The sequence below is a fragment of the Meles meles genome, chromosome 4, assembly GCF_922984935.1.
Source record: "Meles meles chromosome 4, mMelMel3.1 paternal haplotype, whole genome shotgun sequence".
NCBI classification, from domain to species: Eukaryota; Metazoa; Chordata; class Mammalia; order Carnivora; family Mustelidae; genus Meles; species Meles meles.
Genome location: NC_060069.1, coordinates 31,561,912 through 31,632,164, shown reverse-complemented (window position 1 = coordinate 31,632,164; position 70,253 = coordinate 31,561,912). Strand labels below are relative to the sequence as shown.

General features: G+C 48.4%; 2 protein-coding genes across 6 annotated transcripts; both read left to right on the top strand.

Annotated features, from left to right (window-relative positions):
* Positions 1-10,562: 10,562 nt before the first annotated feature.
* On the top strand, positions 10,563-27,245 carry SLC22A13 (solute carrier family 22 member 13). 5 transcript variants are annotated; one of them, XR_006818079.1, is made up of 12 exons: positions 10,563-10,985; positions 15,861-15,964; positions 16,160-16,314; positions 16,535-16,703; positions 16,906-17,026; positions 17,113-17,207; positions 17,411-17,625; positions 17,823-17,931; positions 18,465-18,680; positions 18,884-19,179; positions 22,029-22,091; positions 26,762-27,245. XR_006818079.1 is itself a non-coding variant. In XM_046003420.1 (10 exons), exons 1-10 carry the CDS (start codon positions 10,608-10,610, stop codon positions 18,975-18,977), a joined length of 1,542 nt encoding a protein of 513 aa, XP_045859376.1. In that variant the 5' UTR covers positions 10,563-10,607; the 3' UTR covers positions 18,978-19,810. The 5 variants fall into 5 exon arrangements, 4 of the variants coding, with proteins under 4 accessions (XP_045859376.1, XP_045859378.1, XP_045859374.1 ...); XM_046003420.1 differs by lacking the exons at positions 22,029-22,091; positions 26,762-27,245 and having other exon boundaries at positions 18,579-18,680; positions 18,884-19,810; XM_046003422.1 differs by lacking the exons at positions 22,029-22,091; positions 26,762-27,245 and having other exon boundaries at positions 18,550-18,680; positions 18,884-19,810.
* Positions 27,246-46,859: 19,614 nt separating this feature from the next.
* SLC22A14 (solute carrier family 22 member 14) lies at positions 46,860-61,027 on the top strand. Its single transcript, XM_046003562.1, has 10 exons — positions 46,860-47,375; positions 48,101-48,204; positions 48,409-48,563; positions 49,567-49,735; positions 54,786-54,906; positions 55,174-55,271; positions 55,545-55,759; positions 57,292-57,400; positions 57,990-58,193; positions 60,776-61,027. The coding sequence occupies exons 1-10, from the start codon at positions 46,860-46,862 to the stop codon at positions 60,975-60,977; spliced, it is 1,893 nt and encodes a 630-aa protein (XP_045859518.1). The 3' UTR covers positions 60,978-61,027.
* The last annotated feature ends 9,226 nt before the right edge of the window (positions 61,028-70,253 follow it).

Sequence of the window (70,253 nt, the reverse complement as noted above, 5' to 3'; positions counted from 1 at the left end):
AAGAGATTTGAGATACCATCTAGTGCATTTCTATAGGGCATTTTCAAGGACCACCTCCCATTACCAACACCCCCCCCCACACACACACACACCACCTTCTACTCCATGGACAGATGATTGCCATTGATTATCCTGAACACTGCCTATAAGGAGAGTATGTTAAATTGCTCTGGTGGCTCAAAAACTCTTGTTATACCCTCTTTGGTCTTAGTTGTGCACTTGAATGATCGAAGGTATAAGGAGAGGAAGAGGAGGGATACGTCCTGTAGGTTCCCCCTGAAGGGCCAGAGGCAACCCCAGTTCTATCCTGTAGTCTTCCATAAGGTGGTAGGGGTGACCAGACTGCATTGGGAAGGCAGAGGCCAGCAGTGCATGTGAATATTGGGCTCATACACCCATGCTAGTGAGACCCTGGAGTAAAGAAAGTTTGCTGGGGTGACAGCAATCCTGGGAGGGCTTCCTCCAAGAAGAGAGCAGATTGTGGGCCTTGATTCATGGAGAGCTTTGACATGCTGGTTAGGATTGGGGACAGGGTTACAAGGAGAAATGAGTTAACCAGACACTTGAGATTCAAGGGATGTAGAAGTGAAGCCAGTGGCATCCAGAACCTCAATACCAAGATTCAGGAATCATAACCCTTACTGGGGAACCCTTACTCTTCAGTTATGACTCATTCATCTGTCAAGAGTCTCATCGTCTGTTTTAGTATCACATATCAAGAAATGGAAAAATCCTTAGAGACCATCTAGTTCAAGCTTTCCCTTTACATAGATGGAGAAATTGAGGCCCAGAGGCGTAGTAGGGTGTTAACAAATAAAGAACAGGCCCAAAATGGAGTCACTTGTGCGGGGACCTACATCAGCAAACCAAGGCAATGCGTCGTTGAAGTTTCAGCCTCTCCCATGTGTGTGACCTTTAACTTGTGAGGTAATCTGCCCAGTAGACCCCACCTTCTCCCAAAGGAAGGTCATCTTGTTAGGAACAATCCATTCGTTGCTGGAAATTTCCTTTTTCTTCCCCCTTCTGCCTATAAAAGCTTTCCATTTTGCGCAGATCCTTGGAACTCCTTTCTACAGGCATATATTGGAGATGTGCACATTTGATTTCAGACTACCGCAATTAAGTGAGTATCACAATAAAGCGAGTCAAATGGGTTTGTTGGTTTCCCGGTGCCCATAAAAGTTGTGATTACACTATGTTGTAGTCTATTAACTGTGCAATAGCATTACATCCTTTTAAAAAAAGTCTAATAGGGGCACCTGGGTGGCTCAGTGGGTTAAAGCCTCTGCCTTCGGCTCAGGTCCTGATCCCAGGGTCCTGGGATTGAGCCCATCCGGCTCTCTGCTCAGAGGGGATCTTTCTTCCCCCTCTCTCTCTGCCTGCCTCTCTGCCTACTTGTGATCTCTGTGTGTCAAATAAATGGATAAAATCTTTAAAAAAAAAAAAGTCTAATAAATAGTACCTATATAACCTTAATTTAAAAATATAGACACAGAGGGGCACCTGGGTGGCTCAGTGGGTTAAGCCTCTGCCTTTGGCTCGGGTCATGATCTCAGGGTCCTGGGATCGAGCCCCGCATCAGGCTCGCTGCTCAGCAGGGAGCCTGCTTCCTCCTTTCTCTCTCTGCCTGACTCTGCCTACTTGTGATCTCTGTCTGTCAAATAAATAAATAAAATTTAAAAAAATATATACAGACACAGAGACATGAATAAATGCTTTTGGAAAAAATGGTGGCAATAGACATGCTCTATGCAGGGTTGCCACAGACCTTCAATTTGTAAAAACAAACAAAAAACAAAACCAAAAATGTTGTGGGTGAAGAGCTTTTAGTAAAATGAGGAATGCTTTTGGTTGCTAGATGGGTTGCTGTCCCATTCATGAACTGTTCACTAAAGCCAATTAGATCTTCAAATTTACTCGGTTGAATTTTTATTTTCTTAACAGATTTGGTGGAAATGGTGTGGGACAAGAGCGGACAGCTTCAGAAACAAGAAACACATGGACTCGCAAACCCTTTGAGTTCTCTGTCTCTCTCACCATTTCCAAAGGTTGTGTGTAGGTTCCCCTCAGGTCTGAGCTCTGCTCTTTGCATCCAGTTCCTGATCAAATTGTTTTTCTAGTCATTCTCACATTTGGAGCTGCTGGTAGTTTAGACCACAATTCCCCATTTGTAGAGAAACCCCAGCCCTTGGTTCTGTCCCCGGATAACACATTGGGAACTGCTGGTGGTTTAGGAGGCCATTTCCCAGTTGTATGGAATCAGTCATAGTGTCCATTCTTCGGGGTCTGCTGGTTCTCCAGTCCCCAGCTCCACTTTGGTGGTAGTGGACACAGGGCCTCCTGTTGGCTGTGCCACAGGAATATCTCTTAGTTCCTGCTGGCATGGCAAGGCCACACATTTGTTTCTCTTGTTTTCTGCAGATAAAGGTTATAGCTAATGAGCATCTCAGAAGCCGAAAAGCTATAAAAATTGGTGAGAATGGGTTGAACATTCAAATGCTGTTAGGCACTTACCGCCTAACCCAAAGAGTCCTGTATTAGGATGGATTGGTCACAGAATGGGTTACATTAACAGTAGGTCATCTTTCAACCTTAAGAAAATGTAATGTGGGGCGCTAAAATATCACACAATTCCCAAGTTTAGTTCAGTTCTGAGAGACCCAAAGGCTTAGCTTTAATTAAAATAATAATACATAAATAAATACATAGTTATATAAGTATAAATGATGAGGAAGCAGGAGTTTGGCTGAGGACAAAGCAAAAGCTGGCACCTTGCACCCCCTCTCCATCCGCTCGCCTCGGTAGTGTGTGTGTAACATTCCTCAGGCCCTCCCCTCCATACACAAAACTGAAGGAGGCTGAGGCAGAAGGAAATGTAAATATAGTTAAATCTCTTCAGAACCTAAATCTCTCTAACAAAGGCTCTTGCTACCAGGATTGTGACATTCCACCAGGAATCTCCCAGCTATCTTGATGTTAATGGCTTGGCAAAAGACCACATTGATCAAGCCTGAAGACCTCCAGAATACTCCAAGCACCTCGTGGGCCCTCTTTAGCATATGAAAACTCTGTTGAAACCTCCCTTCCCCTCACCTTCCCCCAACCGCAGGGTACGCAACCTGCCATCCCTCACAACCCGGGCAGCAGCTCTTTCTGCCCACGGGTCCTGTCCCCGTGCTTTAATAAACCATCATTTTGCACCAAAGATGTCTCAAGAATTCTTTCTTGGTCATCGGCTCCGGACCTCAGCTCACCGGACCTCAGCCCACTGAACCTCACCTAGGTTCTAGAACTTCATCATAAATACATATATAAACACGTGTGTGTATACATATATATCTTTTTGAAGTTCCCAGAACCTTTCCCAGGGCTGGCACAAAGCAGATGCCCACCAGATACTTAAAAAAAGGGGGTGGGGGGGAGAAAGAAAGAAAGAAAGAAAAGAAAAACTTGCCAAATCTGGCAGATACCGAAGCTATGCTCTAAACCTATTCAGAGCCTGCAGGTGGGATCCTGGGAAATACTGGCAGAAGCTGGCTAAAAGTAAGAGTTCTTAGCAGTCAGCTCCCTCCTGTCTCTGTGTATAGTACCTGGTAGAGAGACAAAAATAAAATTCCACGTTGTCCCTTTCTAAATCAGGCCTTTGGTTTTTGATCTCTGGCGGTGTCTCCGGAGCCTGTGATGATAGTATCTTTTGTACCCTCTTTGTGTACCTCTCTTGGGTCCCTCTGCTTACCTAATAGCTGCCATAAATATTTACTGTTTATTTTGGTTGAAACCTGATGAGATATTTGAAAGGATTTAATAGCTCTGCGATTAGAAGACCAACCAAATTGGAAGCTAATATTCAGGGCTTGATAGGAATTTTTTAAAGCCTTCTCTCCTAAGCTAAATGTACCCAGAGGGAAAGAAGAACATTCCAACATGGGTGTATGGGTGTGTCAGTGTTTCCATACAATTCCCGACTGCAACCCAATTCTTTGAGGAATTAGAAGCAAGTGTACTTAACCTACAAATATTTGCAAGACCAGAAGAGTCGCTCTAGAAACAATTCAAGGTCCACTTGTTCTTTTTGACAATTAACCTCACCTATTTCATCCCCAAAGGCTTGTAAGTCTGGTAAAATTCTGGCCTTCCAGAGCCAAAGTCCTTGGAGGAATTTGCATTCTTTCCATCTTTGAGATGTAAAATTTCTACCAAGTCCTCTCTTATCTTCTTATCTCTTATCTTCTCATCTGGGTCATCTTCTTGAAATACAAACTTCAGGGAGGTAATTCTGAACAGGAGAAAAAACTTTAAAAGGGAAGGGGCTTTAAAAATGCGAATTGCTGTAGACCTTCTCTTGCCGAATACAGTCCACAGCTTTTTGAGATTCTTTGTCCAGGACAAATGCAAATCTCAAGTGTCTTCTCCACAAACATCAACAGAAATAGCTTTGACAACCCAAACAGTAATTATTCTAACTCTTCTTTTAAAAGCTAGTGAGTTTTGCATTATTATACCCATCCCATGATTAAAACAATTTTTTTTTAAGTTTTTATTTTAATTCCAGCTAACATACAGTCATGGCTAAATTTTTTTAATGAACATTTTAAGGCTTTTGTGTCTGTTTACGTATTTATGTAGATGTGGTATTTTCCTACTTCTGGATGTCATTGCCATAATTTGCAAAAAAAAAGCTTTATTTAATCAGCTTGAGGAAAATCACTTATATGAAATAAGGACTTCAAAAACTCTTAGAAATATAAAAACTTAACCCAAATATTTTTCAAATTCTGTGACCTAGGATTAATCTTTAGTAAATAAAAGCTAGTTTAAGATTGTTGGTTTAATTAAAACGGGCATGTCTGGGTGCGTGGGTGACTCGGTTGGTTAAGTGTCTGCCTTCGGCTCAGGTCATGATCCCAGGGTCCTGGGATCGAGCCCCACATCAGGTTCCCTGCTCAGTGGGGAGTCTGCTTCTCCCTCTCTGTCTGCTGCTCCCCCTGCTTGTGAGCATACACACTCTCTGTCAAATAAATATATAAAATCTTAATAATGATGATGATAGTGATAATGGAGACATCACTGTGGGGCAGCCGGATCCTGTGGAGTCCAGGGCCGGGGAGGGGGGTGGCATGCAGTGAAAGAATTCACCCAAGGCAGAACAAAGGACGTAGAAGTTTATTGAATACACCACGGGAAGCAGTGGACAGGACTCAAAGGAGAGACTGACAGTCTGGAGGCAGTGGTCGGGGGGCGTAGTAAGAAGGGAGGTGAGGAGGTATGGGAAGGTATGGAACTTTCCTCTTTTTTGCTACCTGTGTCCAAGTGTAAGTAGACCATTGGTCAGCTAGAGCTCCTGGCTATTTCGAGGTGAGTTACCTGAAGGGCTTATTTACATTCAGCTAGTGGGTCAGGGGTCATTGTGAGCCCTTCTTCTACCTAACTCAAGTTTCCAGTTCTCAAGCCTGCTGCCTGGGAGCAGGCTGTACCAGCTCTGTGTGCAAGGAAAGTGGGATGTACATTTTTGGTAAGAGAAATTATGAGGAATGGAAATTTATTTTTGTTGAGGGAAAAGAAAATCATTTTGTCTTTATATTTAAGCTTCTTCCCCCACCCCCATGATTAGGAAAGAGAATAAACACAAGACAAAATACGAAAAGAAAAATAATGAAAGAATAAAAAGGTGTTAGAAGGCTTGTGGAAAAGGAATCTTGGAAAAATAATTTCATGTATAATCCAACTGGCTAAGATTGGAATGGATCTAATCAAACTTTTAAAAGGGATTAATGAATTTTAACATCAAAAGTATACTGGTATAGGGACACCTGGGTGGCTCAGTAGGTTAAGCCACTGCCTTCGACTGGGGTCATGATCCCAGGGTCCTCGGATTGAGTCCCACATCGGGCTCTTTGCTCAGCGGGGAGCCTGCTTCTCTCTCTGCCTCTGCCTGCCGCTCTGCCTGCTTGTACTCTCCCTCTCTCTCTGACAAATAAATAAATAAAATCTTTTTTCTAAAAAGTATACTGGTATAAAGTTAGAATTGGTGTCATCTGAGCTAAAAGTATGTTTTCTGATACTCTTGGTCTTCTCTTTAAGAGATTATGAAAAGTTTTTTTTAACCTTTTAAGTAATCTTTCTAGAAAACAAAGATTTTTGTCTTGTCAATACAATTTCTTGTGTTTCATATCAGATCTTTGATTACTTAAGAAAATTGAGTCTTCTCCATTAGAAGACCTAAGGGTTTTTGTTAGTTTTACAATATTTAACATTCTGTATTTGCCAGTGAAGTTTTAAATTATCACTGTGGTTAAATAGATAACCAAATATTCTTGTACCCTGAACTATGATCCTATTTGACTGTTTTTAAAACCTTTTTATATTTTTGACAAACTTTCCAAAAATCAAATGCTAAATGAAGTCTTTTTTAAAAGACTGAAAGAAAAGAGAAGAGAATGGAAGAGAAGGGGAGGGAAGGGAAGGGGAGGAGAGGGGGGAAAGGGAAGGGGGAAGGGGAGAAAGGGGAAAGAGGAAAAAGGGGAAGAGGAAGATAGAATGGAAGGGAGAAAGAATGGAAGAGAAAAGAAAAAAGAAAAAAAGGGAGGAAAGAGAAAGGGAGGGAGGGAGGATGGAAGGAAGATTTGTTCTCTCTGTTTATAAAAAGGGAATTGTTAAACCAGTTAGGCTTATTTGCTGTTAAATTACAGGGAAATAAGTGTGATATACTATACCCTCTTTATGTTGTATTTGTATAGTTGTCTGTAAGTGTTCCAGAAACTGTGAAATTCCTGGAAAACTGATATGTCCTGGTATAATGTTATCAGTCATAATTTCAGTTACTATCTTAAAACGTTGTGCAAAGAAATAACCAAATTTTCTTGTTGCTCCATTATAATGAGCTCTTATCTCATCTCTGACTGTAGGCATTGTAACTCTTTTAACATTTACAGACTGTTGTTTCACTCAGATGCTTTTGGCCAAAGCGTTTCTGCAAAAGTCCTTCATCTTTAGGGCACCTGGGTGGCTCAGTTAAGTGTTGACCCTTGGCTTTGGTTCAGGTCATGAACTCAGGGTCACTGAGTGTTTGGCCTCCTTAAGATTCTGCCTCTGCCTTCCTGCACCTCTCATGCACAGTGCGTGCTCTCCTTCTCACAAAAAAAAAAAAAAAAAAAAAAAGTGCTTTATCTTCAGGGAGATATAGGGAAAGGACTTTGAAAAGTACAAGTTTCTGATAACTTTAATATCATAAAACAAAACTGGGTAAGGATTTCCCGAACTAATGGAAAAACTGGATTCAAGCAAGACAATATTAATTACATGGGTCTGAATGAATGTAGGAGGATGATTATAATTTTTTATGACTTTTTGTTTGAAACATTGCTGGTTCCTTAATGTTTTGTTTTTGTACCTTAATGTTTTGATTTAAGGAAACCTTTCCTCTTAAGCTATCTGAGACTTACTTGGTAAATAACACCTTTGTAAACAAAGATGAAACTCTTACTTTTTCTTCTTGATCCTGATACCTCCAGAAATCAGAGATTTTTGAGTATTCTTTACATGGCGATATAATTATTTATTTGCATAAGTTCAATAAGAATCTGATCTCCTTGTAACTAGACACAGTCTAAACACTGGCTATACTACCAAGGCTCTGGAATGTCACGTGTATAAATTCAAATAGGACGGGACAGCTGTAACGGAATAAAGTTGACTTTATAAAGCCAGTGAAGCCCCTTGGAAAAATCAGCCTGATACTCTGCCAACGGGGTTGCTGGCAGTCTTACCTGGTGAGTAAGGAAGATTATCTCCTGACAGGCCCAGGAATCTCAAAATATTCTGGGGACCTTGAGAAAGGAGGAATTCACCCAAACCATAGTTATTGCAGGTAAAAATCTAATAATGAGCCCTTGGCTTGGCTTTCTGGCCTCAGAAGCTTTGAGGAGTTCAATATGAGATTCCTCTAAAAGGAGTTTGTATTTTGACTGGTTTGGGTCTCGGGGCCCATGGCTCTGAAGTGCACACAAACATTGGGAATTATCCTGCTTACAATAATCACAGTAGTCTCCTTGGCATGCTGTAGTCTCTCAAAAGCTTTAAATGCATGCTTGCAGCCACTAACTACCAAGCAAATGATCTCCCCTAAGACCGGACTATCAAAAAAGGACCAAAGAGAAGGACCAAGTAAAAAATTGTGAGCCTGAAGTCATGATCTGTGAACACCACAGAGAGTCAGCAGAAAAACATCATGACCTATGACACGAAGAGAGGCAGTTAAAGCTGTGAGAACTAGTGTGGTAGCTGAGAGTGGTACTAATGCCTTACATTTTGATCCCATCTCTTAGTTACGCTTAGAGTGATCAAAAGGAGAAATTGTTTAAAAAGACAGAATAGGCCCAAAATAGAGTCACTTGTGCTAAACCCCATGCCAGCAAACGGAGACTTAACACCTGACCTCATTGCAATTTCCATCTCTCCCAGAAACATGACCTTTAACCAAGTCGATCTGGAATTACCTGGTTAGCACTAGTGAGGTGATCTGACAGACCCCTCCCTTCCCCCAAAGGAAGGTGGCTTTGCCGCAAACATCCACTCTTTGCAGGAAATTTTCTTTTTTCTGCCCTTTTGTGCCTATGAAAGTCTTCTGTTTTGTACAGCGCTTTGGAGCTCCTTTCTGCTTGCTGGATGGGATGCTGCCCAATTCATGAATCATTGAGTAAAGCCAATTAGATCTTTCAATCTACTCAGTTGATTTAAAAAAAAAAACAAACAAACAAGGAACAGATTCTGGATCACAGTGGATCAGTAGCTGTGCTCGAGTTTCCTGTCTTCTAGCTCAAGTTCCCTTGGTTACTTGGAGTCAAAGAAGCAAAAATCCTCTCCCTGACTGGAGTCAGAAGATGATGTGGGCTAGGGACGGGCACCTGTCTCCATCTCAGTTCTCTCCCATCGGGGGAGCACCATATTGGGCAGTGACGACTGGCCGCGTCTGTTTTCTTGGCAATTCTATTGAGATGATGCTAAGGACAAGCACATGCAAGAAAGCTAGGCAATTAAGAGAAGATCGAGCTGGAGACATTGGTGAGACTGGTGGGGAATTTGGGATGGGGCAGAGAGGGAGGTGCTGTCCTTATGAGGGGTCATGGGCCCTTGCCTCTGCCCTGCCTTGACCTGCCATGCATGCTGGCTGACCAATAAGGAGCCAGAGGCTGCACTGGCCAGCGGGCCAGATACAGGCATGTGTGTCCAGAACCACCGGTATAGGCTTGCTTCCCTGCATTCCCTTTGCCTGTGCTCCTCAGGCTCTCTTAAATTGGTTCAGAATTCAAACATGGGAAGGCTTTCCCATGCACACACAGGCAAATACGTGAATGTGTGTGTGTGCCCACGTGCAGCTAAATGTGTATTTTTCCCTGATGGCATCTTCAGTCCTATCGTTCCCCATCTCCCATGACTGAACTAGATGCTTTCCAAGCCGAGTCTACCTCCAGTAGACCTCTTCCAGGGTAAAAAGTGAGGGCTTTTTACTCTTTGGGAGATGCCTCCTGTCGGAAGTCCTGATTATTCTCCATTCCTGTAAGAATCCTGACCTCCCAACCACAATGCACCCCATACCGACCTTGACTCCAGCAAGGGCTTCCACAGCTGAGGTTGTGATCAAGGGAGACTTTGGCCTGTGTAGCTCTGTTATCACTGAGATTATCTGTTGTCCATGAAGCTTTCCTGCAGCAGCTCACTTGTGCCTTATCTTGGTCATGTGTTGACGGTTTCTTCCTCAATTAGAGTAGAGCTCCGAAGGCACCTCTTGGCTCTTTGGTAATTGCTGTGTGCTCTTGGATTGTCTTCTGTACTGAGAAGGAAAGGCATTTGTGCCCTTGGTGGGTCTCTTGGCCTTTTTTTTTTTAAAAGATTTTATTTGACAGAGAGCACAAGCAGGGGGAGTAGCAAAGGCAGAGGGAGAAGCAGGTTTCCTGATCAGCAGGGAGCCTGATGTGGGACTCGATCCCCGGACCCTGGGATCATGACCTGAGCCACCCAGGCACCCCTGTCTCTTGGCCTTCTTGCTGCCCTACCACATGTCAGAGACCGCTAGGAGAAAGATAAGATCAGCAGCATCAAGAGGCCAGATAGGGCTGCTGACCTTCTTAGTATGCAAACTGGGTCCTTGCTACTCTCTGGACTTATCCCCATTGTCTATTGTGGGCTGGTCCCTAGAAGGGACGCCTGTGTCCCTCTGAGTGCTGGAACTACTCTCAGAATTTGGGGTCTATCATAATGAGAGGGATTTGAGCTAGGAGTGACTTGTTTAGGATGTTGCAATTGGAGGGGGCTGCTTGTACCGTTTAACATCTGACTAAAGCTCATTCCTGTGCTGGGCCGGAGAAGGTCCTCTTGTGAGGCTTGTGTTCATCATCCTGTCCATAAAGCATCCTCGGATTCTGCAAGCCAGAGTGGGTGAGTTTTTCATCATACTCTGTCCTTCCCAGGCCACAGCCAGGGAGTTGAAGTGTGACAGGTCAGGCCAGGCAAGGCTGGATTAAATATTAACAGTCACCACTGCTCAGAGGAACAAGCGCCTCAAAGCCAGGCTGCAGAGCTCTTTGGTGGCCCCAGGCTGACCGGTAGACATGGCTCAGTTTGCCCAGGTCCTGGCTGAAGTAGGTGACTTTGGACGCTTCCAGATACAGCTGATGATACTGCTGAGTATCCCCAACTTCCTGTCTGCTTTCTACATGTTTGGCCAGGTCTTCATGTTCCAGGATGAGGCCCACCACTGCTCAGTGGCCTGGGTGAAGAACCACACTTTGAACCTGAGTACCACCGAGCAGCTGACACTGAGCGTGCCTCTGGACGCTGCAGGCAAGCCCGAGCCCTGCCTCATGTTCCGGCCGCCCCCCGACGGTGCCACCCTGGAGGAAATCCTCAGCCACCGCTTCAATGAGACACAGCCTTGTGATGCAGGCTGGGTGTATCCTGAGGACATGCCTCTGTCCCTAAAGAATGAGGTAGGGCTACCCTTCTGTGTGTCTGCCTGTTTGGCGTTGGTCAGCAGCTCTGTCCAGCCCTCTGCCCTCAGCAGCTGGTGCTGCTGCTTCTCTGGGTGCCCTTCAGCACTCACATCTGAACGATGGACCATTGGGGTGCCCTTTTTTTTCTTTTTGCCACTCATCCTGCTTTTCTCTTTGTCCTCCAACTGTTGGCCCCTCCACCTCTCTGTCCGTGTTCTCTGTCTTGTCTGTCTGCCCATCTGTCCATGCCTCTTTCCCTATCTTTTTTTTTTTTTAAATATTTTATTTATTTATTTGACAGGGAGAGATCACAAGTAGATAGAGAAGCAGGCAGAGAGAGAGAGAGGGAAGCAGGCTCCCCGCCGAGCAGAGAGCCCGATGCGGGACTCGATCCCAGGACCCTGAGATCATGACCTGAGCCGAAGGCAGCGGCTTAACCCACTGAGCCACCCAGGCGCCCTTTCCCTATCTTTTTGTTTGTCCCTCTGCCTATGTACCCAGCTTGCCTTCCTTTCTTCCCCTCCTGCTTTCCTGTCTTTGTTTCTTTCTCTCCCTCCAGTGTTCCCATCTATCTGTCCACTGGCCTTGGTCATTCAGTCGGTCCCTGTGCTCTGCTGTTTACCTAGCTTCCTGCTTGCCTACCCTCCTGCTTGCCTGCTGTGGGGCCCCTGCCTTCCAGCTGCTCTCTCTGCATTATGCCTGCCTGCCCTCTGAGGACGCCCAGGACTCTCGGACTCATCCTGCAGGTGACAACACTTGCTCTGCTAAACTTATTTTCTTAGGAAGGATCCAGGCAGGTAAACAGGTTCCCCTTCCAGCCATCTGAGCAAGAAGGGCTCTCTGGAAGCATCCATGCCCACTCTGCTGCTTGCCAAGAAGCAGGGATGGAGGTACAGAGGAGAGAGATGACTTGGTCAGGGCAACCCAGTGCGCTGATTGTGGAGGTGGGGCTCCCCCTCAGGTCCCTGCAGGCACAAGAAAGAGCACAAATGGTCCAGAATCCTGAGGTATGGGCGTTGTTGGGGAGGTCTGGACAACTCACCTTGATGGTGGCGGATACTGAGCCTTTGTGGAGAGGGGACTTGAGTCCAGAGATTAAACATTTCACTTCTCCCCCTGTGAGTAAAAAAGTATTTACTTTTTAGAGGCTTTCAGAGGATTTTGTTTTAACCAAAGGCATTCACATTTTTAAAAAGATTTTTTAAAAGTAATCTCTGCACCCAATATGGGGCTCGAACTCACAACCCTGAGATCAAGAGTTGCATGCTCTACCAAGTGAGCCAGACAGGTGCTCCAGGCATTCTGTTTTTAAAACATGACCATAAACCTGCCCCCTGAACCCTTGCAGGCTGAGGATATGTCCTCCCTGTCTTCCTCCTGACCTTCCGCCTCATTCTGCCCCCAAAGGGTATAGGCAGCCTAGGAGATCTCCCAGCAGAGCCCAGGCTGGTCCTCATTGTCCTCTCCATGCCCCCAGCATCACCATCATGATAGGGTCAGCCTCCCCGGATCCTCAGATGCCATGGGTGCCTACCTCCACACGGGCTCAAACTCTGCCCACCTGCCCAAACACCATCCTGAAAGCCCAGGCAAGCAAGCAGACTGCTCGGAGCCAACTCTAGCCCTGTTCATACCCTGTGCTGGAGTGTTGGCGTGATTTTATTCAGTCATAGCTCCCTGAGTATTTACTGGACAGGGACCAGTGAGAGGAGGGAGGCACCTTGATCTCCTTATCTGAGGATTTGGGGCTCCCCCTTTGTCTTTAATCATCAACCTCGCCTGTGCTAGTACTGGGGTTGGGCCTTGGACCTCTTGTCCTTCCCTATCATGTTTCTCCTGCTCCGGCCCTCCCGAGGACTTCGATTCTCAGAAGAATGTCCACCTTTGGTCCTTTGTGCCCTGCACCAGATGATAACTCCAGCTCCTCTTCGGGAGCTTCATGGCTGGGGCTCCTCTACCTCTGTTGCCCATCTCGGGGGAGGGGCTCTGCCGCACCAACTTGGGGGCTGTCTCTGAGCCGACATCCCAACTTTCCTTATTACAGCAGCTGTATAATCAAGTTGAATTTCAGACAGGTCTAATTTGGGAAGAAAAGAATAAGGCCATGTGCTCTTTTATACAGAGTATCTAAACATACCGAGTATATTTCTCCTTCTCAGTCTACCTCCCAACATTGCCTAGGTGTCCGTCCATAGTAAAAGATAGCAGGACTCCCAGGCTTGTCGACATGAGTCTCTGAACACAGAGGGAAACAGGCTTGGAGTGAATAACCACAGTGTGACCTGTCCTGGGACGAGAGAAGGGGCAGGAATGGAAGGGAAGGAGAAGCCAAGAGAATGGCCATACCCAGGACTGGAGGCGGGAAAACGCTTGGCACGTTTGAGGAATGCTGACATGCAGAGAGGTGGGGAAGGGGGCAAGAGCCGGCCCTTAAACCGTCTTCGACACAGAGCTGAGGAATTTGGGCCCTCTCCTAGAGACCAAAGGGAGCCACTAAAGCTTTTGGAACAGGGGCGGGAGATGTGACTCTCTCCCCAGGGAGAACCATCCACTGTGGGTGTTCGGGCTGGGGAGGTGAAAGGCTGGCATCCCAAGGGGGGAGCCCTCTTGTCTCTGTTCCCTCTGAGCGCGATCTGCCACTTCTTGGCCCCTCTCCAAGCCTTGGTGTCTGTGGCTGCACAGTGGGAATGATAAGCCTTTATGAGGTTGGAATGAGGGTTTAATGAACTAGTGGGTCTATACACTATACGGAGGTAGTGAACGGTGGCCACTGAGTAGGGGCACTGGCCCTGGGAAACTCCCTTGGATTGGCACCCATGCTTCAGTCTGAAATGTCTGTCCCCAGCTGTGACTTTCCTGAGCGCGGTGGCCAGGGCAGCCTCTGCTGAGCTAACGCTTACTGAGGGCTTCCTGGGTGACGGCCACTGTGGTGATAAGCATGTTACGCTCCCCCAGTAATCCTGTTGTTTGCTCTAAGTTATAAATCCTCTAAGTTGCTCAGTGTAGACTCCACAGGCATCTTATTTTAAAGAGTGTCTAACCACAAAGGCGACCTGTGCTTGCTATAAAGGAAAACCAGACAAGCTGGAGCGTGGTGGAGGGAGTTCAAATCCCCTGTCCCACCTCAATTCCTTGCCAGGGGCAGTCAGTGAAACATTCCACATATATCGAAAATTAACAGTTGTTTTTGGGAAGAGAATAGGAGCACAATGGTGTCTCCTGGACTGATTTATTTCTTGCTAAAAGTTATTTTGACTGATGACGATTGGCTAGTTGGCTAGCTGTAGGTATTCGTTCATTTACTGATTCATTGGGTAGAAATTCTTTTCGCTTTCACGCCGGTTCGGTCCTTGTCTGGGGCAAAAGGGGAATCTGAACTCCATTGCTGTCCAGCAGCGGGACCGAGGATGATGAGCGTAACCTCTCCTCCACGAGGGCAGTGTGCCAACAAATCAAGGACCGTTGCGAGAATTGGGTAACACGTGTGAAGCATTTAGGAGACCGCCCAACACAGACGGAGCCCTCCAGAGGCGAGAGTCATTGAGAAGCTGTCTCCACAGGCTGCGGAGGAGAGCTCACGTGTCTAACCCTCAGACATTTGTGTGCCGGGGGCCCAGAAGTCCCTGAGGGGCCCAGAGACCAGTGGGGGTGGGGGTCAGTCACACGTGCTTCCCGACACGCACCTGCAGCGGACGTGTGTGGAGTTACCCAGACATGCGTATTTTCGCCACTCGGTTTCTCAGTCCATCTGTCGGGTTCTCTCTGAGTCTGCAGAGTCTCCCCGGGTGTGCACCTGAGTGAATCCCCACACACATGAGGGTTTCCTCCCCATGTTCCTCCATCCTAATCTCCTGCAAGTGGCGCGTGAGGGCTCCGTGGGATTCTCACTGACTGTGAATCATGAGAGTTTCACGGAGATTTTGCAGCCAGATGAGAAAATTTGAAGAGGCCCCAGTAGGTCACGGGGTGCCCTGGCTGTGGGAAAGAGGCCCTGTGGTCAGGAAGCAGCAATGAGTCCTGTGTCAGATGTTCCAAACTTTGTGTCCTTAGTGTGTCAGTAATTCTCCGTGGCATCTCCAAGCCAAAAGAAAAACCTAACAGTTTTATGTGTTAACTAGTTAGGTCCAAACAACTCAATAAGTAATTATTTTCTAAGAACTTAGTAGCTGTTTTAAGAAGTAATGTGCATGCAGGGCTCCTGGGTGGTTCATTAAGCATCTAACTTTGGCTAAGGTCGTGATCTCAGGGTCCTGGGGTCAAGCCCCTCGTCCTCTGGTTCCTTGCTAGGCAGGGAGCCTGCTTCTCCCTCTCCAGCTCCCCACCTCCGATTGTGCTCTCGTGTTCCCCCTCTCCTTGCCTCCTTCCCCTTGCTTGCAAAAAATTAACACAGTCTTTAAAAAGTAAAAAATAATACATGCAAACTGAAAGAAAGTAATTTTCATTTTAAACAAATACAGTCACCTATTAATAGGATGTATGTACCTATTAGGAGCTGCAGAGTATCTCCGTCCTTGAACATTTTCTCTCCACATGATGCTTGCTTCTTTTTCCCAAAACAACTGCCAAAAATACAGTGTCACATCGATACGATGTTACCGAAAGGAGTGTGGCATGATCTCCTGTTGCAACAGAACTGTCCTTACTTGGCAGTTCTTGTAATACCAGACAGATGTTGAGTATTCCTGCATTTCCCTTTAAAATATTAAATATTGCTCTGTACCCCATGAGTTTATTCTGGTGTCCTGGGGTGCCTTTGCACACAGTTTGGGAACCATGGGCATCTGCCCCGCGCGGTTTGTAAGTGGGTGGGCTAGATGACAAAGGACTTGCTGTCAGCTGCCCTCATTTCACATCCGCCTGTGTCTGCCTCAGTTCAACCTGGTTTGCGATCAGAAGTACCTGAAGGAGACTTCACAGTCGGTGTACATGGCGGGGCTCCTTGTTGGGGCTCTCATCTTTGGGCCTCTCTGTGACTGGTAAGAACCGTGACCAGCTCCCCCCTGACTTAGCATTCTCCTGTGTTCCTGGCACAGTTTCCCTCCATGCCCTTCCCTGGTGTCCAGGGCAGGGCAGTGTGTCCTCCCTCGGATAGAGAGCCCAGGGCAGGGCTGGGTCTCCCTTCCTTCCCCTCCGAGAGATTCCCTCACAGACCTACCTCTTTGTTACTCCAGGATCGGCCGCAAGGCCACTATCCTAGTGCAGCTGCTACTCTTTGCCATCGTTGGCCTGGCCACAGCCTTCGTGCCCAGCTTTGAGCTCTACATGGTCCTGCGTTTTGCCGTGGCTACTGCTGTCGCTGGGTACACCTTCAGCAACGTGACCCTGCGTGAGTGTCTGGGTCCTGAAGCCCTGAGCCGTGAGGTGAGGCCTTGGGGTCTGACCGGTCCACGTGCGCAGCCTGCCTGTGGGAGCCTTGTCGGGAACCCAGGCCACAGGTGGCCACACACAGGGGGTCTGAGGTCCACGTGGACGGAGCAGCATCTGGGGAGTGCCAGGGAGGGACAGTGCCAGGGGCTGGCCTGGCCTCAACCTCTCTGTTTGCACAGTTACAGAGTGGGTGGGGCCCTCGAAGAGGACGCAGGCCGTGGTCCTGGCCCAGTGCGCCTTCTCCGTGGGGCAGATGGTGCTGGCAGGACTTGCCTATGGCATCCGAAACTGGAGGCTTCTCCAGATAGCGGGCACTGCACCTGTCTTGCTGCTCTTCTTCTACTTCTGGTGAGGAGGTACTTCCCAGAAGCAAGCCACCCTCTGGGGCTAGTCTTGCGGAAGTGTGGTTGGAGCGTAATACTCACATTCACCTCACAGAACACTCTGACGGCAAGGGGTGTGGGCTTCGTGTGCACTGGAACAGCTGGGACAGCCCCTGGGGGAGTGGGGGGGGGGGGGCTCCAAGATCACAGCCGTTCCCGACCTGCAGGGCTCTGCCAGAGTCAGCACGGTGGCTTCTGACCCGGGAAAGGGTAGAGGAGGCTAAACAAGTGATCCAGAAGGCAGCCTCAGTCAACAAGCGGAAACTGTCCCCAGAGCTCCTGAGCCAGGTACTTCATACAGACTGAGCCCAGCTCTTGAGCCTGGCCCGCACAGACCTTCCTGCCTGGCCCCTCACTGTACGTCTTCCTACCAGCTCGTCCCAGAGAAGATGGGCCCCTCAGGGACTGCCCTGGATCTGTTTAGACACCCCCAGCTCCGGAAGGTGACCCTGATCCTCTCCTGTGTCTGGTGAGTACACCAGGGCCCAGGCCCCTCCCTGAGGCCACGCGACTGCTGCTGCTGTGTACGTGGCTGGGGGATGGCGACTGTCAGGCACGGGCTGTGTGGCATTACGGGTTTCTCCCGCCGTGACTCCCTCTTCAGCAGGCTCCCCCTGAGAGTGACGATGTCTCGTCACCCAGCAATCACAGGGATGCCTGGACACTTTGTAGGTTTGTGGACAGCCTGGGGTACTTCGGCCTGAGCCTCCAGGTCGGTGACTTCGGCCTGGACATCTACCTGACGCAGCTAATCTTCGGAACCGTTGAGGTGCCCGCTCGCTACTCCAGCATCTTCATGATGCAGTGGTTGGGCCGCAAGTGGAGCCAGATGCTGACTCTGGTTCTGGGCGGCCTCATGTGCATCGCCATCGTCTTTGTCCCAGCAGGTACCAGGGCTGGCTCTCCCACACCCTGGCCCCTCACCCCCCTCCAGCCCCCGCTTCCAGAAGCCCGTCGCTTCCCTTCTGGGGTGAGGGCTCCCTGGGGTCCGGGTGCAGAAGGGAGCTTGGGAGGGCAGGGTAGGGGCGGGGCCTAGGGCATGGGGCCCTCTCCCTGCACGCGGCTGACCAGCATTCCCCACTAGATCTGCCAGTGGTGGTCACTGCGCTGGCTGTGGTGGGCAAGTTTGCCACGGCCTCCGGCTTTACCATCTCCTACGTGTACTCTGCCGAGCTCTTCCCCACCGTCATCCGGTAAGGGCTCCCGCCCCAGTGCTCTGACTTTGGCCATCCCTCTCTGCCCTCACCGCTGTTCCACAGAGAGCTTATGAGGCTGGCTCAGGGACAGGGCTGGTAGGGCCCAGGGCCACTGTCAGTCCAGTCCCTGTGTTATCCCAGGCAGTGGAAGACAGATACAGAAGTAGGCCATGCCTTGGCCTCATCAAGACTGGGATATGGAGGAAGTCTAAGAATGAATGGCTGAGAAGCAGGAACACTCAGGTGGGGGTTGGGGGGTCAGGCAGGAGGTCCGGTCTTTGGCCTGAGATTTGGTGGTGAGCAGGAGGGCAGCAAATGGACAGGCCTAGAGGTGGGAGAAGCGTGGCACCCGGCTGGACTACAAGCAGTTAGTATACGGAAGCAGAGAGCAGAGGCTGGCTGGGCCGGGTGAGCCTAGGGAATCTGTGGGGCCATACTGAGGGTCTGGGCTCTCTCAAGGTGGAGCTGGGGTAGAGCTGTGGCCTGGAGTTGGGGCTGGGTCTGCTCACCTTGTACTGGCCTTCCCCCAGGCCGACGGGCATGGGGCTGATGGGCATCTTCTCGAGGATTGGGGGTATCCTCACCCCTCTTGTGATCCTGCTGGGCGAGTACCAGGCAGCCCTCCCTATGCTCATCTATGGCAGCCTCCCCATCGGGGCAGGCTTACTCTGTGCCCTGCTGCCAGAGACACGTGACCAGCCCCTGAAGGACACCATCAAGGACATGGAGCAGGGCCCCCAGCCACGGTGAGCTGCTTGCTTTCTCTGAAGCCCAGACCTCTACCCCACCATGTGTCCACTGTTGCCTAGAGGCCAATATGGGGCCCTCAGGAGCCACAGACATCTGACTGACTTTGGGCCAGATCCTCCTCCTCTGGGGAGGGGTGGTGAGGGATACTGCCATGTGACTAATTCTTGGCCAGTCAATGATGGCCCCCTGTTCCCTCCAGGCCTCCAGAGTCAGCACCTTCAGAAAAGGAGACAAAGGCCTCAGGAAAAACATCCAAACCAGGGGCAACTTTTGTGAGCAGTACGTACCTCTAATTGTGTCTCTGGAGCTGGAGCAGCAGCAGCAGGGAGCTGCCCGAACACCCCCTGGAAAAGGCTGGCACCTGCCCACAAGCCCCAACTCGCAGATGGAGGCAGCACACCCTGGCCTGGTCCCGAAGCACATGGATGGGCCTCCCTCGTCTCGGTGCTTCTCATCAACTTTCTCACCCCAGCACACTCCCAAACCCTGTTCGTGGTAGGACCTCAGGTGTATCTTGGACTTCACTTGTTCTCTGATAGTCTTGTGGCTCCTCTGGTCCCCTCAGTCTGGGGTTAAGTTCAGAACAGCGCAGATGCTTATAGCCTTTCTAAGGATGTAGGAGGAAAGTGTGAAGCTGTGGTCTCCATTCAGGCTGGTGGGAGAAAAGGCTGTAGAAGAGGAGAAGGTTGTAGTTTCTTCTCATGGCTGGGCCAGGTCCTGCTGGCTTGGGTGGGGCTGATGAGATAATAAAAGGCAAGTAGAGGGCAAAAAACAAATGCATCTCCCTCCCCCCAAGATGAGAATGGGGTACATGGGACATTTCTTAGACACTCGGGACTGCCCAAGAACAAAGGAAGGAAAAAGTAAATGGTCACCTGATAAAGATCACAGATTTTACAAGAAAAGCACAATCTTAAGAACAGTCAGACCTTCAGAAACGTATAGGCTCCATTTCCTGGAGTCCTAACATCACCTCCGCCCCTGCATATAGGATTTAAAAAAAAAAAAAAAGACCTATAGAATCAATCACTCCTCACACTTAGAATACAGCCCTTTCTGCCCGAGGGGTCCTGTTGCCGTGCTTTAATAAAATCTCCTTTTTTTTTTTTTTTTTTGCACTGAAAAAGTCTCAAGAATTCTTTCTTGTCCATTCACTCTCAGATTCAAACTCCAAATTATATCATTTTGGTGCCCAGTGTGGGGCTCAAATCTTCGCATCTGGAATTTGAGCCTCAGTGCAAACTTGATGAATACTTACTCTTCCCTCCCTTTCATTTCAGGATCTTTTCGAGGAGTATAGTCTTATTGGAACACTTTCATGTCCATTGCTCAAGCTATAGTGCTCTAGCCCATGGCTATTCTATGGGGAGGGGAAAGATTGCCTTTTGGCTTGAAGTTTGCACCCTGGCCAGAATTGTAATAAGACCCAGAAACTTGTTGCCCTCTCTTCATTTCTGTCCTTATACAAGGTTGTCTTTCTTGGGCATGGGACGGCCACCTCAGTCACTAGGATGGCTGCCAATTTTAAGACTCCTATGTGAGGTTTCCTCCTCATTGGTCTAATGTGATCCCTTTCACATCTCTGGTCTGGCTGCTTTTGGTTGTGAGACATTTGCTCAGAGCTGGCCAAAACCAGTACCTGATTGGATTAAAACTCAACTTGGCACCATTTCCTAGAGAAGCCAGTTGTAAGGACCACACCTGTTGGAATGGTGCATAGATCATGGTGGATTTCTGTCTTCATTGTTTTCTGCCAGTGTCCCCTACTAACTACTTAAATTACAAAATTGAGTAATTTCCCCCTCATAAAACATTTTAAAGTGTTTTCCATGGGTTAAAAATTGTGGGTTCATCATGGCATGGCATTTCAGTCCATCCCAGCAACCATTTATAGCGTAGGATGCAATGGGGAAGCAAGGGGATACCAGTATCCCTCCTACAAGACAAGGCACTTTTCCTAGCGACTACTTAGAGGGACACTGCTGGTCACTTTGACACCAGGAACCTCTGACATTTCCTGTGTGGGACACCACCTGGGAGATAGGGGGGAATTTTTGATAATGGACCTTCTCTACCTTTCTTGGAACATGATATCATCTTTAGTCCCGAAGGATTCTCTTCTGAGATACCTTTTAATCCACTGGAATCAATTTGGATTACAAGTTTTAAGAAAGAGAAAATTGACATTCTCTAACTTCGAGTGACTTCGGTACACTCTAGGAGATGAGGGAAAATGGCCCATTAATGCGACATCTATCTATCAGTTAGATCTCTTCTGCAGAAAACAGAGCAAATGGACTGAGGTACCCTATGCCCAGGCCTTCATGGTCCCGAATCAGGATGTGGCCCTAAGAGCCTCTTACAGAATGTGTCTAACCACCAATCGCTTTCATTAACCTCCCTTGGGACATACTCGATGATGATTGTCTAAGTAGGCCCCTTCCTCCTAATAAACCTGGGTTGTTGGAAGAGTCACTGACGAATCCAAACAAAGAAAACACCGGCTCTGTTACCACCCTTCCTCCTTATAAACCTCAAGACCCACCTGCTCCCAGCCCAGCTGGACATACCCTATCTTCCAGGACTTCAACTAAAATCTGGATTGCATCCTTTTAGGGAGGTTGCTAATGGAGAAATGGGTACAATTAGAGTCCATGTCCCATTCTCCATGGCAGACCTGACACAGAAAAAACAGCAATTAGGACGATATTCTGAAAACCCTTCTCAATGTATTGAGGGCTTCCAACAATTGTCTATTATGTTTAATTTGACCTGGCAGGATATAGCCATCATATTAACTCACTGTTGCAACCCTGAGGAAAAGAACCATATCTGGGCAGGGGCTCAAGAATTTGCCAATGAACTAGTAGCCAGAGATAGAGATCATTATCCGGTAGAAGGCACTGTGGTTCCCAATCCTGAATCTCACTGGAATTACCAAGAAGAAAGTGAAGGGAAGGAGGAGACCATATGGTCACCTGTTTAATAGAAGGAATGAAGAAAGGATTCTCTAAACGAGTAAACTTTGATAAAATTCTGGAAGGTACTCAAGGAGCCAATGAAAATCCAGCTCTGTTTCAGGGTCGTTTGATGGACGCCATCCATAAATATACAAATCAGGACCCAATCTCACTGAGGAAACAACTATACTAACCATTTTATCAGTCAGCACCTGACATTAGCCAAAAAGTGACTAAAATGGCTCAAGGTTCTCAAGCCCCCACTAAGTGAGTATAGCTATTGGAGTCTTAATAATAGAGATACGGACTTACAGCAGGAAAAGGACCAGAGAGCTCAATTGCAGGGTAAAATACGGGCTCAAATCCTGGCTGGTTCTCTTGCAGATTCCCCACACCACCAGACCCACCAGGCACCAGAGAAAAAGTCAGTATCAGACACAGGACAAGGTAAGACCCCGTGCTACAGGTGAGGCCAAATCAGACATTGGAGCAAAGAGTGTCCAAACAAAGGCTCTCCACTGGGGCCATGTCCTCTCCATAAGCAAAAAGGACCTTGGAAGAGAGACCGTCCTCCTCTCCAGAGAGAGAGGAAGATAGGGACCCACTTCCCCACCCAAGAGCAGGCACCGGACAATCTGGCATGACGGGCCCTGAGACTGGTCTGGCTCCGTTGACATCAGGCTGACTGTGCCGCAGCTTACCCTGATGTAGAGAGTAAGGTTTATCAATTTCCTTATTGACACGTGCACCACTTACCCTGTCCTCATTCAGCACTCTGGCCCTACTTGTCTTTCTAACCACAAAATCGCTGGCAGAGAAGGGGAAACCAAAATGTGCCACCAGATAATGATTTTAACCTATAAATATAGAAGTCAGTTGATCACTCATGTTTGTCTAGTCCTTCTGTCTTGTCCCACTCTATTACTTGGACGAGACTTAATGTATAAATGTTTAAAGAAGGGGGTGGCTTGTTCCTTTTAACACTTGGAGAAGTAAAACCTTACCCTGATATCCCTTCTAATATCTGGGAGGAAGTAAATCCCCAGGTCTGGGATTATGATGTCCCAGGATGGGCTCTTAAAGCTCAACCAGCTGAAGCCACCATGAAAAACAATAACCTGGGGGTGCCAGGGTCGCTCAGTGCTTGAGCGTCTGCCTTCGGCTCAGGTCATGATCCCAGGGTCCTGGGATGGAGCCCTGCATTGGGCTCTCTGCTCAGCAGGGAGCCTGCTTCTCCCCCTCCCTCTCTGCCTCCCTCTCTACCTACTTGTGATCTCTGTCTGCCAAATAAATAAATAAAATCTTTAAAAGAAAAAAAAAAGAATATCCACCACATATTAAACTGCAGTCCCTTGAGGCAGGGAAATACCATGGAGGTCTTTGTTAAGCGCAGCCCAGAACAAGCGAGGCCTGCCTCTATCTCCTTGAAGCAAGACTGTCCCAGTTCACTGAGCAGTCCCAGGGCTTGAAGGTGAGGCCCATTCAAAGGCAAATAGTGGCTGCCTTCCCTTACTTGGAGGAATGTGAAAGCAGGCATCTTTTAAGTCAAGTGCTGTAAACCAGTTGACGGCACCAGGGACCTGGGTGAGAATAGTGTATGGATTTGGCACTATGGGATGAGCAGGCATAGCGACCCAGTGCCCCAATGTGGTGGATATTCTAATCTTAGCCCCACAAAAGAAATGTCTGATGATAGTTCTATAACTTAACTTAATTTCCTGGCAGACAGAGGGTATTTTGTATCCCTCCCCAAAAGGTACAAATACCTAAACAGAAAGTACAATAATTGGGATATAAGCTGACACCAGGTCACCATACTTCGTCTACTGACAGGAAAAAGGCTCTATAGATCTTGGATGCCCAGGTACCAAAAAACTACTCTGTCCTCTCCAGGAACCGCCTGTGGGTTCCTGGATTTGGCTCTTAGCTGGACCATTACATGACTCACTTAGAGGCCCCGATGAAGAGCCTTGACTCTGCACTAAAGCCCGGCTTTTGTCAGCCTCAGCTTTGGCATTACCAAATTTAGAAACACCTCTCACTTTATACGTAGCAGAAAAACAGGGACATGCTTTGGGACTTCTTAGGCTGGAATTTGGAAATGAAACAACACCGGTGGGCTGTTCATCAGAGCACTTGATAATGGAGCACAAGGGAAACCAGCTTGTCTGCGGGCAGTGGCTGCTGGGCCCTCCTGGTAGAAGCAGCTTCAGGACTTACTCAGGGCCAGTCCTTGACAGGGATTACTCCACATCAGGTCCAAAGTGTCCCAGAGACCGAAGGCCACTAATGGGTTACAGGCGGCTAACTTACCAAATACCAGACTATGCTTTGAGGCAGACCTGAAGTAATACTTAAAACCTGTCAAACTTTAAACCCAGCTACCCCAAGGCCTGCACTTGACCACTGTACTTCTGTGCCAGAACACGACCACTCAGAGACGATTGATTTTGTTCATTCCAGCAGATCAGATTTCAAAGATTCCCCTATTGACAATACAGAGGACGATGGGTTTACTCACGGCAATAGCTTCAGGGAGGAGGGAAAGAGAAACGCTATAGTTTAACCAAGAGCACCGAGGCAAAAACCCTCCAATAAATACTTCCGCTCAAAAGGCTGAATTAATAGCACCTACCTGTGCCCTTCAATTGACAAAAGCCCTCAAAATTATTATGTATACTGACTCCAAATAAGTTTTACTGGTGCTGTGCACTCATGGGGCAATTTGGAAGGAAAGAGGATTATTATCAAGCCATAATTCCCCAACCAAATATGGGCCTGAAATTCTTTTTTTTTTTTAAAGATTTTATTTTATTTATTTGACAGAGAGAGGGATCACAAGTAGGCAGAGAGGCAGGCAGAGAGAGAGGAGGAAGCAGGCTCCCCGCAGAGCAGAGAGCCCGATGCGGGGCTCGATCCCAGGACCCTGAGATCACGACCTGAGCCGAAGGCAGTGGCTTAATCCACTGAGCCACCCAGGTGCCCCCCCTTTTTTTAAGATTTTATTTATTTATCAGAATGAGAGTGCACAAGCAGGAGAAGCTGCCCGCAGATGGAGAAGCAGGCTCCCTGCTGAGCAAGGGGCCCCAGGTGGGACTCCATCTCAAGAGAACAAGATCATGACCTGAGCTGAAGGCAGATGTTTAACTGACTAAGCCAGCCAGGGGGCTGGGCCTAAAATTCTTACCCTTCTTGAGGCTGTACACTTACCTAAGGAGGTAACTGTGATTCACCTCAGAGGACATCAAAAGAATATGACCTTAGAATCTAAAGGAAACAGTTTGACAGACCGTATAGCCAAGCAGACAGCACAAAATAAACAAATGTTAAATCTTGTACAGTCCTAACTCCAATAAAGTACATAACTCCAGTCTATTCAGACCAAGAAATCCACATAGCCCAGGAATCAGGATATTCAGAGAATACACAGGGCTGGCTTATTAATGAGGGAGAAATCTTTATGCCCAAAATAACCAAGGGGACATAGTACATGGTTTACACCAGGCTCCTCATTTGGGCAAAAGTGCTATCGAACATTTGATTAAAGATATATTTGATGAGTAAATTTAACAACTACAATAAGACAGGTCTGCCAATCCTGTATTGTTTGTGTACAAGTAAATCCGAAAGGTGCAGGACACCCCATCCTCCGCTTTTGAAACCACTCCAGAGGCATGGAAGGTATCCAGGAGAGGGCTGACAGCTTGATTTCACACAAATGCCTCCTTACAAAGGCTATAAATTCCTACTAGCATTTGTTGATACTTTCACTGGCTGGATCCAGGCCTTTCTTTGTAAAACTGAAAGAATCACGGAAGTAACCAAACTTTTGCCGCAAGAAATTATTCCTAGATCTGGCCTTCCATGATCCCTTCAAAGTAACAATGGTCCTTGTTTTACTGTGCAAATAACTCAATACCACAAACTTTAAAAGTTAAATATTTTCTACAGTCAGCCCGGCATCCACAGTCCTCTGGAAAGGTAGAGAAAGCTAATCGCGCTTTAAAACAACAGCTTTCGGGGCCCCTGGTGGCTCAGTCAGTTAAGTATCTGCCTTTGGCTCAGGTCATGATCCTGGGGTCCTGGGATTGAGCCCCACATTGGGCTTATTAGGAAGTCTGCTTGTCTCCCTTTTCCTCTGCCTGCTTGTGCTCTCTCTCTGTACCAGATAAATGAATGAATGAATGAGTGAATGAAATCTTAAAACAATAGATATCTAAACTTAGTCTAGAGACCCAGGAAAATTGGATTATACTCTTACCAATAGGACTTCTCAGGATGAGGACTGCTTCAAAACAACCTTTAGGACTCAGTCCTTCTGAGTTATTAGATGGAAAACCATTTCTTACAGTGGACCTGTTATTAGATGAAGCTTATAATTTTTAAATGATTTACTCGAGACTGGTTTAATTCCTAAGTTACTTAATGAATATACTGATCACATGGTCCCCAAACCTGATTTAACCGTAACTGAAAGTTCACCCCAGAAGTCTGGGAGACCTGGTTTAATTAAAGGATTGGAAGTCAGATACAGCAGGGGACTTAAATCCAAAATGAAGAGGTCCATATCAGGTCATATTATGTATTCCCATTGCAATGAAGTTAGAGGGACACTCTTCCTGGGCTCAGATGTCTAGAATAAAGCCTGCACCTCCTCCACAGGAAACCAGTGAACTAATGTGTTCTTACTCTTGTGAATGTCCTAAGAGCAGCACAAGGAGGTACCATTATTAAGACAGAATGCTGTGTATACATCCCAGGTTATCATAAAAATGTCACAGGACTACCAAAAAACATGAATACTCAAATTAAGTCTCTATAAAATCCTCCCCCTCTTTCAGCGATTGGTTAAACTCCTGGTTCAGGGGAGGACTGTGGTCAACTCTGAAGGCTTTCTTTATTGGACTTCTCAGTCTTACAGCCGTTTTGATTCTAACATGTTGCCTTTTTCAGTGTTTCTCTGCTTGGTGCCCAGACCCCATCACTACAATCACTTCATGTCGACAGACGGTCCGCACCAGCCACAGATCCTTCTTTACTGTCCACACTGGGCTCAGCTGCCTCTGCCTTTTGTAACTCCCCTATGCGTTCCCTAACTGATCTGTGTTGACCCACAGGTACGGACATCTCTACGTGCCTATTCAACAGGAAGAAGATACGGAAGATGAGACCTTATGCCTTCAACACCATTAAATATTTAAGTGTCAAAGTCGTTCAGTGCAGGGGGGTAGGGGATGATGAGATTAAAAAGGCAAGCTGAGGTCAAAGACACACTGACACTCCATATACCACTCTCCCCTGTGAGATGAGAGTGGGATACATGGGACATTTCTCAGGCACTTATGACCACCCAAGAACAAAGGAAGGAAAAAAGCAAATGGTCAGTCATGAAGGATCATCATGAAAGATCAGTCATGAAGGACATCAAACTCCATCAGTTTGTAACTATCTTACTGATTTACAAGAGAAGCACAATCTTGGGGCATCAGGATGGCACAGCTGGTTAGGTGTCCAACTCCTGGTTTCAGCTCAGGTCATGATCTCAAGGTCATGACATGCTCCCTGCGTCAGGCTCTGTGCTCAGTGCGGAGTCTGCTTAAGACTCTCCGCCCCCTCCAATAAATAAATTTAAATTTATTCATTTATTATTTAAATTAATTTACTTTAGTAATTTAATAAAACCATGATTTTGATTAAATTGAAATTAATTTAACTTTATTTAAATTATTTTAATTAAAATTAATTAAAATTAAATTATATTATTTAAATCGAGCCCTTTTTCAGTGTTTCTCTGCTTGGTGCCCAGACTCCATCACTAAAGTCACTTCATGTCAACATACGGTCCGCACCAGCCACGGGTCCTTCTTTACTGTCCACACTGGAGTCCTAAAGTCACCTCCCCCCTCCATAGGATAAAACCCCCTACGTAATCAGTCACTCCTCACATTTAGAATGCAGCCTTTTCTGCCCACGGGTCCTGTCCCTATGCTTTAATAAAATCACCCTTTCTGCACTGAAAACATCTCAGGAATTGTTTCTTGGCACTTCGCTCTCAGACCCAAACTCCAAATTACTTCGGGGGCTCCTAAGGACATTTGATCCTGCTCAGAGAGGATAGTGTGTGCTCCCAGTCAAAGCTTCGGGTTTCCGTTCCCTTCAAAGATCCTCCATCCCCTGCCCCGTGTTCAGCTCCCACCCAACCGAGTGGGCTGGGAACCCATGGTGGGGCAAGAGAGGAGGTTGGTTGGTCCTCTCCTCGCCTTCCTCCTCCTGTTCACACTTTGCTGCCTCTGGCTCCTGTGGGATGGCTCATACAGGGCCAGGGGAAAGGGCAGTGGTCTGGCTACCTGGCTGTGGTGGGCTGTGGTTCCCTCCGGGCTTGTACTGGCTAATTGCCAGCGAGTACACCGCGGCAGCCGCGGCAGCCTTCGAAGAGTTCTCTCTTCCACAGGGACATTTTGCAGGATTTCTCAGCAGTGCTTCCCAGCACCCCTGCCTGTCCCTGCCTCTGAGCAGTGGACTCCCAACAGACCTCTCGGGCCCCACCTCAGCTCCAGCCCCCAGCACTGCTCCCCGCACAGTCTGTTCCACTGCATGCATCCCTTTCCTTATCAGACAGCCCTCCTGGCTGGGGTCCCGTCAAGCCACCGCTGGTCAGGCTGCCTTCCCTGGCCACCACGGGGCCCACAAGAGCACCATACATCTTGCACCACCACACAGCAGAAGAGTGCTTTTCCAGCCTCACACTCCACTTTGCCCTGCCCCCCAGGTGCCCCCAGCTAGCCTCCCAGCAGACCGGGAGGTTCAGCATCCCCTCCTGAGGACGGAAGGGTTCCTTCAGAACCCCGCTCCTCCTCTCCCACTCACCTTCTCCTGTGGAGACTGGAGGAGTGGTCGGTGCTGGGCTAGTTTCTCCACCTTTGCAAATCTGGCCTCTCTCTTGAATACACGGATATTATTACCCACAGATTTGGCTTTGAAGAAATGGGAAGAAGATTCGGTTAGCTTCCTGTTCTGACTTCAGCTTGGGATTCTTGTGGAATCCCGAGCTAAAGTCACCCACCGGAGACACTTGAAAGTCCTCCATGGCACAGTGTGGCACCCAGGCTAAACCTTTCTGGCTGGGAAAAGCTGCATGGGATTTGGAAAGCAGCCAGTTCAAAGCTAGAGGCTGTTTTCTCTAAAACGGGGACACTCACATTCTTCTGAAGCAGAATGATCTCCTTTCCTGAAAAGAGACTTCACAGATCCTTCAGGACACAAGCATACATGCAAAGTTTCACCTATTGCCTTGGGCAGGTCTTAGAGGACTTTTTTTTTTTTAAGATTTTATTTATTTGTTTGACACAGAGAGAGAGATCACAAGTAGGCAGAGAGGCAGGCAGAGAGAGAGGGGGAAGCAGGCTCCCCGCCAAGCAGAGAGCCCGATGCGGGGCTCCATCCCAGGACCCTGAGACCATGACCTGAGCCAAAAGCAGAGGCCTAACCCACTGAGCCACCCAGGCGCCCTGTGGACTTTTTTTTTAGGGATTTTGGACTGTTGGGGGAAAGATTTTTCTTTTTTTTAATTTTACTTATTTGACAGAGAGAGAGAACACAAGCAGCGCCAGTGGCAGAGGGAGAAGCAGGTCCCGGCTGAGCAGGGAGCCTGATATGGGGCTCAATCCTAGGACCCCAGGACCCTAGGGCCCTGACCTGAGCCAAAGTCACATGCTTAATTGACTGAGCCATCCAGGTGCCCCAGAAAGATTTTCCTCTGTATGCACTAAAAAGTGCCCCGTGGCTCCTTCTGTTTACATGGAAAATGTCTGTCTTTTGCCAGTTGCTGACAGGAGGTCAGCAGCTGAGACCCTGGAACCTTAGGCGAGAAGATACGCAGGCCCCATCCTAACTCTCTATCCTGAGGAACATGACAGAAAGGGGGCCTGACAGGACAAGGAAGTTTCCAGTACAGACGGGACCATGGTGATTCTCCACAAACTGTGTTGAGCAGAGAAAAGCCCAGGGTTGAGGGACCCACGAGCAATGGAGCGCTTATGGTTAGCCGTATGGGGGCAAGAGCACAGCTCACCTCTCAGGCCTTGGCCACAGGAGCCTGCTACATAGGCTTCCCATTTTTGAGTGGATGATTTTAGAGGTCCCTTTACACAAATTCTCAAGGATTCTAGAGTGTGAAAGGCGGAGGGCTCTGTTGGTCTGCGCCCGAGGTCCAAAGAGATAGGAAAGGAGTGCCAACTCCCCACCCCGCCCCACACCCATGGCTCTCGTGGTCATGCTCATGAGTCTTAGAGCATGGCCCTGACTTACACACTCTGGGCTTGTCTCACCCACCGACCCACTCACCCAGTCCTCCGCCTTGGGGAACACGCTGGACCCAGAAATGCACGGCATATGGAGCCATTCAACTGACACCCCCGCTCTGGGGCCCCGGGAGAGTGCTGTGGCGGAGGAGAGGACACAGTGGGGTTGTACAAGGCAGCTGACCCAGCGTGCAGGGCCTGGGCGGCCCCCCAGGATGGGCTTTTCGGTGGAGAAGGAAGTGCAGGCAGATGAAGAGGAGGCAGTAGGTGCAGGAGGGCGTCGGGGAGGGACCAAGAACAGGCACGTGCCGGGCTTAAGGGGTTCTGGAGCTTCAAAAGGACACTCAGGGTTAATTCCGACCTTCGTCCTGAGAGCACTAAAAGGCACTGTTTTGTTTTGTTTTTTTCTTTACGGAAGGGAGTGGCCCGAGCTTATCTGTGTTATAAAACTCACACTATCTCTGAAGAATGTGTTGGAAGAGGGCAAAAGCAGGAGCAGAGAAACAAGGCAGGGCGATGTCACAATGAGCTCTGGTGCACACATTTACCAGCTCATCTTCTCTGATGATTAGGTGGGTGATGGCAGTGGGCTGGAGGGACTAGGAGGTGGACACTGATTGGTGTTCCCCCTGGGTCTGAGCCCGGATCGCCCAGCTCGGCTTCTCTGTGCCTGCATCTGAGACCGAGCCCACCGACCTGCGGAGCTTTTATGTCCACATGAATGTCCAAAGCCTAGGGAGCCCCGCATTTCTCCAGTCAACTCTACTCTGTGTCCCCCTGACCTGGCTGCAGACCCGTGCTCCCAACCCCGTGTCTCTGGAACTACTGCTGCAAATCCCGAAGCAGTCCCTGTGTCCTTAGTCCCCTGTAGAGGGTACTGGTCTCCCGCCTCTTCCTCCTGGGCACCTGGGCTCTCATGGCCTTGGAGCTGCTGCTCTGCCCTCCGGCAGACACCTCCTAGTCCTGACTTCCAGCTCATTTTCCTAAAACGCCCTGGTTCCCCGCTGTCCCTCCCACCCCAGCTCCTGCCGTCCTCTTGGAAAAATACACGTCCACCTCCAGAGTCCCAACAATCGCTGGCCTATACGCCAAGAAATGGAGGCCTCTCCCACCAGAGAAAGACAATTATCAAATGATCTTGCTGATACCTGGAATTTGAGAAACAAGCCCGAGGATCAATGCGGAAGGGAGGGAAAAATGAAACAAGTGGAAGCCAGAGAGGGAGACAGACCCTAAGAGACTCTTAATCTCAGGAAACAAACTGAGGGTTGCTGGGGGTGGTCGGGGAGAGATGGGGTGGTGGGTGATGGACATTGGGGAGGGTATGTGCTATGGTGAGTGCTGTGAAGTGTGTAAGACTGATGATTCACAGACCTGCACCCCTGGGGCAAATAATACATTATAGGTTAATAAAACATTTTTTAAAAATAAATAATCACTGTGATTAAAAAGAAGAAGAAATGGATGTCTCTAAGTCATGTCTCTAATTCAGACAGCCTGTCCTCTGCCCGCAGTCCCATCCTCCCGGCTCATCACTCTGTTGTTCCTCTCTGCCCGCTTCTGCCCACGCTGTAATGACAGAGGGCCACAGACTGGTGGCTGAAAAACACAAACATGTTTTCTCTCATTTCTGGAAGCTGGGTGCCGGCAGCATCGGGTTCTGGTGAGGACTCTTCCTGGCCTGCAGACCCAGCCGGCCACCTTCCCACCACTCATGTCATCCCAAGGGCCCCACCACTCTCAGGACCTAATCTAAATGGAATGGCCTCCCAGGGACCCGTCTCCAAATCCCATCACGTTGGAGGGCTAGGGCTTCAACCTATACATTGGGGGGGAACACAGACGTTTGCTCCATATCACCGTCCTTAGGCCCACCGGGCCCCCTGGGCTGCTGACCTTGGTACTTTCTCCCCACCTCGGTCCTCCCTGCTCAAATTAGAGGGTGTCCACCATGGTTTTCAGGTCTACCGGGAGATAGACACCATTTCTCCCCGTTGCCAGAAGCCTACTCCTTAACCCTTCCCCTCTGGTTGCACCTGGCTAACAAAACCACGGCAGCGAATGAGCCCCATCGTCTGCCTTCTCTCTCCCTGCAGCCCAGGTGGCTGGTCACAGCCAGAGTCACCCGCCCAGTGGGCCTATCCTGTAAATTCCCAGTCGCCAGCCTCCACTGGGCTTAACAGCGTCCAGCCTTCCTACCAGGCTTTTCTAGTCTGCTTATTTTCCAGCCTTCTCCAGTGGCCATTTCTACCCTCCATCTGCATAGCTCCTTTCCTCCTACCTTTCTAACATGTAGCTTTCCTCCCTTCAGGGAAAGGAGAAACCATCCTAGGGTGGCTCCCCAAACTCCCCACCACCAAATCTTAAACCTACACTGCCCCAGGCCTCTGCTCTGTTTCCACCTCTGTTCTCAGGGCAGTTGAGCTCCTCTGACTCTCCTCCCCATCCCCCACCCCAGGTAGGGGGAGCGGGATGGGCAGGTTGTGTGTGGACGAGTGGGAGCGTTTCCCTCAGTGGGGCTTATGGGGACAGCAGGTACTCCAGGTGCCAGAACTGTCTGCCCTCACGGGAGGCTTTCCCAGCCCACCTTGCCCCATTCTGTTTCTAGAGTCTGTGGCTAGAGTAGAGGGGGGTAGAATGCCAGAGTAGAAAGCTGCTTCTCACGGTCCCTTCCACCCTGAGGACCTCCCTGCCCCATTGTGACACTACCCCCTGGCCACCAATGGAACCCAAGAGTTCTGCTTCCAAGGGTCTGGCTAGGCCTGGACTGTGGTCAGGTGGGCCCTGGCTTTGGCTTGTGGTCCTGTCTCCGGGGAGGAGGGACCGGGAGGGTGTGGAAGGTGGCAATTATGATGACACCTGGCAATTGTGGGGCTGAGTTCTCCGCACAGATGTGGACAGGAGCCTGCTGGGGCCTGTTCAGCTATGAGAAGTCTGTGGAAGGAGCAGGCTGCCCTCACAGGAAATGAGTTCTCAGGTATGGTAGTTGGCCATTTCCTGCCCTCAGATAAAGTGCTGCTCCCAGCTTTACCTCCCTTTCCTGGGCCTCTTTTGTACACAGAACCAACTGCCTGGGGCCTGGCCACTAGCAGGGGACCGTTGGGGTCAGCAGAGGAAGCAAGTGCTCCAGAGCCTTGCAGACTGGCAGGGTCCCGTGAGGTGCTCACTGAAGGGGACCCTGCAGGAGGAGGCTAGTGCAGCTGGCTCCAGGCCTGAAAGTCAAATCTCAGTAGAGCCAAGTTCCCTAGCTGGGGGTTGGGGGGTTGGGGGGGTGGGGGGGTGGTCCTCTATACTCCCCCACCCCTCCAACCTTACACGCATACACCCTGTATGGGTTTCTGAGTACTACTGTAACAAGTTACTACAAATGTAGTGACTTACCACAAATCTGCTACCTTCTAGTTCAGGAGGGCAGAAGTCCAAAATGGGTCTTACTAGGCTAAAATCAAGCTGTCAATAGGGCTGCATTCTTTTCTGGAGGCTCTAGAGGAGAATTTATTTTCTTCCCCAGCTTCTACAGACTGCCCACATTGCTGGACTTCTGATCCCTTCCATCTTTAAAGCCCATGGTGGTCAAGTCCTAATGGATATAGCTAAAGTATATTCATTTTCATTGCTGTATTGTATTCCATTATATAACTATACTACACTTTACCCATTATTCTGTTGATGGGCATTTATGCTCTTTTTTTTTTCATATTTGATGTGTGTCATCATGAACATTTTGGTGTCCATTCCTGGATCGTATGTAAAAGTGTTTCCCCAGAGTTTATACCTAGAAGTTGAATTGCTGGGTGGTGAGGTATGCAAATATTTGACTGTATAAGGCAATGCCAGATTGGTTTTCAAAGTAGACTGTGAACAATCCTGCCAGAAATGATGCCTTGTCAAGACTTCCTAAGTCTTGTCAAGCAAAGGAGTGTAAATTTCTCATTATGGCTCTGATTTGCATTTCCCTCATTATTAAAGAGACCGAACATTTGTGTGCCACAAGAATTTTCTGTTCTTGAGATGCCCATTCATGTCTTTTGCCCAGTTTTTGATTGTCTTTTTATTATTGATTTGTAAGGTTCTTTACATATTCTTGATTCTCATTCCCCCCTACCCCCCCCCAAGAATGTGTTTGCAAACATATTCTCCCAGTTGTGGCTTGTTTTTTTTTTGTTGTTTTTTTTTTTTTAATTTTCATATTCCAGTAGTCAGATTTATCATTTAACAACTTTATGGTTAGCATAAAATAGAACAGCTTTTGCGTCTTGGTTAAGAAATCCTCACCCAAGGGATACCTGGGTGGCTCAGTGGGTTAAGCCTCTGCCTTTGGCTCAGGTCATGATCCCAGGGTCCTGGGATTAAGTCCTGTGTTGGGCTCCTTGCTCAATGGGGAGCCTGCTTCTCCTTCTGCCCCTCCCCCTGCTTGTGCTCTCTGACAAGTAAATAAATAAAATCTTTTTAAAAATCCTCACACAAAAGTAAAACATATATTCCTTATATTTTCTACTAAGAGTTTTGTTCTTGAGATTTAAGTCCTTAAGAGGGCTGGAACTTTTGTTTATGATGTGAGGCATATTTCTTCCATTTCTGTTCAGTCATGCTGCTCTCTCTTTCCTTCCAAACTTTTGTTTGCATAGATCTATTTGTGGGCTTTCCATTTAGCTATTCCTGAACTGTTACCACTGTGCCTTTAATTAATGTTAACTTTATAATAAATTCAATATCTGGCAGGACAAATCATTCCTCCCTATTATTCTTCAGAATTGTCTTAGGCATTCACGCCCTTTATTCTTCCATATCTTGCAATCATCTTGAGAAATTTCACAAAACCTATCCTTTGGATTTTGACTGGAATTTTACTGAATCTAGAGATCAGTATGGGAGTTGACAACTTTTATTCACAGCCATTAGATATCTCTCCATGTATTTTGCTTTCTCAACACATTTTCATAAGCTTTTTTGGGGGGGGCAGTGAAAGGGAGAAAGAGAATCTTTTTTTTTTTTAAGATTTTATTTATTTATTTGACAGACAGAGATTACAAGTAAGCAGAGAGGCAGGCAGAGAGAGAGGGGGAAGCAGGCTCCCTGCTGAGCAGAGAGCCCAATGTGGGGCTCAATCCCAGGACCCTGAGATCATGACCTGAGCCCATCGCAGAGGCTTAACCCACTGAGCCACCCAGGCACCCTGAGAAAGAGAATCGTAAGCAGGCTCTAGACCTCGGAGCTCAATCTCACAACCCTGAGATCATGATATGAGCCAAAATCAAGGGTCAGATGCTTAACTGACTGAGACACCCCGGTGCCCCCATGCGTTCAGGCTTCCTGAGCCAGTTTTTAAATTTGTGTAACAAATGAGTTGGAGATGCAATTTTATTCATTTTTATTATTGTTTTTTTAAAGTAAGCTCTATATCCAGCATGGGAGCTCACGACCCCAAGATCAAGAACTGCAAGCTCTACCAACTGACCCAGCCAGGCATCCCTGACATGAAATTTTAAAAAGCAAAATGAAACACACACATACACAATTGGGGGAAAGTCACAAATAAATGATTCTTTTTTTTTTAACAAATAAATGAACCTATGGAGACAGAGTTTTTTTAGAAATACTATTCATGGTTTAATAGAATTAGGAGTTTGCTACATGCTGTTTAACAACAATTACTTATATTACTTATCATTTTCTGAGATTTCATTCCAACGAGAGCTGCATATTGTTAGCTTGGCTTAATGGCTGCTGATAGATTTCCCGGAAATGGAATACATTTCCAGTTGCTATCTTAAATGAATTTTGCTTATTGCATCATAAAAGTTTCTGCTGTAGGCGGCACACTGAATACTTGCATAATTTTCTTTTTTATTCCTTGTGGTGCGCATGAAGAGCCCAAAGCTGACAGGATCCAGACCCAGCCAAAGTTGGTGACTTCATTCTAGGCCATTTTAAGGCCATAATCTATAGAGCCATTGGCCCCCATCACCTCCTAAACTCCAGTCAGGGGAGCTACTTGCTGGAAGGCAGCAAGCGGCTGGCCTGCTCCTGATTCCTTCCTTGGGGTCAGGGCTGGTCCCACACTGCATTCAGCTGTCTTCCTAGTCTCCTCCAACCTGGAAAAATTCAAGCTTCATCTTTCATGCTTTGAAATTTTTGGAAAGTACTAACTAGTTATTTTGTAGAATGTTTCTAAATTTGGTGTTTTCTCATGATTGTATCAATATTATGCATTTTTTTAAAGATTTTATTTATTTATTTGACAGAGAGAGATCACAAGTAGACAGAGAGGCAGTCAGAGAGAGAGAGAGGGAAGCAGACTCGCTGCTGAGCAGAGAGCCTGATGCGGGACTCGATCCCAGGACCTTGAGATCATGACCTGAGCCGAAGGCAGCGGCTTAACCCACTGAGCCACCCAGGCGCCCAATATTATGCATTTTTGGCAAGAAGTGATGATATACCCTTCTTTTTTTAAAGATTTTATTTATTTTCAGAGAGAGATTGAGCACAAGCAGGGGGAGAGGAAGGCAGAGGGAGACGCAGGCTCCCTGCAGAGCAGGGACCCCCACCCCTCCGCCCCGATGCAGGACCTGATCCCAGGACCCTGAGATCATGACCTGAGCCGAAGGCAGACACTTAATCAACTGAGCCACCCAGGCCCACCCCCACCAACCTTCTTCTTCTTTTTTTAACTTGACTTTTTTTTTTTTTAAGATTTTATTTATTTATTTGACAAAGAGAGAGCACAAGTGGGCAAAGCAGCAGGCAGAGGGAGAGGGAGAAGCAGACTCCCTGCTAAACAGAGAGCTCAATGCAGGACTCGATCCCAGGTCCCCAGGATCATGACCTGAGCTGAAGGCAGATGCTTAACCAACTGAGCCACACAGATGCCCCGATATACCCTTCTTAGTGCATGATATCAAGGGGTGCCTGATGTCAACATGTCCCATTACTGGTGATTTTAACTTCGATCACTTGTTTGAAGTGGTGTCTGCCAAGTTTCTTCATTATAAAGTTACTGTTCCCCCCCCTTTTTTTTTAAAGATTTTATTTATTTATTTGACAGACAGAGATCACAAGTAGGCAGAGAGGCAGGCAGAGAGATAGAGGAAGGGAAGCAGGCTCTCCACTGAGCAGAGAGCCCGATGCGGGGCTCGATCCCAGGATGCTGGGATCATGACCTGAGCCGAAGGCAGAAGTTTTAACCCACTGAGCCACCCAGGTGCCCCTGTTTTCCCCTTTGTAATTGATAAGTATCCTATGGGGAGATGCTTTGAGACTTGGCAAATATCTGTTTCTCATATGTTTATCCTCCAGTTTTATATATCCGTCAATAATTCTTGCCTGCAACGATTACAACTCTGGTGCTTGCCAGATAGTGATCTTCTATTTCCATTCCTTCTATATTATTAATGTAGACTTCTACGGTAAGGAAGAGCTGTCCTTTTCTTCTGTTCATTCAACTATTATATCAGCACGGACTCAGGTATATTTAGTCTATGGGTTATAATCTATTACTCTCACGATTTTTTTTTTTTCTAGAATTGCCCAGATTTGGTTACTGGGGACTTCTGGTTGGCTTCTGTGTCCTTCTGACATGCCCCATCACTGGGAGGCCACTTCCTCACTTTCTGGCAGCACAAACACCCCCCCAACCCCCCACCCTCGCATCTTGCACTTTTCTTGCTCCAGCCCTGGGACCAACCACATCTCCAAAGAACCCTCATTCTTCCACTTAGAAACCAAGATCTGAGTACTGGGTGTGATCATTGCTATGAGGTGTCACTGCCTGTGGGCCTCTCAGGGAGCAGGGCTAGAAAACACAGATCAAGCATCTCTCTAGCTCTCCGTCTGTGTCTGAAGTCATGAGTTCATACTGGTACCTTTAATTCCAATCCAAAGCCATGGTCTTCATTCTAGTCTTCACCTGTCCTCAGTTGTAACTCTTCTCTAACAGAAACCTAGCTCTTACTACCTACACCATAGCTATTTGCTTAACCCCAGCAAATAGGCAGGTACGTAGAGTAGCTTCAGCATTGCAAATTCATACCCCGGTGACAAACAGATGCACTGACCAGAATACAGTTTTGTGCAATTCTTATCTTCAGCTTCATATCCTCAACATACTGTTTTCCAAAGTTACTTAAGTTAGTTCTTTTCTTCTGTCTCCTTCAATGTGGTTATGATGTTTATTTATAATACACTTAGTTTGTCCTTTGGATTTTTGCCTCGTCCTGTTAATTTCAATTATTTATTTGAGGAGGGAGGTGTATGTGAAACATGCTAGGGTTCTAAAGGCCAGAATACAAAAAGCTGTACTTAGGGAAACATCACTCCCCCTCCTCCCTTTACCCCATTACCTGTTTGCACCCGCTCTCTCTCATAGACAACCAATCTCTTTAGCCTGCGACTTACCTTGGCTGTATTTTTTCCCCCACAAATGAGCATATACCTTTTCTCTTCCTTTATTATAGGAAAGGTAGCATATTATTCATGTTCTTTTTTTTAATATTTTATTTATTTGACAGAGAGAAATCACAACTAGGCAGAGAGGCGGGCAGAGAGAGAGAAGGAAGCAGGCTCCCCGCGGAGCAGAGAGCCCGACGTGGGGCTCAATCCCAGGACCCTGGGATCATAACCCGAGCCGAAGCAGAGGCTTTAACCCACTGAGCCACCCAGGCACCCTATACATGTTCTTGAACATAGTACTTTTCTTACTAATCACTGTGGCCTGGAAGTCATTCCATATCAGTTCGTAGACTTTTTCCTCCTCCTCTTTTTTTTTTTTTGAAAGCTGCATAATATTCCATTGGGCAGTTGTACCATCTTTTATTCAACCACTCTCCTCTGTTTGGTCATTTAGATTGTTCCTAATGTATTTTCTTATTGATGAAGTGTATCTCAGGGTAAATTTCTAGAAGCGGGATTGCTGAGTCAAAAAGTTAGTGCGTATATAATTCTGTCAAATATGTCAGTAGTCTCCAAGACCATCCCCAGTTCTGGGATTCACTAGACCCACTCACAGGCTTCAGAAATTGTTATACTGGCAGCTAACATGTATTACAGTGCAAGGATACAAAGCAAGGTCAATAAAGAGGAAAGATGCATGGCGTGGAGTCTCGGGGAACCAGGCACTAGCTTCCAATAATGCTCTTTCAGCAGAATGACACAGCACACTCTTACTCCCCCAGTGATGGACAGCAGCAACATAGGTCAAGGCTTTCCTGCCAGGGAACCTTCCTTGAGCCTGAGCTGAGGGTTTTTACTGGGGGGGAGGGGGAGAAGGGGGGAGGGGGGCGGGCAGGCGGGGTGTGGCGTGGGGAGGGGCTAGTCACAGAAGCACAAAGTACCTTCATGATTAACTGCAGTTATTGAAACTTCGTGACTCAATTTCAGAACTTAGGAAGGAAGGAGATGTTCCCCATAAGGCACAAACCACATAAACAGGTCAGTACAATGTGGTTCAAAGTTCCACGCATGGAAAATATTCTTATCAGTCTGTAGCACACGGCTCCATTCCCAGAAACCAGCTGAGGACCAGTCCCACAAGCAGGTCCGATGAGAATGTGCAAGAATGAAGAAACTCAGGGCAGCCAGGTTAACTCTCCTGCATATTAGGCATTGCCAGGTTGTCCTTCAGAAGGTCTGCACAGGTTGCATTCCCATCAATAATGGGAATTTGTTTCTTCACGGTCTCACCAACAAAATGTGTTGCCCTAGTTTTTAATTTTTGCCAATCTGATAGGTAAAAAATGCTCTTCGCATTCTTGTAATGTGCATTTCTCTAATTTCAAGTGAACTTGAACATTTTCCCCTAAAAATGGTTTATTTTTACAAATTGAATGGCTTTAGGTTTATAGGCATGTAATTGACTTACATATATTCACATTATACTCAGCTAGTTTGCTAATTTCTCCTTTTGTTTCTAATTATTTATAGATTCTTTGGGGCTTTATTTTCTTCTTTCCGATCTTTACGATTTTAATTTCTCTTTATCTCATTGTACTGACTAGGGCTACCAGTGCAATGTTAAATAGGCGATCATGGACACTTTTGTCTTCTCTCTCATTTTAAAGGGAATCATTCTAATGTTTCCCCATTTTAGGATACTAGGAGGGGGAGTAGATTCCCTTTGTTGAATTTTTTCTAGGATTTACAAAAAATCATGAATCAGTGTTGAATTTACCAAATGCATTTTCTGCATCTCTAAACATGATCATGTGGCTTTTCTCTACTTACATAAGTGTTTATGTATTTTCTAACAGTAAAACCATCTTTGCATTCCTAGTTTAAAACTGACGACTGTGGTATATCTTTCCTCTTTACACACTATCAGATTTGATTCACTAACGTTGTACTTAGAGCTTTTACATCTATTTTTATGAATGAAATGGATCTACAATTTCCATTGTTATACTATAGTTCTCTAGTTTTGTTATTGAAGTTAGAATGATTGGGAAGTTTTTTTCTCTTCTTATTCCCTGAAAAACAATTGTATACACTGGAATAAATTGTTATATAAAAGTTTGGTAGACCTTCCGTAGAACATTTTGGGTCTGGTGTTTTCTTTAGGAAAAGGTTCTTAATTTCTGCTTTCATGTCTTTGAGAAAAAATTATTCTATTTTATATTATTATTATTATTTAGAAAGAGAGAAGAGAAAGAGAGAGATGGGGGTGCTGCATAGATGGAGAGTGAGAGAGAATCTCAACCAGCTCCCCATTGAGCACAGAGCCAGATGTGGGGCTCCATCCCAAGACCCTGAGATCATGACCTGAACTGAAATCAAGAGTCAGACACTTGGGGCACCTGGGTGGCTCAGTGGGTTAAAGCCTCTGACTTTGGCTCGGGTCATGATCCCAGGGTCCTGGGATCGAGCCCCGCATTGGGCTTTCTGCTCGGCAGAGAGCCTGCTTCCCTTCCTCTCTCTCTGCCTGTCTCTCTGCCTACTTGTGATCTCTGTCTGTCATATAAATAAAAAATAAAATCTTTAAAAAAAAAAAAAAGAGTCAGACACTTAACTGACTGAGCTACCCAGGCACCCCTGCTTTCATTTCTTTCATCACTGTAGAACTTGTAAGGTTTTCTATTTATTCTTGAGTCTAGTGAATTCATTTTGTCTTAGGAACATAATTCATCGTTTCAAATTCATTGACATAAAGTTGATGTTAGCATTTAGTTAATATTTTTAATCTTCCTGAGTCTTTATATTCCTTTTCCATATATAAAAAACTTTATTGTATTTTGTTTTTAAATTTTTTATTTAATTTCACCAGGGGTGTGTCTAATTTACTCATCTGCTTAAAGAACCAATTTTGGACTTTGTGGATTCTTTTATTTTATTTTTTATTTCTATTTATTTCTGTCTTAACTTTACTATCTCCTTCCTTTACTTATTTGGGCTTCTACTACTGTTTTTTCCCCACTTTTTATCATGGGCATCTTACTTATTTTCAGTTTTTCTGATTTTCTATTATAAATAGTTAAAGCTATAAATTTCCTACAGAGTACCACCTTTTATACCACGTACAAGTTTTAATATGTTATCACTCATTATGACTCATTTATAAATATATTAAAATTTCCATCATGATCTCCTTTTTGACTTCTGGCTATTCATAAATTTTTAAAAACTTATATGTATATATTTGTAAGACTTATGAGTATAGATATATATGTCCATGGATGGGAAGACCCAATATTATTATCAAGATGTCAATTCTTTCCAACCCGACCTATAGGTTCAATACAAGTCTCAATAAAAAATACAGCAAGCTTCAGTCACTTGGGTGGCCCAGTGGGTTAAGCCTCTGCCTTCGGCTCAGGTCATGATCTCAAGGTCCTGGGATCAAGCCCCACATCGGCCTCTCTGCTCAGCAGGGAAACTGCTTCTCCCTCTCTCTCTGCCTGCCTCTTTGCCGACTTGTGATCTCTCTCTCAAATAAATCAATAAACTCCTTTAAAAAAGATACAGCAAGATGGAACTGTGCCTGAGTGGCTCAGCTGAGTGTCCAACTTTTGATGTCAGCTCAGATCATGATCTCAGGGTCCTGGGATAGAGGCCCACATCATCCCACATCATTAGGCCCCCTGCTGAGCAGAGAGCCTACTTCTCCCTCTGGCTCTATCTACTTCTGCTTGCTCTCTCTCTGTCAAATAAATAATTAAAATCTTTAAAAATAAATAAAATAAAATAACTAAAATCCATTAAACTGACACCACCAATTGCTGATAAGGATTCAGAGAAACAAGCATTTTTCCCTCATTGCTGGTGGGAGTGGAAAATGGTACAGCCACTTTGGAAGACAGTGTGGCAGTTTCTTTCAAAGCTAAACATAGTTTTACCATATGATCCAGCACATGTGTTCTTAGGTATTTACCCAACTGATTTGAAAACTATGTCCACACAAAAACCAGCATGCAAATGTTTAGCAGCTTTAGTCACAATTGCCAAATACTAGAAACAACCAAGATGTTCTTCAGTAGGTGAATGAATAAATTGTGGTAAGTGAATACAGTGGTTTTAAAAAGAGCTATTGGGATGCCTGGGTGGCTCAGTGGGTTAAGCCTCTGCCTTCGGCTCAGCTCATGATTCTAGGGTCCTGGGATCGAGCCCTGCATCACATCGGGCTGTCTGCTGGGCAGGGAGCCTGCTTCCCCTCCCCTCTCTCTGCCTGCCTCTCTGCCTACTTGTGATCTCTGTCTGTCAAATAAATAAATAAATAAATAAATCTTTAAAAAAAATAGAAAAGAGCTATCAAGCCATGAAAAATTATGGAAGATCCTTAAAGCGCATATTGCTAAGTGAAAGAAGCCAGTCTGAAAAGCTATATACTGTATGATTCCAACTATACAACGTTCTGGAAAAGGTAAGATATGCAGTAAAAAGGCCAGTGGTTGCCCAGGATGGTAGAGGAGGAAAAAGAGTTTAATGGGTGGAAGACAAAATTTTTTTTTAGGGCAGTGAAATTCCTGTATGATAGTCTATGGTGTCCTAGGGGACATGACCCTATACATTTGTCAAAACCCATAGGATTTTGGAGATTTTGGAGAGAACCTTTACATATACAAATTTTTTAAAAATCATTTAGGAGACCAAGGGATCCCGGGATGGAAGGCAGACTGACAAATGCCTACAGCTGTATTACAAATGTATGTGACATACACAAGAATTCTAAATTAAGCTATTAAGCTCTTTGTTAGTGACTTCTAATGCAATTGCGTGGTGGTCAAAAGGCAATTTCTGACTATTCTTTGAAATTTGTGGAGGCTTGCTTTCTTGCCTGGTATATGAAAAGTTTTGTTAATGTCCTAAGTAGGTACGAGAAAAACGTGTATTCTCTAGCGATTATATGCAGAATTTTACAAATGGCCACTAGAAAAAGCTCATTAATTGTATTATGCAAACTATCTTTGCTACGTTTTTGTATACCTGACCCCATAGAAAAGATGCACTGAAATTTCTTATTATCATACCAGGCTGCCAATTTCTCTTGTTATATACTTATTATTGTTTTATGTATTTGAAGACATTTATCAGGTTCATATTTATTTATTTATTTAAAAGATTTTATTTATTTGTTTGACAGAGAGAGACACAAAGAGAGAGGGAACACAAGCAGGGGGAGTGGGAAAGGGAGAGGCAGACTCCCGAGGAGCAGGGAGCCTGATGCGGGCCTCGATCCCAGGACCCTGGGATCATGACCTGAGCTGAAGGCAGACACTTAATGAGTGAACCACCCAGGCACCCAGGTTCATATATATTTAAAATTAACATTTAGATAATGAATCTCCCTATTCCAAATGATATTTTATCTTTTTATCTGATAGTAATATTGCTAAATCAGCTTTCTTGTGATGACCGTTTGCCTAACAGAACTTTTTTTTAAAAAAGATTTTACTTATTTAATTGAGAGAGAGACAGAGAGAGCACAAGCAGGGGGAGAAGCGGTCTTCCTGCTGAGTGGGGAATCCGATGCGGGGTTTGATCCAAGGACCCTGAGATCCAAGGACCTGAGCCAAAGGCAGTCACTTAACTGACTGAGCCATCCAGGCACCTCACCTAATGGAACTTTTTCCATCTTCTTACCATCAGCCTTTCATGCTTCTTTAAATGTGCCTTCTTATAGGGTGACCAAATTGTCATGCAAATCAAAAATCTTATGAGAAATGAAGGGGACACTATGAGTCATTATGCCAGCACAAGGGATGGGAACTGGGTGTGTTCTGGGAAAACTGGAAAATACTGGCCATCCTCTGTAAAAAGAGCATATGAATTTAACTTTTAAAAGGCTTAATCAGGGGCGCCTGGGTGGCTCAGTGAGTTAAAGCCTCTGCTTTCGGCTCAGGTCATGATCCCAGGGTCCTGGAATCGAGCCCCGCGTTGGGCTCTCTGCTCAGCACGGAGCCTGCTTCCCCCTCTCTCTCTGCCTGCCTCTCTGCCTACTTGTGATCTCTCTCTGTCAAATAAATAAATAAAATCTTTAAATAAATAAATAAATAAAAGGCTTAATCAGATGCCTGGGTGGCTCAGTCATTAAGTGTCTGCCTTCCGCTCAGGTCATGATCCCAGGGTCCAGGGATCAAGTCCTGCATCGGACTCCTTGCTTGGCAGGGACCTGCTTCTCTCTCCGCCTCTACCTGCCACTCTGATTGCCTCTCTCTCTCTCTCTCTCTCTGACAAATAAATAAATAAATAAAATCTTTAAAAGGCTTAATCCATGGGAGCATCTGGGTGGCTCAGCGGCTTGTGTCCAGCTTGTGATTTCAGCTCAGGTCCTGATCTCAGGGTCATGAGATCCCACTCCACACTCAGCAGGGAGTCTGCTTGAGATGCTCCCTCCCCCTCTGCTCTTGCCGCCTGCTCTCTAAACAAATAAATAATCATTACAAGGCTCAATCCATGATAATCAGTGTACCATGTCTCATTTCTCCAATCTCTATTGTCATCTGCTTTTTCTGTTTCTTTTCCTTTTTTTCTCTTTCCTTGACTTCTTTTGGATTGAGGGTTTGTATTCGTTTTCCCCTTCAGTCTACCTTTTCCCACTACTGTTCTCTAGGTATATCACTGGAATGGTTGGTGGTCCTTGAAATTTTATCATGCAAATGTGCCTTCGAATGCTGGTTTCTCTGTCCTACCCCCAAACAATGGAAAGGTTGTAGGTTACTTTGGCTCAGATTGTCCCCCTCTTGACATATATTATTGTTGCCCATCATTCAATCTTTTTTTTTCCTGCCACAAATGGACAGGATTTTTATGATTTAATACGATCAATAGTTGGATCTGCTTACATGTTTTCCATGTTCGATTGCTCATTATTGGCATCTGAGGCTGTCCTCCCGAGATAGTTTTCCTCCTCCTTATTCTTTAGGACCTCAGTTAAATCAGGTCACTTACATGAATGCTCCCTCAATGTCTGAGTTGCTACAACTGTCTTTATTTTGCCCTAGTTCTTGATGGATAATTTTGCTGAGTCAGCAATTCTAGATCGGCTATTTTCTTTTTTTCTCAAGACTTTCACTCTCTTTTGGTTTCCTTGTTGCTTATCTTGTTTCTTAACAGAAGACCGTTAATACCACACTGCCCCTTTGTCAGTGACCTGTCTTCTCTCTAGATGTTTCTGAAGACCTTTGTCACAGCGATTCTGTGGCTTTATTACAAGGTGCGTGGCTATGGGTTTCTTTTTTATGGATCCCACCTGGGATATGCTGCTTCCTGAGTCTATGGATTCATGTTTTCCAAGCTTTTAGAAAATGCGTTGCTTTTATCTCTTTAACTCTTACTTCTCCATTGCACCTACTGGGCCTCCAACTGGATGCATGGTAAACCTTGTATCTCCTGAGTCTCTTTGCCGCTCTTTCACATTTCATCTGTGTGTTCCAGTGTGCTAATCCTCTGTGTCAAATCTGACTCAGCTTTTTTCCTTTGAGTGTTTCCATTTTAGAAGTTCAGTGTCTTCTCTCCAAAAATGTCTTTTTGCTGATTCTTGTCATGAGTTCATCTTGTAATTAGGACTTTCATGTCTTTAAAAAGTTTGTACATGGGACACCTGGGTGGCTCAGTTGGTTAAGACAGCTGCCTTCGGCCCAGGTCATGATGCCAGCGTCCTGAGATCGAGTCCCACATTGGGCTCCTTGCTTGGCAAGGGAGCCTGCTTCGCCCTCTGCCTCTGCCTGCAACTCTGTCTGCCTGTGCTTGCTCTCTCTCTCTCTCTAATAAATAAATAAAATCTTTAAAAAAAAAAAAGTTTGTACGAGAGTAGCTCTATACACTTGGCACCTGACAGTTCCAACACCTGCAGTCAGGGGCTGCTGGTTCTTTTTTCTATTGACTCAGAATGCATTGCCTTCTCAAGACTTTTAGAATGCTTCCTTTTGAAATCTTTGTTGATCTGCTTATATTCTTACAGTCAATATTGCTATCTCTCTCCCTCCTCCCCCTTACCTGCCTTTCCAGTTAGGCTCTATGCTGCTCTACGCCTCTCTACCATTTTGATGCCCAGGTGTCCCAACTTCTGTGGTCACCTCGCTACTCCTGATCCAGATATCTTGGGGGATTTTGCCTGTTTTTTGGGAAGACTTTTCCCTGGAGATCTCTCCTACCTTTTACAAGACTGGAGGTGTCTGTTTGTCCGTCTAACCAAAATTTCAGTTGTGGGGAAGCTGTGGGAGAGAAAACTCCTCGGAACTTATTCATGTCAACAGAAGCATAGCATTTTCTAAAACATTTACCAAATGCTAAGTGCACTGAAAATCAGGGATGGGTAGGGCCCCTAGGGAACAAATTATGTTAACGAAGAAACTTCCTACTCGAAGGAAGAAACTAGAGAGAACATCGAGGCTGGAATCCAAACTTCCGCTTGGTGGCTCCCCAGCCAGTCTCGGATGTCTGGGAGATGGGGTCAGCAGAGACTGAGCTGTATCCTTTCTTTGAACAGATGGCAACAGAAAATGGCTGCAAGGTAAAGCACAGATCCCACCATTCTTCCATGAACTCGAACCAGCTTGAGGTACCAGTGCACACCCAGTCCCCATCTCTGGAGATGCTGTTACGCAGACTGAGGGCCTCGGAAGCCCAGAAGGATGACAATTTTGCCAACATCCTGGATGTGGTGGGGGAGTTTGGCACATTCCAGCGGAGGCTGGTGGCCCTCACCTTCATCCCCAACATCCTGTTGGCCTTCTTCGTGTTTGCTGACATCTTCATGTTCGCAGCCCAGACGCCCTATTGCAATACCAGCTGGATATTGGCAGTGGAACCCAATCTGTCAGAGGCTCAGCAGTTGAATCTGACCCTGCCCCGAGAGCCCAATGGCAGTTTCCAGACATGCCTCATGTACTTGCCTGTGGCCTGGGATCTGGATTCTATTATCCAGTTTGGCCTCAACTATACAGAGTCATGCCAAGATGGGTGGATCTATCCGGAGGCCAAGAAGCGATCGCTGGTCAATGAGGTGTGCCTTCTCCTGAGTTGTCTGTAGCTACCCGACAGGCCCGGAGATGTGCCCTCACCCTCCCTGAACAGATGCGGATACTGAGCCTCAGGGAGGGGAAGCAACTGGTCCACGGTGACCTTGCAGAGGCAGGGCCAGGGCAGCAATGCAGGATCCCTGTTGTCTAGGCCTCGCCTCACCTGTCTTTGCCAGGAAACTAGAGCTGACGTGGGGGTCGAGGCCCATGTCAGCTGGCAGGCTTTGCCATCTGTCCAGGGAACTGCTCCGTAGCTGTGGTTCCTCTGTCTGAACTCACACACGACAGAGAACTGGGGGAGGGAGCAGCTTGGATCAGGTACCTCTTGCAGGGTTTCTCTGCCGCAGCTGTAACCTGGCCCTTCCCTGCACAGACCTGCCCAGTTTGAATCTATGGGCTGGGGCCGTGACACCTGCATTTGGGAAAGGGTCTTCAGTGATTCCAGCCTTTGCTCAGTTACATTTCCACCCATTCCCCACCATGGCCTGGGCCTCCGGTCCCCTCTCTCCAGGCCTCAATCCCGGGGTCTGCCAGATGCAGGACGGGCACACGCACAGCTGCCTGTCCCTGTCCCAGGCTCCTTCTGCCTAAAGGCCCACCCTGCGTGGGAGTGATGAGGGTGTGGTGGTGGTGGTGGTGGCTCAGTCCCTAGTCCCCAAAGGTTGATCCTGGGTAAAGGCCTGTATCCAATCTTGTGTAAAACCCCCAGTTTGACTTGGTGTGTGGCAAGGACGGGAACACGGAAGGCGTGCAGACCATGTTAACGGCCGGCATCCTAATAGGGTCCCTCATCTTTGGGTTCGTAAGTGACAAGTGAGTGTCCTGGACTTCCCTCTGGTCCCTGGAAGCCCCTGCCTCCTCCTCCTGGGCATTCAGAGCTGGAGTCTCAAGCTGGGGGCGGCGAGGGCAGGGGCACTCTGGAGGCCTACAGGCTGCTCCGGGCCGGCCCCGGGTGTCCTGCTGGGCCAGCCCACGGAGGTCCAAGCCCTTGGCACAGCCTCCGTTGGATGCCCGCAGGCTGGGCCGCTACCCCACCATCCTGATGTCGCTGCTGGGGCTGACCGTCTTCGGCTTCGGGACAGCCTTCGTCAGTACCTTTCACCAGTACCTGTTCTTCCACTTCGGCGTGTCCCACGCCTTGGTGTGCTACGCCATCAGCAGCGTGTGTTTAGGTGAGGCCCTGCTGCCTGGTGGGGGGATGGGGAGAGGGGCCACCTGGGTGCACAGGGGCGGGGCCTGGGGGCGCCGCGGGGGCGGGGCCAGCGTGGGGTGTGGCTGGCGCAAGGAAGGGGAGCCAGCAGGATTAATGGAGTCCCGTGGAGGCTGGCAGGGGTGGGAGGAGCTTCCACCTGCAACGTCCTGGAGGTGCTGGAGAATCTGTGCTCAGACTGCCCTTCCACCCCCATTCCCCATCCTAGCCCCTCGTACCCCACACATTCCCCGGTCATACCTCTTGTGTTCCCCTCCGCCCCCCGTGGCTTATATGTATTGAGCCCCTCAGAAGGTCTGGGCCAGCTGCTAAACCCTCTCCATGTACTGTCTCCAGTCATCGTGACAGCACTCTCTTCGGGAGGTACTCTTCTATTATCCCTTTAGCAGAGAAGCCTCAGGAAGTTAACCAGCTTGCTCAGGGCCACACAGCAGTTACAGGAAGGAGTGGGATTTCATCCCAGGCCTGTGGGGTACCAAAGCCCCAAGTTCCCATACGCTCATTCAGCTTCCAGCTTCAGTGGCCTGGTGAGCTCAGGGTCCCCAGGCAGGAGACCTTTTCTCCTTGGAGCTTATCCAAGGGAACTGGCTTCTTCACAGAAGACTGAGGCACTAAGAACAAAGATAAGGGCACACACTTCTTGCCTCACCACGTCAGGCCACATGTGAGGAACTGTGCCCAGCGTGGGCCATCTCTGCGAGAGAGACATCTGGTCAGGCAGGAGCTGTTGAGAGGGAGCGGTGAGGTCAGGAAGGCACTGGAGGCTATATGTGTGATTGGGAGGTCAGACAACGGGCCTAGGACGTGTCTGCTTGGCTGTGAAGTACTGTTGACCTCGGGCAGAAGAACCTTTACCCAGGTTGAACTGTCCCCAGCAGGGCTGGGGCATCTCAGAAGGCTGGGTGCTGGGGTAACCTCAGGGACCCTGAACTGACCATGATTTTGTCCTCTTGGCCTCCACACAGCTACCGAGTGGCTAATAGGCCAGCACCGGGCCCACGCCATCATCCTGGAACACTGCTTTTTCTCTGTGGGAATCATGTTCTTGAATGGGCTTGCCTACAGCCTCTCCCACTGGCGGTTGCTGTTTCTGTTGGGTGGGGCACCTGTGTTCCCCCTCATCTCCTATATCTGGTGAGCAAACACGGGCGTGCGCAGTGATGGGTCTGATGGGCTGGAAGTTGAGGGGTCTGGAGGGTCCTTGAAGGGGTGAAGTGGGTAGAATTTTCCCTTGGAGAAAATACATGTGGATGAAATGAGAAAGAGCCCAGGGCAGAGCCTCTGGAACCCTAACATTAATCCCCAACAGAGATGCTCACAGAGATGTCAAGAAGTGGTCAGAAAAAATCAGAAGCCAAAGTGTTGAAAGGCAGGGTTGAAGGCAAGAAAGGTGATGCTGGGGAAGAAAGCATTTGTGACCCTGAGGTGGCTTCAGTGCAATGGCAGGGGGTTGAGGAAAGAGGAGGGACTGAAAGATGGAGCCTTCCAGGAGATGACTCTTTGCACAGTGCTGGGCTGAGGTGGGCAAGGGGATAGTGATGACGTGGTTGGACAGCGAAGACCGTCAGGGTAGAGTACGTGGTGTTCTGAATTGTGGGGAGTCACAGACAGAAACCTGAGACTCCCAAGCTAGGAAGGGACACGTGATGGGAGAGGGAGAGAAGAGAAAGCGGGTGGAGAGTAAGAGGAAGAGACAGAAGTCACCTGGGTAGGGACAGCAGTTCTGTGTGGAGAAAGGATCAGGATTCACCTTGACATCATCATGGTTAATCTTTTCAACTTTGAAAAAAAGACGAGTCTCCTGTCCTGGGGGCAGAAGGGGTGGGGGGTGGTGAGAGGAGAACTGAAGCTTCAGAGGGTCAAAATAACTTGCCCAAGTCCACACAGATGCAAAGTGGCAGACCTGGGGTTTGACTCTGTGTGGCTCTGAATTTTACCCACCGTGCCATGCACAACATGGATTATAAGAGGTGCTGTTACCTGTTAAGAGCTCAAGCATGTATGTGGCTTGGAGATCTTCCAAATTCCAAAGCTGGCTGCCATCTTTGGCAGTCACTGACATTCCCAAGTGGGTCTAGGGCCCCGCGGATGCCAGGGGGCATGACTCTGTCATGGGAGCTAGGAAATAGTGTTCGATGGCTTGACCTTAAAACATTTTTTTTAAAAAAAGGAATAAATTCATGTTGTTAAAGACTTAATACCAAAAGGTTGTGGTGAAAAATAAGTCAAAAATTTCAGCTCCTCTCAGCTCCCCCAGGTCCTTCCCCAGAAGCCATCACACTGTGGACTCTTAGCCCTTTCTTCTGGTAGGTGCCTACAGAGTTCTACATTCTGTGAGCAGACAGCTCGTTGGATGGGGCACATTTTTCTTCAGACAGGTCCTGTCAGCTGTTCTTCCCTGACACTTGACAATATCCTGGGCAGTTTCCCTCTCTTTACAGTCAATTCTTTTTTCTTTTTTTTGTCAAAGATTTTATTTATTGGAATGCTTGGGTGGCTCAGTCAGTTAAGCATCTGCCTTCAGCTCAGGTCATGATCCCAAGGTCCTGGGATCGAGTCCGACATGGGGAAAAGGCTTCTCCCTCTGCCGGCGACTTCCCCTGCTTGTGCTTGCATGCTCTCTCTCCGACAAACAAATAAATAAAATCTTTGACAAAAAAAGTTTTTAAAAAACAGATTTATTTTATTTATTTATTTTAGAAAGACAGAGCAAGTGAGTGGGGAGAGGAGCAGAGGCAGAATCTGTGGGGAGCCCAATGCAGGGTTGGATCTCAGGACCCCAGGATCATGACCTGAGCTGAAATCAAAAGTCGAACACTTAACCAACTGAGCCACTCAGGCACCCCCTCTTTACAGTCATTCTTAATTGTAAGAAAAAGTCTCATTTTGCTCATTCAGACTCACTTTGAAGCATTAAAAAATCCAGTCTTGTCCAGTTTAAACTTAATCTTTCATCTAGTTCACAGCTTCTCCCTGGTGGCTAACCAGCTCAGGCGAGGTTTCTGACCTTTGCCCTTCCTCCTTTGTCTCCCTGCTCTGACCTTCCAGGTCCTAGGCAGGGGCTAGGGCATCAGAGAAAAAAGAGGTGTGGGACAGGGGCTGTAACTGGTGGTCACTGTGCTCTGCAGGGCAGATGTTCGGAGGCCGATGCCTTTCAGGGCTCATATGTAGGTCTTCAGGGGCCCACCTGGTATTTCCCAATGCTCCAGACACCGTCCTTATGACCTCTCCACACCCTGTCGCTGGCAGTTCACCCATAGCTTCTCTCTGCAGAGGTCTCCTTGCCCTAGCATGCGGGGTGACTTCAAGATCGCAGGGTCCACTTGGCCAAAAAGGCTCTCACCGCCCCATCCCCCACCCTGCCATTGCAGGTGGCTCCCACCAACTTCTTGCCTGACCATATTCAGGCTGACCTTTGGGTTCGCATAGGCACTCCAACTTGAGGGTGTGTGAATTAACTCTCCCCGTAAATGACTGCCTGTACTACAGGGCAGTCCCCTCATTTCTGAATCAGTAAGTTCCAGGCAAAGAGTGGGAGGGCAAACTCCCTTTCTCGAAGGTGGTCCCCTTCACCAGGTTTGAATAGATGAAAGCGACCTGGGGAGGGCAAGAGAGTCTCACTACCACAAACTGGAAATTTCCAAACCTCTCTTGGTGGCTGAGGGAGGTGGCTACCACGCTCTTCCGTATCTTTATTTTTATTTTTAGTGAATCCTGTCCCAAATGTGGTAACACCTCTCTTTAGAATGGGAGATTATCAGTCATTGTTAATAGCCTTGGGACATCAGCAGAAATTCCAAGACAAAATTTCCATGTAATGTTCGGTTACGCAGCTCTTCCTCATTCTCTGATTTTATTATTTTCTCAATAGCGTTGGAAACTTGTACTATGAAGATAAAATTGCAAAACCTTCTCAGATGTTTTGGGGGATACAAGTTATAGAGTTTTCTTTTTTTCCCTCTCCTGCTCCCTACATTACCTGTGTCCTCTGGGGTAATTTTTGTTTTCTTGCTTGATATTTTTTGGCCCCCTTTACATTGAGAGGTCTTCCCCCCCCCCAACATTTGGTGATTTTTGATCATCCCTTCATCTTTAAGAGCAAGTTACTAAGATGCTAATGGGAAGCTGTGAACAGAAGCTGACTGCCTGGTAATCCTGTAGGGCAATGCATCTCAAATTTCCAGTAGCAGCAGAATCAATCACATGGGGGCTGGTTAGAACATCAGTGACTGGGCTGTGCCCCCAGAGCGTTTCAATCAGCAGGACTGGGGCCGGGCCTGGGAATCTGAATTTCTAACGAGTTCCTTGGGGATGCTGATGCTGCTGGTCCACTGACCACACTTTGAGAATGATTACCACTGGGTGACCAAATGGCAGGTGCCTTCTCTTTGAGGATCCCAAAGTCAGGGTGTTACCTGGCTCAGGTTGTTTTGCTCCCCAGTGGGGCTGGGAGTGGGGACTCTGATCATCATCAGTGATAGGGTCTGTGATCAAAGGAGTGAGAGTGATACAAAGCAAAGGTCAAGCAAAGCTTTATTTTGTGCCAAGCATCGAGAATCAAACCGACCGGTTGGGACTGCCTCTTACAGAGAGAGAGACTTCTCCCAGCCTCACAGACAAACTTTCACAGAGCAAAGGCCATGCAGTTGAGCCTGGCCACACACAGGTGGCCGGTGAGATTGCAACACACAGAGAAAGCTGCACAGTCATGCTAGGTCACACACGGGTGGCCAATTGAATTACAATTCACCCCATAGTAGCCATTTGAACTAGCCTATCACCTTGGTCAGAATTGGCACCCAAAAGGCGGGGCCCACATTCTTTAGGGAGACAGTGATCGGATGTCTCCACCTGGCCTGACTCGTCCTTGCATTCCGGCTCTGTTATCTCCAGCTGACCTGACCCGCCCTTGTATTTGGGCTCTGTTATCAGGGACTGGTCAACCATATTTTACTGCATAAACAACAAAATGGCTGTTTAATCTGAGATGGAATCGCTCTGGCTAAGTAGGCCCTTACAGTGACGGGGCTCCATTCCCCTGTGTTTGTCCTCAGCCTGGCTTAGGCTCTGGGTGCAAACTACAGAGGGAACTGGAGTCCTGTTGGGGAGGACTGGGTGTTCTGGGTCCCCTCGCTACGTGCAGTGCCTTACCGCCTGGTCACTGACCTGCCTCCACCCACTTCCAGGCTGTGTGTATGTTTGTGAAATCTTTCTTCTACCCGCCCTCTCTCCCACTCTCTTTGTTGAGATCCACTTTCTTTTCCTCCAGTTTAGAGTGAGCACATGCTCAATCTCCCATCTTTTTGAAACAGTCCCCGTTGGGTGACTTTCTTTGGGAGTGTTCCCAGCCTTACCATGGAGAAGGGTGGCAGGGGGACTTCCTGCTGGCCCCCTAGCAGAGAGCAGGGGCAGGCAGAGAGAATGAAGTTGCCCCTAGTGACAAGGGCATTGCCCAGCTGGCCACGGGAGTTCAGGCTGGGGCCTGGATTGGGGATGGGGGTGCAAGAAGTCAGCTTGCTGATGGCATAGTTTGTGAAGAGTGCCTGCCTCATCAGGGCACTGAATTCCATACCAGCTCTGCCTCTGTGACCTTGGGCAAGTCCTTACCCCCTTAGACTGGGAATAAAATGGGGATAATCATACTAGGTCCAGGGTTGGGCAGGAATTAAATTGGCTGATTTATATGTAAGGGCACCAAGCACATTCCCAGGCACATCCTAAGTGCTTTAAGTGCTTACCTGTGTGGATTCTGACAGCCTGGGAGGACCTGGAAGAATCAGGAGATCAGAGTTATTCCAAGGTCAAGGGCAGTGGGCACTGTGGGAGGGGAGGAGATGGGACAGAGCGGATCTCTATTCACCCCAGCACAGGCTGTTAGGAGACAGAAAGGGGCAGGAGAAATGCCGACCATGAGAATGGGGTCCGAACAGAGTGTTGTGAGCATGAGCGCTGGTGGAGGCAGCAGACGGGGAAGAAGCTATAGGACAGAGGCAGCCAGGCTCTGGGATGACCCTGAGGGGCACTGGGGGCTGTGTGTCGCCTGGGGAAGGGCTGGCTGCCAGCAAGGGGCAGAGGCACCTTGAGGTGGAGGGTCACTTTCAAGGCCTCCAACATCCATGTCGCATTATGTCAGAGGTCTCTGAGGCAGCTTAGAAGGATGGCTAAGTGTGGGTGGGCCACACAGGATCGTGCCGGAGTCCCCGAGGTGGCTGCTGATGAAGGGAAGGGTGGAGGAGGCCAAGCAGATGCTGTGCTACGCGGCCGGTGTGAACAAGAAGATCATTCCCTTAAGTCTGCTGGACAAGGTAAGAGGCCTTGGGCCTGCAGCAGGGCCAGGGTTAGGGCTGTGGAGGAGCCTCTTCCTCCTGGGACCTCTGCCCAGAGGCTGTCCCCAGCCCACCACTCGAGGAGAATGGTGACAGCAAAATTGAAGCCTGCCAGCAGAAGGCCAGAGACCAAGCTGGCATTGGGTGAGGTGGGGGTGGGGGGTGGGTGGGATTTGAGGTCCTGTGGGGGTGGGGAGCAAGCTGGGGTCTCAGTCTGGCCTCTGGTTGGTCCTGCTTGTCTTGTAGCTGCAGCCGCCCGGGAAGAAGGTGACTAAGGCCTCTGTCCTGGACTTCTATAACAATAAGTACCTCCTCAAGGTGACCTTGGTGATGGGTTGTGTGTGGTGAGTACCCAGGACTGGCCAGCAGGGTGCAAGCAGAACCTGCCAGAAGCTGTTGGTGAGGGGATGGGCAGGCTGCGGGGGGACAAGGCTGGAGGACACCGGCTTGGCTACAGATCCGGACCTCCGAGCTTCTTTCTGCCCCCCCCCCCCCCCGCCCCCATTCCCACCCTGCTCCACTTGTCTCTGCCCCTGTCTTTATTCCTGCCCTGTGTGCTGCATCTCCCTCTCTCTCTCTCTCTCCCTCCCTCTCTCTCTCTTCTGGCTTCATTTCAGGTTTACTGTGGGTTACAGTTATTTTATGCTGATCCTCAAGTTGAAGGATTTGGGCGTGAACATCCACTTCACACAAGTGATTCCTGGCATCGTGGAGGTGCCCGCCCGGCTGTGCTGCATCTTTCTCCTTGAGCAGATCGGGAGGAAGTGGAGCTTGATCGTGACTGTCTTCCAAGGCTCCCTTATGTGCTTGCTTGTCCTTATCCTCCCCTCAGGTATGGCTCACCCTCCCCTGGGTAACCCTGCCAAACCCTCCTGCTTCCTGAGACCCCTTCTTCCTGCCCTGTTTGGCCAACAAGACACCCTGGGAGTCAGCGGCTGCACGCACAGCCCTCTTGCCCTCCTGAGCTGGTGCAGGCCATTGGAGCACTGCCCTCCTCAAGGGCGCTTGAGGCTTCTGGGTGCTGGAAGCTCTCTCAGAAACGGGGAAGAGGAAGGGGTGCTGTCCCCGAGAGAGAGAGTCGGCAGCCTTCTTCCGGCCTGCGTCCGATTGGATGGTTGAGTGTGAACAGATGCCCACAGATAGCCCTTCAACTGGTGCCCCTCTTGTCTATAGCCTCTGATTGGGAAATGTCTGTTATCTGGAACTTCACTAGGACAAAACAACAAGCTCTCAGGAACATTCTTACAGGGTGGCCTCTCCTCCCTATAGGCACAGTACCCTTCAGCTCAGAACTAGACAAGGAAACTGGAGGGGGGAGGGGGGTGAAGGCACAGCAATATTTTCAAAATTTCAAAGAGTCCTGGGCCGATGAATATGACCAGGTCATAGGGCTAGAGAGTGGGGATGTCAGTGCTCACTCAGTCAGAACTGCTAACCATGAGGGCCCCCTCAGCTGCTGGGGCCAGAGCCGGGAAGCAGTGTCCAGGGGCTGCCTCCAGAGTCTGCCTCCTGCTCTCTCAGGGCTAGAATTCCATGTTTCGCCTGGGACCGGTCCTCTCCCAGATGTGGGCAGTGTTAAGCAGCTAAAGCAAAACGAGGTCACACATGCATTCTTAAATTGCTGTGGCTTGGTAGTTTTTGTAAAAAGTGGGCCTATACAGAGCCAAACGGAAATGTTTAAAACTCTCAAATGTGTGAGAGAAACTAGGAGTAGAATCCCCAGTAGATAAAACTAGATTTCTGGTTTCATCCCAGAGCCAAGAAAAGCTGGGGCCAGAGCAGGGAGTGAGGCGGTGGCAGGGGCCGGCAGAAGCTCCCAGAACTGCAAGGGGTCCCCTCCCAGTCAGTGAGCAGGGGCACCTCCCCCACCCCCCTCCAGCTTCCCCAAGCCTGAGGAATGGGCTTTCCCAGATCTTTCTTCCTCCTCTTCCTCCCTCAATGCATACCTCTGGCTGCCCAGGGTTGGGAATCCCGACTCTAGGGACCTAACACTTCTGCGCACCCTTCCACCCGGAGCACACGAGCGCACGAGCACAAGTCCCTGCTTCCTCCGCCTTGCAGAGGATAATAGGGAAGGTGGGAGGGCCCTGAGCAGGCCATGGGGTAGGGGAAGCTGCCTCAGGTGAGGATATGGAAGACAAGAATGAACCTGGAGGCGGAGGTGCTGGGGCTGGGAGGTCATGGGGTGAGCAACTCTCTCACTGCAGATGTACTAACTTCTAGCCTGGCTGGGCCTGAGTGTGCGGATCAGCTGCGGGGGGGTGGGGGCGTATGGGGGGAGGGTTGGGATCATGGGGGATGGGGACACGGTTTAGATGCCTTCGGGGAGGCCCAGGCTCAGGCGGCCATGTTGTCTGGCCACAGACCTGAAATCCATGATGATCATCCTGGTCGTGCTTGGAGAGTTCAGCCTGGCGGCCTCAGTCTCACTGTTCTTCATCTACACCGCGGAGCTCCTGCCCACAGTCCTCAGGTAGGCGGCCTGGCGGGCGAGGCCGTGGGACGTGGCTAGGGCGCGGCTCTGGCGTTGGGTCCCAGAAGCTCCCCGCAGTCAGAGTGACAGGCACGCTGAGTGGTTTCCCTGGATGTCCCCATTACGCCTTACAAATACCCCCGCAAACCTCTTCGTTAACCCTCTCTCAGCCAACAGGGTCAGTTGAGGCCAGCCCGCAGATAGCAGAGGGCAGATTTGGCCTTGCTCTGGGGGTCTGAATGGTGTGCTGCTCTGAGGGTCCGGCTGGGCTGTACCCCATGGCAGTGGGTGGGGGTGGGTGGGGGTGGGATGGGGCGGGGGCAGGGAAGCCCTTGGTCCCTGGTTAGGGTGGCGGCTCCCCCTCCCCACCCAGCTCTGCTACCCTGTCTTCTCCGCACACCTGCCTGCGCCCTGGCTCTCACTTCCCCGATCCTGAAGCAGGCCCCAAAGCCAAATACTCCACAGACCCTCCGTGAGTAGGCTGGAGACTGGAGCATGTGAAGTTTGGGGAGCCAGGGCTTCCACCCCACCTCCACCCAGTCTCTGGGCCCAGGAGGCCTCCTTGATGAGCTCTTACCTCCCCTTCCAGGGCGACAGGTCTGGGGCTGGTGTCTCTGGCCTGGACAAGTGGCGCCATCTCATCCCTGGCCATCACCTACCAGAAACTCATCATCCTGCCCATCTTTCTCTGCTGCATCTCAGCTGCCCTGTCCTTGTCCCTCTGCTCCCTGCTGCCGGAAACGCAAGATCGGGCTCTCCCTGATAACCTGGAGCACTACTTCCTGCAGACAAGGTAGGTGTGCGAGGCCCCTGGCTCTGGCCCCTGAGACTATGTCAGGCACTGTCCACCCCTGCCTGTTGGCCAGAGGGGCCTGTGAGCCCAGGGCCACTCTGTGTCTATAACAGCCTCCCCAGCTCTCCTGGATGTCGCCACCTGCCTCCTCTCTGCAGCCTGGCCTCTGCCAGCTTCTGTCCTTTTGGCTCTCCATAGTTTCCATAGTTTGGCTCTCCTGACCAGCCTGGGCCAGGCCTTCTCCTTTCCTCCCTCTCTGGCTCCCTGTCTGGCCTGGGTGCTGCTCCTAGAGATAACCTGGGCTCTCTCCCTCCCAGGGTACAGGGCCTGGCGGGGGACCAGCTCTCTGAGTACCTTTCCTTTCTGATCTGCACTCTCAGCTTCTCGAAAAGGACCCAGTCTTTTTAAAATTATTATTAACATATAATGTGTTATTTATTTCAGGGGTACAGGACCATGAATCATCAGACCTACACAATTCACAGCACTCACCAGAGCACATACCCTCCCCAATGTCCACTACCCAGCCACCCCATCCCACCCCCTCCACTCCCCAGCAACCCTCAGCTTGTTTCCTGAGATTAAGAGTCTCTTATGGTTTATCTCCCTCCCTGGTCCCACCTTGTTTCATTTTTTCCATCTTTATCCTCCATGAGCTCCCACCCTGCCTCTCAAATTCCTCATATCAGGGAGATCATATGATAATCGTCTTTCTCTGATTGACTTACTTCGCTTAGCATGATACTCTCTATTCCATCCACATCATTGCAAATGGCAAGATTTTGGGATTTTTGGTGGCTGCATAGTATTCCATTGTATATATATACCACATCTTCTTTATTCATTCATCAGCTGATGGATATCTAGGCTCTTTCCATAGTTTGGCTATTGTGGACATTGCTGCTATAAACATTTGGGTGCACGTGCCCCTTCGGATCACTACGTTTGTATCTTTAGGGTAAATACCCAGTAGTGTGATTGCTGGTTGTAGGGTAGCTCTATTTTTAATTTCTTAAGGAATCTCCACAACGTTTTCCATAGTGGCTGCTTGCCTTCCCACCAACAGTGTAGGAGGGTTCCCCTTTCCCCTTTCTCCGCATCCTTGCCAACATATGTCTTTTCCTGACTTGTTAATTTTAGCCATTCTGACTGGTGTGAGGTGGCATTTCATTGTGGTTTTGATTTGTATTTCCCTGATGCCGAGTGATGGGGAACACTTTTTCATGTGTCTGTTGGCCATCTGGATGTCTTCTTTGCAGAAATGTCTGTTCATGTCTTCTGCCCATTTCTTGATTGGATTATTTGTTCTTTGGGTGTTGAGTTTGATAAGTTCTTTATAGGTTTTAGGTACTAGCCTTTTATCTGATATGGAGGACCCAGTCTTGATTCATGACTCTACCTCAAGGTTCCAGTGGCCCAGAGCCCTATTTGGGAACTGGGCTCTGCCCCCACTGCTCTAGAGGCACATCTGGCCTCTGGTCTCCTGGTTTCATGACTGGCAGAACCATGCCTTCTGAGGTTTGAGTCAACATGGCCCATCACTCTCACCTGGACCTGAGGGGACCTGAGCACCAGTGAGGGGCAGAAGCTACATGATGTTCTCCAGGGCCCTGGGCTCATACCACAGGGTAGCTGCCTCTGGTCATCTTCTGCCCTCCTCCCCACCATCCTTCTCCTCTTTCCCTCCCTCATCAAACTCTCCCTGACACCATCTGTGCTGGGCGTTGTACTGGGGCTGGACTGGCGGTCTCCAGCCTTAAGTGACAGTTTGTGGGGAGAAAGACATGCCAACAGTCTTCCCTTAATGGGCTCTGAGGGAGAGATGCATAGGAACTAGGGAGGAACTTTAGTTTGGGGAGTTGGGGCAGGCTTCATAGAGGAAGTGGCAATGAAGGAGGGCTTTGAAGAATGAAGAGGGGTTTGCCCCATCGTAGAGAGGGGGGATGTGATGCTTCAGAATTTCTAAGAACACAGACTCTGGAGCCAGAGGGCCTGCATTTCTGTCTCTGCTACCACTTCCTCGCATGTGCCCAGGGGAGTTATCTAATGCCTCAGAGACTCATCTGCTTCATTTGCAAAATGGAATGATAGCAGAGTCATAAAAATCCCTAGCGCTTCCTGAACCTTGACCATGTGTCAAATCCTGCTCCACAGAGACCTTTTCATACGTTGTCCTAACAACCACATGCAAGGTAGGTCCTGTCCCTGCCCCCCATTTTACAGATGAAGAAACTAAGGCACAGAGAAGCAAAGACATGTGGCCTAGGCTTTCTCTGTCATGGGGCTTTGGGCAGGATTAAGCCCACGTAAGGTACTTGGTGCAGAATCTGGAATGCGCCCAGTGCTCCGTATGTGCTAGGGATGAACCCCCAAAGATGCAGCACTGTGAAGGGCCTGGGTACGGGTGGGAGATGGCACACCCCAGTTCTGGTGGTGAGGGTCCCTCACGGGCACGTGACAGAGCTTGGCTGGGAACACGCAGGCGTGGGAAAGCCAAATGTCTCAGGCATGCGGAGCCCAGCATTGCTTTCCTTAGCTCCGAAAAATGCAGGTCCTGACTTGCTCTCCAATGGCTTCTTTAGGAACATGGCGGAGGACATGTTCACCGAGGAAGTAGTAGACAGTGAGGGGACTGCGGAAGTGATGAAGAACACCGTTCTCAGTTCCACGAAGCTGAACTCAGACTCGGACAGTCTCTTCAGCATGTCCTGGCAGGATGTGTCTTGGCTTGGCAGAGGAAGGGAAACAGACTCACAAATGACTGATGGCCTGGCCCCCAGATGATCTTGGTGGGAGCTGAGGGGCTGGATGTGGGGCTGTGGACTCGAGGCCACGAATTCCATGCCCAATCCAACTGGGGGACAGGTCCGTCCTGCTCCAAGGCCAGCCCTCGAGATCCGAGAATGGCCCCTCCTGGGTGAGCTAGGGTGTGATTCATTCCAATAAAGGTGCCATTTTGGACCTGAGATGGCTCAAAATTGGTCAAATCTGGCTGTGTGCAGATAGCCCAGAGACCCAGGGCTGGAGAAGGATGGGTCGAACAGGCTCCCTTAGAGTCCTTCCTGTCCTTAGCTAACCTTGGGGACTGCGAGGTGTAGGGGCGCTCTGAATGGGTCTGTCTGTGAGGGCTGGGAGTGAGCAAGAGCAAGACTGTGCCCAAGCCACCTGCATCCTCTAGCCCCGGCGTCTGCTAGTGTGGGCGGGTTTCCAGCTCATGTGCAAGCTGACATAGACGTCAGCCCTGCCATATGCACCTGTCAGGGGTGGAATATAGAGGAGTAATGATGACCTTTCCCACTTGTACCATTGCACAGAACTTTCTCACTCTCACTTTCCCCTCACTTATACCATTGCACAGAGCTTTCTCACTCTCACTTTCCCCTTTGACACTCACAAATAAGCATGGCTTTGGGGATTACCCATCTCATCCTCATCTCAGGGGTTCCTTCCCTCATGGTCCCAGCCTGCCTGACTTCTGACCACCACCCCCCCAAGGATAAGCCCCCACATCTGTTCACAATTCCCACTACCCAGCGGGTGAGTCTGCCCTTCCCAGCCGGGGTGGCAACTTCCCCAAACAGGGTCCAGGGCTCCTCAACCATTAGCCAGACCCAGAAACCTTTGGGTTAGGCCCCGATCCCCACACCCTCTCTCCCTGAGAGTGCAGGGCCCTGAGGGCAGAGCCTGGCCCTACTCCTCTTTCTCTGCTCAGTTTTTTGGGAGATCATCAGCTTTCAGGGAGGAGCTTTGGGGAGAGGAACAGAAGAGTGCCCGTCCTCACGGAGAAGGGGAGCAAGGGCAGCTCTCATGGGCAGGGTTGGAGAGCAGTGCACAGCGATGGCCCTTAGCATCTGGTCCGAGCACACTGCTCTGGGGGAGTGTTCCCAAGCTTTGGCACAGCAAGAAGCTGGTGCCCACACCTTCTCCTGCCCGCATCATTTTCTAGTCCCTCGGTTTCGTACCGAATTTCCCAGGATTGCCTCCCAGGTAGGGTTTGAAGTTCCCAGAAAAAGGGGTCTCACAAGTTATCTGCTTATGGGATGACAGGGTGTTTTAAAGGCCTCCCTTGCTCTTTCTTGGCAGGGGGTCGGGGGGGGGGTGTTGTCCGTGGGCTGTGATGACCAAGACAGTAGCCATGTTTAAACACCTCACCTCAAACTACTTTGCTGGAAGGATCCAACCAAGGCTTCAGGGAACAGGAGAAGGAGCTGGGTCAGGACAGAGGGACAGAAAGCAGACAGGCCCTGCTGGTGTGATGGGCCGGCAAGACCCAGCCCACCCCTAAGTGACTTAGATCTCCCATGGGTAGCCAGGATTTGTCCCTCAGTTCCAGATAAAACTATCTCGTTTATTTATCCTATCAGTGGCTAATGTGGCTCAGAATTTGACATTATGTATTTAACCTACGAGACCCACACTGTCTCACACAATAGCCACTAGTCAGATATGGCTGTCAAGGAGTTGAAATGTGGATCGTCACAATAAGATAATGCTGTGAGGGTAAAAACCCCACTAATTCTGAAAATTTCATTCAAAAGGAAACAGACTATCTCATCAGCATTTTTATATTGGTTGTGCATAAAAATGATAAGATTTTGGATATATGGGGTAGATAAAATATTAAAATTAATTGCGCCTTTAAAAAAAAACTAATGGCAGAAAATCTGAAACTACACAGACTTGCATTTGTGGCTCCAAGTTATATTTCTATTAGACATCACTCAACTAGAATCTTTTTTTATTGGTCTCCCACATCAATCTTGTCACATGGGTTTCTTAGTGAAATATTGAAAATTAAATGCCAAGATTGCAGGAAGCTGCACATTGCACCATCCTATGAATCTGGTATCTTTATGATATAATCGATCTGTAGCAAACCTGTCAGCCCGGGTGTCCCAATGTGACCCACAAACTTGTGATGCCTGTGACTTCGTGGGGCTTTTGGCGCCCAGGTCATGATCGCTTGCTTTTGTGGAACTCTGTTGTCTGTGTCTCTCAGTTAGTTGCTTGGCCATTTCTCCCACTGCCCAGGCAGCAACCTACACATGGGACCCAGCTTCTTACGTTGTTAGCCTCTAACCCCAACCCCACAGGGGTGAAGCTCATAATGTACAGAGTGCCTATAAGCTGACAACAGGGTTGAAGCAGCTCAGAAGGGGGCTCGGGTGCTGGCCCCAAGGAGAGACCTGGCCCCATGGATACTAGCCCCAAGCCCAGAAATGAATGTGAGAAGATGTGGACCTTGGAAGGTCCTGGCCCCAAGGAGAGACCTGGCCCCATGGATACTAGCCCCAAGCCCAGAAATGAATGTGAGAAGATGTGGACTTTGGAAGGTCCTGGCAGAAGCAGACACTAAACCATTTCCTAGAGATGCTGGCCACCAACAGCCCAAGACTTGTAGGGCTTTCTAGGGAAGATGTATCTCACCCAAGATAAATTTGTAAGTAAAAATTACTGAGCATAGGACGAAACAAACTGGTGTGAGACAGAAGCAATAAACCCAAGGATTTACCATCGCTGTGCCATCCAGCTGAGGTAGGGCTCTCTGAAAAGGGATTGACATGTGTTTAAGTTGTTCAAAGAGATGAAGCAACAACTCCTAAAACACTCACTGGGAAAATGACACCATAAATCCTTGCATCGAACGATGTCGCAAGTGAAGTTGAAAAACACAATAGAGAAGTGAAATTAGAATAGATACAAGTGAAGAAAGAGTGAATTGTTGCATATTCTCTGTGGGTTTCCCTTCTCTCTACTCTCATCTCTACTGATACTTTTGGCCATCAATTCTAATTTGCCTGAAATTACATTTATGCCAATCTTACAAGCTTCACTGAATAACATGCAGAGAAGTGCATAAATCAGTTAATGTTCCATTTTATGAGTTATCACAAGCACATTGTATCCATCACCCACATGGAGAAGAAGATTTATAACACCTCAAGTTTCCCTCCTGATACTCCTGTTCACCCCCTTCCCTTCCTCCAAAGAAACTACTCGACTTACGACAACAGAGGTTGAAATATAGCTAGAGTCTTAACACTTTTTCTTTTTTTTCTTCTCACTGTGCCTCCACATGGTGGAAGGGACAAGTTAGCCCTCAGAGACCTCTTTTAGAAGGGCATGAACCTCATTCATTTGTGCTCCACTCTCACGACCCAGGAGAAGGGTTTTGAACAGTAGGAAGAGCCACAGTTCAAATTCCTGCATCTGGCTTCTGAGATTCATCTGGTGCCCTGTAAAAACTTTGTTTATAGGCTGTAGAGAATTCCAGTATCACAAATTGACCACAGTGTATCCATCCACTCTAGTCTTGACAAACATCCTGGGCGTTTCCAAAGGTAGACATGTACTGCGAGGAAGAATGTTTGTGCTGTGGTCTGAATGTTTGTGTGGTCCCAGAAAAGTATATTGAAAACTTAATGCCCAAGTGATGGTACAAAGAGGTGGGGCCTCTGGGAGGTGACTGGATGGTGAGAGTGGAGCACAAATGAATGAGATTCATGCCCTTCTAAAAGAAGTCGCCGAGGGCTAACTTGTCCCTTCCACCATGTGGAAGCACAGTGAGAAGACAGCCCTGTGCAACCTGGAGAGGGCTCCTCCCCAGATACTGAGTCTGCTGGTGTCCAGCCCCTGGAACTGTGAGAAATAAATTTCTGTTATTTGTAAGACTCCTGGTCTGTGGCATGTTGTTATAGAGGTCCAAACGGACTCAGACAGCTTCTGTGAACTTTCTCGTAACTACGCCCTGGAGCACAGAAACCCATTTCTCTAGACTCTATTTGGGAGTGAGATTGCTGGGTTGTAGGGTATAAAACCCTTCAACTCTGGCCTGTCGAGCCATTCATCATCCAAAGTAGTTTCTTCAATGTACACTTTTTTTTTTTAAGATTTTGTTTATTTTTATTTATTTGACAGAGAGAGATCACAAGTAGGCAGAGAAGCAGGCAGAGAGTGTGAGAGGGAAGCAGGCTCCCCGCCAAGCAGAGAGCCCGATGCGAGACTCGATCCCAGGACCCCGAGATCATGACCCGAGCCGAAGGCAGCAGCTTAATCCACTGAGCCACCCAGGTGCCCCAATGTACACCTTTTTAAAGGCGAGATAGACAACGGCCTGTGTCACCTCTTTGATAATGCTTGACATTTTCAGACTTGAAATTTTTCCTAATCTGTGGCTGTGTAATGATATCTCTTTGCTTTAAGTTTACATTTTTGTCATCCCTAAGGAGGTTGAGTGCCTCTTGATAAACTTATCGGCCACTTGGAGTCCTTGTTTTATGAAATACCTGGTCAAGTCTTTTGCCCATTTTTGTGTTAGGCTGTGTGTTCTTCATATAGATTTGCAGGAGGACTTTATGTGTTCCAGATGGGTCTGTTGTCAGGTAAATGTGTTGCAAATACCTTCTCCCACTTTGGTTTGCCATTTCACTCAAAATATTTTTACAGTTCCCTTTTTTCAAGAAATACAGGTACCTAATTTTGCCAGGATCTCCTGTTGAAAAGATTTCCCCAGTTGTCCTCAGCGCCATGATAAATCAAGTGACCATATATATATGTGGGTCTGAGTCTGGGTTCTCTTGTCATTGGTCTGTCTGTCATTCTTGTGTCAACACTGTTTTTTTTTTTTTAAGATTTTATTTATTTATTTGACAGAGATCACAAGTAGGCAGAGAGGCAGGCAGAGAGAGTGAGATGGAAGCAGGCTCCCTGCCGAGCAGAGAGCCAGATGTGGGACTTGATCCCAGGACCCCGAGACCTGAGCCGAAGGCAGTGGCTTAAACCACTGAGCCACCCAGGCGCCCAACACTGTTTTTTCTTGGGTGCTGTGGTGTATTAAAGTCTTGATATCCAAGACATCCCATATTGTTTGTTGTTAAGAGGGTCTAGGTTTTTCTCTGCCCTCTGCAGTTCCGTATAGATCCTGGAGGCAACTCATTAAGTTGCAGAACAAAAATGAAAAACACCTGTTGGAGTTTGGACTGGGATTGGGGGGAATCTATAGAATAATTTATAATACTGAGGATTCCAATCCAAGAACATCCTAGATCATCTCTCCATTTATTTAGGCCTTCTTTAAAGCTCTTTAGCAAAGTTTGATAGTTTTATGGTTTTCTTTATGGGGCCCTGTATGCTTTTTATTTTTCCTTGGGTACTTACTTTTTTGAAGCTATTGTAAATACTACCTTTGGTTTTTGTTTTTAATTTCATTTTCTATTAGTTGCTGGTAGATGGACATGCCATTGACTTTTGTATATTAATTTTATATCCATAGTCTTACTAAAGAAATTAACTCTTCATTTCCAATATTTATGTTTTATATTTCTTTTTCTCCCCTTACTGGACTCTCACTGGTTCCTACATTATAAAATGGAACAGAAGTGGTGTGAGCAGGCATCCTTGTCTTACTCCTGATTTCTGAGAAAACATTCAACAAACATTTTTTTAAAAAGATTTTATTTATTTGTCAGAGAGACAGGCACAGAGAGAGAGGGAACACAAGCAGAGGGAGTGAGAGAGGGAGAAGCAGGCTTCCTGCGGAGCAAGCAGCCCGATGTGGGGCTCAATCCCAGGACGCTGGGACCATGACCTGAGCCGAAGGCAGACGCTTAATGACTGAGCCACCCAGGGGCCCCTCAACAAACATTTTAACATTTAATATGATGTTTGTTGTCAATTTATTGTAGATAGCCTTAATCAGATTAAAGAAGTGCTTTACCATTTTTCTTTTTCTAGAAGTTGGGTTTGTTTTTTTTTTTCTCCTCTGGATCTTAAATTCTAGCAAATATTGCCCTTTTGGAAAGACGCCCCTCCATCCTGGGAGCTATTCAGAGTGGGTGGAGGTCTGAGATACCAGCTAATTCATTTCCCAGTTTGTGGTCTGCTCCAGCCACCTGCCCAGCAGAGCTACTTCTGAGCTCTGGGCCGTGTTTTATTTCTACTTCTAGGAGACTAGGGCTGGGGTACAGGCAGAGCCTCAGAGCTGGTGGAGTTTTGGTCCCAGAGCTGCAGGGTGTAGGCCTTCTTACCGAGCACAACTTCCACCACCAGCCTGGACTCCCGTAGCTCACTGCTCCTATAGGAAGTGGGGGTGCTGAGGTTAGGAAGGGGGCCTGGGACCCAAGGGTGATGGTATTTGGGGACCCGTTGACCAGTCGTGCCTCCAGCAGCCTGCGGGTTGGAGATATCCTGAAGGCCGCAGCATCCTTGTCTGGCTCCTGCTGGCCTGCCCCAAGGGAAGGGAGCACACAAGAGCACAGGCAACTCCGTGCGCAGCCCTAGAGAGCCCCCCACCCCACAGCTCAGGCGTGCCCCTCTGGTTCAGCCCAGTGCCACAGGGCGAGGCTACCCTGGGATCACTTGGGATCTGGGAACCAGCCATGGGCAGGATCCCCTGGGTGGTGCCAGCCTGCAGGGGATGTGGGGGGCAGGTACAGCCTACCCATCAGCACAGCCCAGTAGCTACAACAGCCACTCAGGTTCATGAGGTAGACCTCCCAGACCCGTCCCAGGTTCACAAAGCAGGTCCCGAAGTCCACCCAGCTGGTGGAAAGCTGCTGCTCGGACACGGCCACATGGGGGACAGAACCTGGAATGTGGGGCCTCATCCCCTCCATCTGGGCTCCGGGCCAGGGTCTCAGGGACGTCAGGCCCTGCTGACCCCAAGTCCTGATGCTTTGGAGGAGCATGAAGGGGGCTGGCACCAGCATCTAAAACCAGGGCCGGTGGGGGTCTGCGCCGATAAAGGGTCCCAAAGACGCTACCTGCTCTCCCTCCATCCACCCCACGTCCCCTGCCCTGATCAAGCTCTGTGGTTTCTGCTTCCTGGCCAGGCCGCCCTCCCCGTCTGCCCCCATCCCCTGGGGGCCCAAGGCCCAGCCCTCTGCTCCTCCTGGGCTCTGGGCCATCTCACCTCTTCCCTTGGCTGTGGGCCCCACCTGTGTGCTGACCTGCCCAAGCTCCGGGGGTCCCCCCACATCTGCCTCAGGCACTGCCATACACACCTTATCACCTCAGCTTTCCCCACCCCTAACCCCCGAGCCCCAGCAGCCACCCAAGGACCAGGCTGGAGGGCCTGCCTGGTCACAAACGGATTCTTCCTCCGGCCTCCCTAGAATCCACCCCTTAGGCTATTCCTTTCTGTTTCTCACCTGAACCTTCCAGCTGGGAGGCTTCATAGGCTGCATACCTCCTCCAGGAAGCCTTCCCTACTTCCCACCCTCCAGCACCTCACCTGGTTCTGTGCTGAGACAGGTAAGGAAGGATGACCCTCCCCCAGGGAAGGGCCTCTTCCGGGGCAGACCAGGCCCTCGGGGCGAGGGCTGGGGCTCCTCACTTCTGAAGACCCGGTGGGGTCTGTGCCCCTCTGACCCAGGAGAGTGGAGTCGGGCCCATTTCTGTCCTCTCGGACATGGGGCGCCCGGGACTGACCTGAGTGGTCTGGTTGGCGTACTCCAGGAGCAGGTTCTGAGTGAACACCATCTCCTTCTCCCCGCTGGTGCGCTGCTTAATGTGCACCCCCGGCAGCATCTGGTCAGCCGGCAGCTTCTGATAGGAGAGCAGCTCCAAGGACAGCGAGAAGGACATGTTCACCTGAGCCACGTGAGCCAGCCGGTCACCCGACGCTGCCAGAGGCAGGCGGCAGCTTCCCCTCCCTCGGGAGCTCCGTCCTTCCCTCCATGGCCCCCACTGCCCAGCAAGGCCCCAGTTCGGCCCCCACCTACATGCAGCCCGGCCGGCAGCCCAGCGTCACTATCTGGAGCGTTTGGTCCACAGACACGGTGCCCTGCTCTGTGCCCGGCACCTGGTAGTTGGGGGGACAGGGCCCTGCCTGCCCTCAGGAGCTGAGGATCTCAGGGGGAGACTACAGACAAACCGCCCTTTACCCCTTGGCATGACCAAGGCTGCGGGCAGGCCCGTCAGCCAGGTACTGCCTGTGTCTTTAATCTGAGAACAGCAACGAGCCTCTCTGATGGGTTGTAGGCAGGGGGACATCCAAATCAGCTTTGCCTTCCTCGGAGGTCACTCTGGCTGCTGTGGGGAGGTGGGCCAGGGGACACAGGAGTCAAGAGACCGAGGTGTAACTTGATCCAACAGGATGGGGCTCAGAAGTGGGACTTCCACACAGATCAGTGGATTGAGCTCAACAAATGTACCTAATATATCTGTTAAAATACAGATTCCCGGGCCACTGGGTCAAGAGCAAGTCAAAAGTACAACCAATTGTAAGACCTTTTATTACGACTTTGAAAGATTTAAGGCTGTGCCTCCTAGACCCTTTCAACCAGACCTGAGAGGGCGGAAATGAGCCCGACTCCACTCTCCCAGCTGGTTTTGTTTTTTGTTTTTGTTTTATTTGAAAGACAGAGATCACAAGTAGGCAGAGAGGCAGGCAGAGGGAGAGGGAAACAGTCTCCCTGCTGAGCAGAGAGCCCAATGCCAATGCTGGGGCTTGATCCCAGGACCCTGGGATCATGACCTGAGCCGAAGGCAGAGGCTTTAACCCACTGAGCCACCCAGGCGCCCCATCCCAGCTGGTTTAGTAGAAGCTTCTGGGCAATGTTCTATATGTGTGAGGTTCAAAACAGTAGCCAGTAGCCAAATATAGCTAGAGTCTTAACACTTTTCAAGAAACAGGAAAGACTGAAAATGAATGAGTTAGGTATTTCAATGTAAGAAGTTAGAAATAGGATAAACGTCTCCATCAACTACACAAAAAATGAAATGATAAAGAGCAGAGAGTAATGAAATACAAAAGCACATAAGGCTGAAAGTTTGTTGTTTAAGAAGATTAATTATGGAGACATGGAAAAACCTCTGCCAATAAGAATTCTTTAAACAGAGCTCAGTGGGTTAAAACCTCTGCCTTTGGCTCAGGTCATGATCTCAGGGTCATGGGATCGAGCCCCGCGTTGGGCTCTTTGCTCAGCAGGGAGCCTACTTCCTCCTCTCTCTCTGCCTGCTTCTCTGCCTACTTGTGATCACTGTCGGTCAAATAAATAAAAAAAAAATCTTAAAAAAAAAAGAATTCTTTAAACAGAAGAGAGAGAGAGAGAGGGACAA

Excerpts from the sequence above, each read along its gene's own strand:
- SLC22A13 (XM_046003418.1), top strand. The coding sequence starts at position 10,608 with ATGGCTCAGTTTGCCCAGGTCCTGGCTGAAGTAGGTGACTTTGGACGC. Across the intron at positions 10,986-15,860 it reads CTCTGTCCCTAAAGAATGAG|TTCAACCTGGTTTGCGATCA; the intron begins GTAGGGCTACCC and ends TGTCTGCCTCAG. Across the intron at positions 17,208-17,410 it reads CTGATCCTCTCCTGTGTCTG|GTTTGTGGACAGCCTGGGGT; the intron begins GTGAGTACACCA and ends GACACTTTGTAG.
- SLC22A14 (XM_046003562.1), top strand. The coding sequence starts at position 46,860 with ATGGCAACAGAAAATGGCTGCAAGGTAAAGCACAGATCCCACCATTCT. Across the intron at positions 49,736-54,785 it reads CCCCTCATCTCCTATATCTG|GATCGTGCCGGAGTCCCCGA; the intron begins GTGAGCAAACAC and ends TGGGCCACACAG. Across the intron at positions 57,401-57,989 it reads CTCCTGCCCACAGTCCTCAG|GGCGACAGGTCTGGGGCTGG; the intron begins GTAGGCGGCCTG and ends CTCCCCTTCCAG.